Here is a 72,089-nt window from a genome sequence, read left to right on the forward strand (position 1 = left end):
AGGAGGGAAGGAGGAGGGAAGAGAAGGAGGGGAGGAAAGGGGAGGAAAGGGGAGGAAAGGGGAGGAAAGGGGAGGAGGAGGAGGAGAGGAGGAGGGTAATGGGGCTAAGCTATAAAACCTCAAAGCCTACCCCGGTGACAATACTTCCTCCAACAAGGCTATACTACCTAAAGGTTCTATAACCTCCCCAAACATCACCACCAACCGTTCAAATGCACAAGCGCATGGGCGGCATTCGTTTCTTATCCAAACCACCACACCTAGTGTTCCAGGCTTTTACACATGGAGTCTAAGAAAATTGTCACACGAGCAGCGAGGTTGGCCTGAAGGCTACCAAAAGCTGTAATGGGGTGGGGGGGAGCAGGAGTAGTGAGTCAAAGATTCAATTTTCAATTAAACAGGATGAATAAGGCTTGATGTTTGAATTTGAGAGTGGCTACAGTCCATAATAATGTGTCTCAGAACAACTAAGTAAGAATCAAATCTATCACTACATAGAAGACAAGTTGCTTAACTTTACTGTTTCCATATAAATGCATATGTTCGGGCGTCACAAATGACCACATATGTAGGTATGTACATCCTGTAAGCTAAGTCATATTAATTAAAATATTCTGGGATCCATCCCATAAACAGTCACCAAACCCAGACACTATTTTGGATGCCAAGAAGTGCTTGCTGACAGAAGCCTGATATAGCTGTCTCCTGAGAGGCTGTGCCAGAGCCTACAAATACAGAGGCAGATGCTCACAGTCAACCATTGGACTGAGAATGAGATCCCCAATGGAGGAGTTAGAGAAAGGACTGAAGGAGTTGAAAGGGTTTGCAACATATAGGAAGAACAACAGTATCAACCAACGGGACACCCCAAAGCTCTCAGGGACTAAACCACCAACCAAAGAGTACACATGGAGGGACCCATGGCTCCAATGGAGCAACTCATGACTCTAGCTGCATATCTAGCAGATGATGGGCCTTGTTTGACATCAGTGGGAGGAGAGGCTCTTGGTCCTGTGAAAACACAATGCCCCACTGTAGGGGGATGTCAGGGCTGGCAGGAGGGAGGGAGAGCACTTTCATAGAAGCAGGGGGAAGGGGGGTGGGATAAGAGGTTGCTGGAGGGAAAACTGGAAAGGGGATGACATTTGAAATGTAAATAAAGAAACTAATAAGAGAAAAAAAGAAAAAATATTCTATATATAGATATGTACATTCTATCAACTAAATCATATTAATTAAAATATTCCATATGTAGATGTGTACATTCTGTCAACTAAATCATATTAATTAAAATGTTCTATTAATAAAAATTTTTGATGTAGACAATATTCACATAATTTCTTTTTCTAAACTGTCATAGTTTCTGTGTTGTGTTCAGCCTACAGATTGTCTCCTCAAAAACCTTCCTTGCTTAACATCATTACAAATAATATTAAAATAATTAAATATTAAAATAACTCAGTATTTGGTTTTCTTTGAGATGTTTTGTTATTTAGCCAAGGTTAGCCTCACCTTGTCATTCTCCTGTCAAATCCCCCAAGAGCTGGGGTTATAAGCATGGGATTCCATTCCCAGTTCAGAACTTAAATTTGTAATATTTTTTAATTTTACTTTCCCTGTAGTATAAATATGCAACTTCAGTAACTTTAAAAACACCTCATCAGGAGAGAAAGACAGACAGACAGGCAGACTGACAGACAGACAGACCGGGGTACAGTGTGTCCATCCCTTTTCCATGTGGCTGTGAAGTTTGTGATAAGATGTGAGCTTTGAGTGAACTCTATTTCAGTGCTGTATCTGTTGAATTCAGACCTTGGCATGTTAGAATACATGTTGCAAACATAGATTGTAATGACTCCATCATACAAGCTCCTCCTCCTCAAGGAGCCTCTGTCCTGTTAGATTATATACAACAAATGAGGGCTTGAGATAATTGGTACAGACAGTAAATGTCTTACACACAGAGAAGATCTGTGTAAAGTAGACTGTAAGGAGTGTGGTTCCAACAGTAAAGAAGACGACACAGCTGACACAGCCATGTGATCAGTAGAACCCGTGAGAAGGAAGCATATAAGAATTGAGGGTGGGGGTGGCGGGAGTGGGGGTGTAGGGTGGGGTGTCTACTCCAACCACAGCTCTGTGTATGGGTTTGGCAATTCTGTCACCTCTCTGGCTGAGGTAGAGTGGGGGAGGGGGAGAGAACAGGAGCAGCTGTTTTGAGAGCAAAATGTGGAATGCTGAAAATTCCAAATTAAAGGTTTTTAAAAAAGAGCTCATTTATAAAAGCAAATAATGGAAATTACCAGAAGATTTATTCAACAAGCACAGCAACAAGCTTACATTTTACCATATACATATATATATATATTTATACACACACTAATAAAGTACTAATTTTCATTTGTGAACTTGTTTTGATTCTATTAAATATTCATATTGCAAAGTTTTTATTAAAAAGGCTCTTTTGCTTAGTCTTGTGTGTGAAGAAACTTGAAGGGTTCATCCTTTTTCTTTCTTTGTAGTTTTTTTCATTTCTTGGTTGGTTGGTTGGTTGTTGGTTTGGTTTGGTTTGGTTTTTGACAGGGTCTCATTCTGTAGCTCAGGCTGGTCTGTACCTCATTATGTAGTCCAGTGGCCCTATTCATGGCAATTCTTCTGCCTCAGGCTTGTAAGTACTGGAATTACAGGAGTGAGCCACCAAGCCTGTTCTTAATCTGTTTGCTGACAGGAGCCATCTAGGAAAGTCTATGGCAAGCAAATGAGTTTCCTTGAGACGGTTCACCATTCTGGATCAGCTGCCGTACGGGAGGTCCCACTCATGAAAACACGGAGACGGAGAGTGATGCAATCAAGCAAGAGGTTTAATGATCCAGTGCACTTGGGTGACCCTGTAATCGGGACAGAGGCGACCCCGGGTAGCAAAAGCACACACTTTTTATACACTTGTGGAGGACAGCCGTTGGCAATAGCATGAGTTGGTCTTTGATGTTGCACATTGACCCTTACATTCCTCAATGGTGAGATATCTTTGGCATCAGATGGGAGGCTGCTAAGGGTCCTTCCCTCTTTGTGGTTAGCTCATTTCCTGGAACAGGGTGTTATTCTAAATTCTTTGGACAGGGTATAAAGCTGGCGAAAGCCCTTAGGGTCCTCATAACCTACCTACTTTCTACCAGGCCAAGCCTCCTAATAGCTCTTATGCTTCAGTAAGAACTGGGGCCCTTCAGTACGTGATGGGTGAGCTCTGGAGAGCCACAGCCCCAGGGACTTCATCCAGGATCGCTTCTCACTGCTGTTGTGCCTTTCCTAACATTATTACATAGCCTAATGATTCCTGGGCATCAGCCCACCCTACTGGTCAAAGTTCCTGCAAATCAACATGAAGATGAACTGTCAAGAATTAATGGCTTTGGGGCTGGGGATTTAGCTCAGTGGTAGAGCGCTTGCCTAGGAAGCGCAAGGCCCTGGGTTCGGTCCCCAGCTCTGAAAAAAAGAAAAGAAAAAAAAAGAATTAATGGCTTTATTGAGTTCCTGATTTGATTCAAATAATTTTAGAAAGGAGATGGTTTTAGTTGTTTTGCCAGAAAGGTGTAAAAAGAATCAAGAATAGAATGTGCCCTCTTCATAGAATAGTAAGTAAAGACAGCATAATAAGGGATACAATGAGCTTTCATAAACTACACACTAGGAAGAGAAATCAGCTTGGAACAAATTTGTCATCAAGAAAAAACATTCATTCTAGGTCAGATCCAAGGATGAGGCCACAAGTATTCATTATGATAAAGCAAGACCATGTGAAACTATGGCTTTGAACTTATAATGAGCTTATAGAATGAAATACTGCTTTGAACTTACTATCAACATCCTTCTATAACTTCCCTTTTGTGTAACATTTAATCTGTGAGGTATATTTATAAGGAATTTTTGTCTAGAAGGTATAAGTTGCCAGAGAGAAGAAATAAAGTGTGTCTGTTTGTCTGTCTATATGTCTGTATGTAGGTATATGTGTATGTGCATACGTATGCATGTGCACTTGAGAAATTGATGAAACTGATGGTGGGATTTGGCCAATGTGTGTGTGTGTGTGTGTGTCTTTCTGTGTCTGTGTGTCTATGTCTGTGTGTGTGCATGTGTGTGTGTGTCTCTGTGTGTGTATCTTTGTGTGTGTGTGTGTGTGTGTGTGTGTGTGTGTGCCTGACTTTCCTCTTTTTTTCTCTCTGGATCACGAAGAGTTAAAGAACTCCAAGCTCTTACCTGGCCAGCAAGGGGCCCTTTAGCCAGAGAGGAAAGAGCCTAAGCAACTAAGCCTTTTTTCTTAATCCCCTGCTGCTAACAGCAGAGCTAAATTGCCAGAAGCCAGTGGCTTTTATTCACAAAATAGCAAAGAGTTAAAGAAGGCAGAAATTGCCAAAGATAAGCAGCTTTGGTGTTGACTCCACACACCCCCACCACTCTACTCACCCTCACCTCTAGCTGCCTGCCTCAGTACCTGGATGCTAGGCCTGGCTCCCAGCAGCGTGTGTTTTCAGTGCTGGAGGTAGAACTGGTGTCCTCCACATGCTAGGCAAGGAATCTACAACGAGCAACACTCATTGTTTTAAAGTTTTCATACGATATGTTTTGATAATGTTCTTCCCTTCCCCTAAATCCTCCCAGATCCTCCCCACCTCCCTGCTCAACCATCTTTAAGTTCTTTTTAAAGAAAGTAAAAAGGACAAAAAACACCAAACCATAACAACAACAACAACAACAACAACAACAACAACACACACACACACACACACACACACACACACACACACACACACAGGGGTGGGGGTTGGGGGCGTCACTTTTGAAGAAAACTGATTTTCTCTCTCCCAGCAGCTATGCCTTGCAAATAGCTTTTAAGAGTATTAAAAAGTTAAGAGCAGCATTGGTAATTAAGAAAACAAAGACAATAATGGTGGATTATGCGTCCTCTGTAGAAGTCAGTATCTACCCTGTACCTGGAAGCTTCTGTGTCAGTGCAGGGGAATATTTTTGACTTGTGAATTTATAAAATCTTACAGAAGCCACGTAAAGAAAGAAGCCTGTTCCTTAAAAAAGAAAATCACCTGCACTATTTGCTTCCTGGTGAATTTTCTTTAAAGGTACAATTGAAAAAAACTGGGCAGTTATTACAAGGCTGAAGTTAGAGATCAAGGAAAAACACAGCCAAGGGTCCAAGGGTGTTGTGGTTTGCCCTGAAGTTATCTGTATTTTGATGCTAATTCCACTGCCCCCAGGACAGCTGCCTAGTCTCATACTCAGGACTCAGGTGACTTCACCAGAACCACCTCCCCATTGAATTTGTAAAGTACAGGTGAAGGGCAGGTACAGGATAGAAGGAGGTCTGTCATTGGAGGAGAAGGAAGGATGGGCGGGAGAGAAGTTTGAAGGAAGACGAGGAGACTAGAGGAGAAAGGAAGAGACAGGAAGAGGAGATAGTGAGAAGCCATGGCAGGTGATGTTAAGATTCTGCTCTGGGTATTTACAGGTTGTTATTAATGTTCCTAAGGGATGCATGGTACCGGGCTTTGTATGTTTAAGTGGGCAATTATATCTTATCAATTGGATCTAAGATTATTGTGTTGTGTGTTCTTTTATGTGAGGGTTTGAGTGTAGGAAAGTGTTTGGGGTTGGGGATTTAGCTCAGTGGTAGAGCGCTTGCCTAGGAAGCGCAAGGCCCTGGGTTCGGTCCCCAGCTCCGAAAAAAAAAGAACCCCCCCCCCAAAAAAAAGTGTTTGGTGGCAGGAGGCCACCGAGGAGTTGGGATGTGTTTCTGCCAAGATATCTAGCAGATATCTTGGGGCACCCTGGTGCAGACCTAGTGGGGTAAAAGACAACCATACTTTTTTTATTTTTATATTTCTACAACAACACAAGGGTCCTGCCAGCACACCATGCTTCCTGCAGAGTCCAGACTGTTGGCTCTGTGGCATGGCTTGAGTCACTGATTACTTGCTTAACAGATGCACCTGGCTGGCACAAGCATCTCAAATCAAAACATGCGAATCACACAGCTGTCCGGTAAGCTGTCTGAGCTCTGTGGAAATTTTCTTTTTATTTTTGCCTATCTGTCTCTATCTCCTTTTAAATTGTTTATTAATAAAGAATGACAAATTAAATATATATGAAAGATTGAAGAAAATTAAAACTATTGCTTATACTGGTAAGGAAAGTAAATGGAAGAAGACATTATCTACCCAATACCTGCTCATCTGTCTGCCAGCTACTGTGACTCACTAAATTTGCTGGATACCTATGTCAAGATCAACCATGCAGAAATTCCTACCATTCCTACCCTCATTTATTTGCTTCCATTGTGGGTATCAAAATGCCTAAGACAACTTCTTGTTTCTGCTGGAAGATATAGCAAGATAAGAGGCCACGGCTCTCATTTCTACAGTGGAAAACATCTAGGGAGACTGAAAATTAGCTGTTTTCTTGAGCACATTGGATATTTGAAACCGTGGGTCAAACAGTTAACCCAAGGTGCTGCTGGTTATAAGGATAGTTCAGAGCACTGGCTCACCTGGGCCACCAGGCATCTTATTAACTAGGAGGTAGATAGGAGCATCATCAAGTTCACACAGGGTAGGCAAAAGCCATCTCAGAGAATGTGAGTTCTTTGGGGCTGCAGATATTGTCTTGCTAGATCTTTCACCCATAGCCTCATTAGGTTCTGGGGAAATCAAAGTCCTGTTCTTAATTTGCCCATGATTACGGAAGAGCCTGGGGTGTGGGGTTTTTTCAGCTTTAGTGCCTTGACTACATCTCCACAGACTTCATGGATTCCAAAGGAGAAAATCCATGAAAGTTACCTTATTTAAGATACAAGTGATGTAGAGAATGGTTCTGAGGAAGTATTTATTCATCTCTGAGTAGCAATATGCTGGATCCAACAGGCATGTCCTCCAAATCTGTACCTGTGGGAGGCCTAAGTTAGCCATGTAGGAAGATAAAGGAGGATACACACATAGGCAGCCATGTTGGTAGATGTTTGTATGGAGTCTGTGTGTGGGTTTCAGAGTAGGTAATCTCCAATGTATGTTTGTTGCAAAGAAGGACACAAATGTCATTCCACACCCATGTAGGTAAGGGAGGGAGAACTGGATTCAGGGGCGTCTAAAAGGAAAGCCACTTTCCATCATGTTCATGTGTTTAGAGACTCTCTGAAAATATTTTCAATCTAGTTAATAATGGGTCATAAATTATCTCTCATGAACAAGTATCAGATAGTAACTAGACTTGTAGTAAATTAAAGACTCTAGTGGAGTGGGGGCTGGAGAGATGGCTCAGTGGTTAAGAGCACCGACTGCTCTTCCAGAGGTCCTGAGTTCAAATCCCAGCAACCACATGGTGGCTCACAACCATCTGTAATGGGATCCAATGCCCTCTTCTGGTGTGTCTGAAGACAGCTACAGTGTATAATAAATAAATCTTTAAAAAAAAAAAAAAGACTAGTGGACTGATATTTTAGATCTGCAAAACTATGTCTACCTACAAACCCAACCCTGGGGGTCTCTGAGTATGTGCCTTACCCAAACAAGGACCTGTGCAGATATAAATGGGTAGGAAAACGCATGATGACATCATCCTGTTGTGCCAAGCTGAGCCCAGAATCCAGTGTCTTCATCAGAGACAAAAAGAGCGGCACAGAGAAGACGATACGGAGATGAAGGTAGGTTGTAGTGATGTCATCACAAGAAGCCAGCAACATCAGAGCTGCCAGAAGCTGGGCAAACTGGGAAGGATCCTTTTCTGGAGTATCCACAGGAAACATAGCCCTGCCAGCCTTTTCTTTCTGTCTTTCTGTGCCCCCAAAGGTAAAACAAATCTTTGCTGTTCTGTGTGGCCGTTGCTCTGGTAGCAAAGGGAAACTCAGCACGGACCACGGTGGCTTGAATGTGAGCTGTCCTCAGAGGCTAACGTGTTTGATTACTTGGCTCCCAGGTGAAGGTGTGGTTTGGGAGGTTGTTAAACCCTGCTGTAGGGAGTGGATCACTGAAGTGGTCCTTGAGGTCTGAGAGTCCATCTCATGTCTGCTTGCTCTGTTTCTTGACTGGGTGCAGAGTGAAAGGCTGCCTCATACACATGCTGTCATGCCATTCCCACCATGGCAGACAGTACATTCCCTAGACTGTGAGCCCAAATAAAGCCCCCTCTCAGTACTTTGTTCCTGTCAGCTATTTGCCCACAACACAGAGAAAAGAAACATATATTTAGAAAAAAGGTACCAACGGAGATTTAGATCTGTCACAGTTATCTCTCTTAAGATGCATGTTATTTAAAACCAACTAATTCAAAAGCTATAATACACATGAAACCTCTTTAAACCTTTTATCCTCTACCCTTTTACCACAGAATCATCCCCCCCCTTCTGCTGGCTACATAGACATTTTATGAGACTCTCTCTTCATCTCCACTACTGAGTCATCTTTCAAATATAGAAGGGGATCTGGTACTCTGCTATCCCCCAACTCAGCAAATGTCTCTTTTATAATCTTGGATTTTCTTAGCAGCTAGGAGAGTGTCATCAATACCAAACTGTGACAAACAGAGAAATATCACTTCAAAGCAGAAATGCCCAATATCATTAAATAACAGCTAAAGGAAAAGTCTGGTGTGTGCCAGCACCCATGGGATTACAGCACTGTCGGGAAAACACAGAAAGGGAAGAAAATAAAAACAACTTTGCTATATTTTACATTTGTTTGCAGCTTTCTTCATCCACAGACTGGTGCCTTTGCTCCACTTGATCTCCATCTTCAGGCATAGTAGCTGCATATGCCTAGAAGCTTCCAGAGAAGATTGTATTATCTTGGCCATTCACAGAATGGACCACATGCCCTTGTACTTTATGACCTGGGATATGATGACTTGTATAAGTTTGGCCCAGGGAGTGGCATTATTAGGAGGTGTGGCCTTATTAGAGTAGGTGTGTCACTGTGGGTGTGGGCTTAAGACCCTCACCCTAGCTGCCTAGAAAGGAGTATTCTGCTAGCAGCCTTCAGATGAATGTGTAGAACTCTCAGCTCCTCCTGCACCAGGCCTGCCTGGATGCTGCCATGCTCCCGCCTTGATGATAATGGACTGAACCTCTGAACCTGTAAGCAGCCCCAATTAAATGTTGTCCTTATAAGAGTTGCTTTGGTCATGGTGTCTGTTCATGGCAGTAAAACCCTAACTAAGACACAGGATTTCTACCTTCTGCATCTGTCCTAAGTTGACTACCCCACAGTCCATCCTTAGGAAGTTAGGTACATAAAGCTATTCTTTTTCTCAAAAAAACAAAAAAACAAAACAAAACAAAACCCACAAACAAACAAACAAAAAAACTATCTGGAAAGATTGCTCAATGGTTAAAGGTACTTGCTGCTCTCCTAGAGGACCAGAGTTTACTTCCTAGCACCCACATCATTCAGCACATGACAGACTGTAACTTTAGCTCCAAGGGTCTGATGTTCTATTCTGGTCTTTGTAGGCACCTAAATACATGTGTGTGCACTAACACAGATGCACACATAAATAAAAAAAATGAAGAATTAAAAAAATAGAAAGAAAACCAGATCACCAACAATAGGCACTTATTAGATAACCTCTAATCCGTTCATTTAAGAACTACTAGTTAGCACCTAAGGTCGTATATATGAAGGCTATGAAGTAACATAAAGGATGATTTCTAAAATAACAAGAAAACATGTTAAGATAGACATGTATGAGCACCTGATATATGAGCACGGAGCTAGAATGCTATGTTATGTCACACTGTAACTAATTACTGTAACTAGTGCCTCATATATTAAGGGACAGTTAGGTGGGTCAGAGTTCTGAGGCTAAAATGGATTTTCTTGTTAGTGTCTCACAAGACCGACGTCAAGATGCTGGTCAGGTTTGTTCTTATTTGGGGTGGTTGGGGAACAAAGGGACAATGCCCCCATGGCCTCGTTGGTGACAGATAGATAGATGGGAGTTGTAGAGCCTCCACATTACTTCTCCTTGTGTCTTCAAACCAATAATGGAGCATGACTCATTTTCACGTTTCAAATCCTTCAGACTCCTATTCCTTCTTCCTCTGTCTTGTTGAAGCTCTCACAAGATTGACTCAGGGTTGCCCAGGTAACCTCTATAATTTCAGGTCAATTGGTTCTGGACTTTAATTCAATCTTCAAAGACCTTCACAGAAGCAGTAATTAGATTCATGTTCACTTATATAACCAGAGATAGGAATCTTAACAGGACCACCTTTGAACATCTACCAGCCTGTCAATCTATCACACATTCATCTTCCCACACAGGAAGAGTTGATTTTCTGTGTAAGATTCAGTTCAGATTTGAACAGAAAACAACGAAGAAAATGAGAATTCAGCCTGTGCTACTAAAAAATTACGCAGGGATACACTACCAAAGAGGAGTTACTATCCATGGCACATAAGAAAGCCACACAGCTCAGTCACAACAAACAACAGAAACAAACAAATGAACTGAAAATGGACAGAGATGCTACATAGATGTAAGTGCTCAGTAGTACAAGTACATCTTTTTGTGTGTGTCACTTAGTTATTCCAAATTAGCCGTTATTTTTGACAGCGTCAATAACTTAGACAAAAATGCCAAGTATCACATTAGACAGGACAAGAAATGTGAGCTGGTAATAAAGGGAAGTCCATAGTTGGTTGGCTCTTGATTAAAATTGAGCTCAGTTTGAAGAGAAGTTTCTAGAGTCTTGCTCCAAGCTTACCATCGCTTCTGATCTCTTTAACACTTCACTTCACCAAGGACTTTAAATATCCAAAAGGTATTGTAATCAAATTGATCAATTTAAAATTGCTGAAGTATTTTGAAGGCAGTCAATAACAGTAGAAGCAAAAATACCTCTATTTTGGGGAATAGCACAGGCCATAAATGATGCTCTCTCTAGCTTAAGATAATACAAAAGGGTCTGGAGATGACTTTCTTGATAAAGTGTGTGCCTCACAAGCACAAGTGCCCTATTGCAAGTGTGGGTGCCCAAAAGCCATTGAACAAAACCCAGCCATGGTATTTACAATCCAAAGAATGTGGAGGAAGAGCCAAGTGGATCCCTGAGTCTCAATGAACAGCAAGCCTAACCTACTTGGCTAATGAGAGACCCTGTCTCCAAAACATAATATAAATGGTGCCTAAGGAACAAAACCCGAAGTTGAACTCTGGCTCCGTGTGCATGAACAAACACATGCATGCTCACCCACCTACACATCTGTTTACCCACTCACCCATGAATGAAAACACATGCAAAGATATCGTAAAAGCAATTTGTGTTTCATTAAAACCATAGTTTGAATTTTGATCTTTTCTAGGACCAGTGTGGTATGCAATGCAACCATCTTGTGACACCATATGTCTCAGTTACTTTTCAGTTGACCGTGATCAAGTCAACATATAGAAGAGGGTTAGACTCTATGACCATCATGACAGAGAGCATGGCAGCAGACCGGCAGACATGGTGCTGGAGCAGTGGCAGAGAGAGTTTACATCTTGATCCACAAGCATGAGGTATGATGGTAACTCTTTAGAGCTTAAAACCTATCCGCCAGTGACATACCTTCTCCAAAAGACCACACCTCCTAACCCTTCCCAAAATATTCCACCAACTAGAGACAGAGTATTCAAATATATGAGGCTAGGGAGCCAATATCCTTTAAACGATCACGTCAGGCTATGGTATGGATAACAGCTGCCTTTCACAGTTGTGAGCATAGGGAAGCAACTGCTAGTCGATGGTGTACTTTGTGGATAGTGTTTTGGGTGTTACAGTTTCTGGTTTTCATCAGCTGTATACACACATGAGAATGCACACTACCTTCAATGTGCTAAGTGTGATATGAGACACTGCCACACAATAGTCTTTATGTAAAACGACTTCACTCAGCCACTGGTCAACTGGAAGCCCTCTGACACATTCGGGGCAGTCTAAGTCATGATGTCTCCTAGGCTGAGAATATTATACAAATGCATTCAGCACACCAATTTTTCAATTTATGATGGGATCATAGGAATGTAACCCTCATAAGTCAAGGAGCAGCTATGTAAATAAAATGAATTCTTCTTTCCAGGTCTGGTTTGCCACAAGCGAGACATAGCTGAATAGCTGTTAAGGTTACAACAACGAAAAGCAAAGAGATTTGTGCTGGGAACAGAGTGTTTGTTCAGGGATGATTCCAGATGCCCAGGGTCATCGCAGCAAGGAAGAGTTCTCTTTCTTCTTATATTTATGAACAGCAGTTTTAAATGCATGCTCTCTTCCAGATCCCATGTTTTAGTGAGGAGAGCAGGCTAGGCGAAACATAGTTACCGGAAAGAGAACCATATGGAAATGTGGGTAGAGGCATAGCACAGAGGAGGGGGAAGGAGCATTTGCCTAAAATCGGTGTAAAGAGTAGTATGGTGCCTGTGGCCTGTACTAAACAAGGCCAATCAAGTTCAGATCTCCATTCAGTGGGTGTGGGGAGGTACTTTTTAGTCAGTCCATTGAAGTGTTCAATCAGGTGCTGGATATTTTTCTCTGTGTGAGGATGGCTGTACGTGTAGGAGGCTGAGTTGAGGCTATCTGTAAAATCACCTTACCTACCCTGATGTATGCCTCTGCCATAAGCATGGGCTGTGTAATGTGGATAGATGAAAAGATGGGATTGACAAAGGATTTCACAAGAAGGGGCCAACTGATGAAGGTTTATAAACGTGGACCTCACATAGCACTGGCGACTGAGATGATAAAGGGGTGTTGTCTGCTCTAAGACTGTGGAATCACAGGTTTCCCATGAACACATTCTCCATGTCCTGAATGGAAACTGGAGCTGTGCTGTGACAAGACGCAGTAAATAGCTCAAAAGAAGAAGCAGTCATTTTTGACTCAGGTTTCAGAGAAGTCAGTTTATGACAGGCTGGCTCCATTACTGTGGACCTGAGTTGAGGCAGGAGGTAATGGAGGCAGAGAAGGCAGAATGGTGGACTGGTTAGTTCAAGGGACCCAGGAAGCATAACCACAGGGCAGTCCAGGAGTCCATAACAATAGGGCATAGGACACTTCACAATGACCTGCTTCCTCCAAAAAGGCCACACCCCACCAATAGTCCATTCAAATTGTGATTCCATCAATTGATCAATCCAGAGCACTTGTGATCTTCCCACTCCTCCTCCTCTGAATGCTGCTTGCATTGAGGACCTGTCTTCAGTGCATGAGCATTTGTGTGTGTGTGTGTGTGTGTGTGTGTGTGTGTGTGTGTGTGTGTGTGTTGGGCAGGGGGTTAGTTCAGAATCACCATCATAGGACTATCTCCATTAAAGTTTAAAATATAAAGATCAAGGAGAGACAGGCACTCGAGTTATACTCACTAGCTGCTCATTCCTTCCGTGTTAAAATCAATTGCCCAAAAAGCTTAAGAACTAATCTTTCAAACTTTCAATTTATTTCTCAAGTCTCATAGCATTTTAGAGTTGTGTTTAATATAAGAAATGCTGGGGCTGGGGATTTAGCTCAGTGGTAGAGTGCTTACCTAGGAAGCGCAAGGCCCTGGGTTCGGTCCCCAGCTCCGAAAAAAAAAAAAAAGAAAAAAGAAATGCTGGCAGAGGATGCCACCTCTAGATAGAGCAAAAACAATTGTGTCACTAATGTTTGAAATTAAGCAATTTCACAGCAATATAACCTTGAGGTTCATTCAAATTAAATATTATTATTGATTCTAAAATAAGGTACCTGCTACTTTTTAAACATAAGACATATATACACACATATATGTATATATATATACACATAAATTCTTTAAAATGTCAGTCTTCTATCAGCATTGTCAATTACAACAGTGAAAAGAAAGATATGAAACTTGGCTTCAGCAGAAGCAATCATCTTAAATATTTTTGAATGATAGCTTTTCAAGGGTTTTGAATCAGAGTCACTCAAAAGTAATGTTTAATTTTGCGCTAAAATTAAGAAAGTTTCAAAGCCAAGTATGGGGGTGCAAGCCTATAATTCTAGCTCTCAAGAAGCTGAGACAGGAGAATTATTGTTAATTTGAGGCCATCCTGGGCTACAGAATGAGTTCCAGGAGACTGAGATGTAGGACTCTATCTCAAATTATAAACAAACAAACAAACAAACAGAATATTGGGTGTTGTTGAAGGTTCATTGTTATTTTAAATATGAACATGTTCTAGCACTGGGAAGATAGCCTTAATTATAATGGAAATTTATGCTATCCGTTATAATATCAGCTAGCAGTTTGGTTGATACAAAAGGGATAACATAAGGAATTCATAAAACATATAATTAGAAGACATATAATATATACTCGTCTTATTTTCTTTTTTCTTTTTTCTTTTTTTTTTTTTTGGTTCTTTTTTTTCGGAGCTGGGGACCGAACCCAGGGCCTTGCGCTTCCTAGGCAAGCGCTCTACCACTGAGCTAAATCCCCAACCCCAATCTTATTTTCTTTTTAAGACAAAGTCTCATTATGTAGCCTTGGCTGTCCTGGAACTCACCATGCAGAACAGGTTGGCCTTGAACTCACAGAGATCCGCCTGCCTCTGCATCCCAAGTGCTAAGGTTAAAACTGTTTGCCACCACAGCCAGTCCCCACACCTCACACACATCCCTTTAGATTTATGAACAGATTCAAAGAGAATTGGCATCCTTCCAAAGCTCACATACCTGGTTCTGGGGGCTGAAAACAGAACCCAGGCCTCCTGCTCACCACCCCTAGTTCTGTGTATCACTGTGAGGCCCGACAAATCCATGAGATATCAGACTTACACAGTGACCTACATAAGCTTGGTCTTCCATGCCTTTTCTCAGAAGACTCCCATTTTCCCCAGTGTGCTTCTCAGTTGTCCAGGTCTCTGTGACATCACACTTCCAGACTTTTCTAGGGAGAGTAGAATTCCCAAAGCCACTGTGCTTCTCTTACAGAAATGGGCAGCTTTCATTCAGGAGACAAGCCAGCAAAGGTGAAAATGGATGCAAATTTTAAAACACAGCTCAAGACAGCAATTCAGGAAGTAAAAATACATTACTGCTGGGCAAAGACAGATGGGAGAAAGTTCTTGGGGAAAGGGGGACACTGGCTTGTACCTGAGAGATCTGTAGAGTTTCGAAGAAAGGCCCAGCAGAGAGGGCATTGAATGGAGGAACACCTGTAAATGATGTTCACATCTGCAATGTGCTCCCTCGATGCATGAAGAGGCTGTGATTTTCATTTACAATGAAAGCAACTACACGCTTATTAAGTTACATGAAGTCGACAACTGAAACGAGCCAGGAGTAAATGCAAGGCCAGCCAACAGTGAAACAGGGGATGCAAGCTAGTCACCAGGGTATAGATGCGCCAACCAAAGACACTGATCGTCAATGAAGATCAAATGTGTAAGCCAAGCATGAAATTTTGTCCTTGTACTTGCATGAAAATGCTACCGGTGAAATCCACCAAGAGAAAGTCTCAATGCCAAACATCTATGCCCCAATGCAAGGGCACCCACACTTATATAAGAAACTTTACTAAAGCTCAAAACACACATTAAACCCCCCACAATAATAGTGGAAGACTTCAATGCCCCACTCTCACCAATGGACAGATCATGGAAACAGAAACTAAACTAAGACACAGTGAAACTAATAGAGGTTATGAACCAAATGGATTTAACAGATTTCTGTGGAACATTTCACCCTAAAACAAAAGAATACACCTTCTTCTCAGCACCTCATGGTACCTTCTCCAAAATCAACCAAATAATTTGTCACAAAACAACCCTCAACTGATATAAGAAGATTGAAATAATCCCATGCACCCTATCAGACCACTACGGCCTAAGGCTTGTCTTCAATAACAGCAAAAACAACAGAAAGCCCACATACAAGTAGAAACTGAACAACTCTCTACTCAATGATAATTTGGTTAGGAAAGAAATAAAGAAATTAAAGACTTCCTGGAATTTAATGAAAATGTTGACACATCATACCCAAATTTATGGGACACAATGAAAGCATTGCTAAGAAGAAAATTCATAGCACTAAGTGCCCTGGTAAACAAACTGGAGAGATCTTATACTAGCAACTTAACAGCACACCTGAGAGCTCTAGAACAAAAAGAAGAAAACTCACCTAAGAGGAGTAGAAGGCAGGAAATCCTTAAACACTAATTGGCTAAAATCAACCAAATAGAAACAAAGAGAACAATACAAAGAATCAACAAGACCAAAAGCTGGTTCTTTGAGAAATAGATAAACCCCCAGCCAAACTAATTAAAGGGCCCAGAGGCAGTATCCAAATTCACAAAATCAGAAATGAAAAGGGAGACATAACAACAGAAACAGAGGAAATTAAAAAAAATCATCAGATCCTACAACAAAAGCCTATACTCAACAAAACTGGAAAATCTAGATGAAATTGATGGTTTTCTAGACAGATATCACATACCAAAGTTAAATCAAAAGCAGGTAAACTTTCTAAACAGGCCCATATCCCATAAGGAAATAGAAGAAGTCATTAAAAACCTCCCAACCAAAAAATGCCTAGGGCCAGATGGATTTAGTTTAGAATTCTACCAGACCTTCAAAGAAGACCTGATACCAATATTCCTTAAACTGTTCCATAACATAGAAACAGAAGGGACATTATGTAACTCACTCTATGAAGCCACAATTACTCTGATACCTAAACCACACAAGGACCCAACAAAAAACAAAAACAAACAAACAAAAAAAACCCTTCAGACCAATCTCGCTTATGAATATTGATACAAAAAATACTCAATAAAATTTTTGCAAACCGAATCCAATAACACATCAAAACAATCATTCACCATGATCAAGTAGGGTTTATCCCAGGTATCCAAGGTTGGTTCAACATACAAAAATCAATGAACATAATCTACTATATAAACAAACTCAAAGAAAAAAAATCACATGATCATCTCCTTAGATGCATAAAAAGCATTTGACAAAATACAATACCCCTTCATTTTTAAAGTATTGGAGGGCTCAGGAATCCAAGGCCCAGACCTAAACATAATAAAAACAATTTACTGCAAGCCAACAGCCAATATCAAATTAAAGAGAGAGATACTTGAAGCAATCCCACTTAAATTGGGGACAAGACAAGGATACCCACTCTCCCCATATCTATTCAATATAGTACCTGAAGTGCTGGCTAGAACAATAAGACAACAAAAAGAGATCAAGGGGATACAAATTGGCAAAGAAAAAAAAGTATCACTATTTGCAGATGATATGTTAATATACATAAGCAATCCCAAAAATTCTACAAGAGAACTTCTCCAGCTGATAAACAACTTCAGCGAAGTGGCTGGACATAAAATTAACTCAAATAAATCAGTAGCCTGATACATACAAATGGTAAAGAGGCTGAGGAAAAAATTAAGGGAACAACTCCCTTCACAATAACCACAAAAAATATAAAATTTCTTGGGATAACTCTAACCAAACAAGTGAAAGATCTGTATGATAATAACTTCAAGTCTCTGAGGAAAGAAATCAAAGATCTCAGAAGATGGAGAGATCGCCCATGTTCATGGATTAGCAGAATTAACATAGTAAAAATGGCCATCCTACCAAAGGCAATCTACAGATTCAGTGCAATCCCCATCAAAAATCCCAACACAATTCTTCAAAGACATGAAAAAAGCAATTCTCAAATTCATCTGGAAAGGAAAAAAATCCAGAATAGCAAAAACAATTCTTAACAATAAAAGAATGGCTAGGGGAGTCACCATCCCTGAACTCAAACTTTACTACAGAGCAATAGTGATAAAAACTGCATGGTATTGGTATAGAGACAGGTAGATCAATGGAATAGAATTGAAGACCCAGAAATAGAACCACACACTTATCCACACTTGATCTTTGACAAAGGAGCCAAAAATACATAATAGAAAAAAAGAAAGCATCTTCAATAAATGATGCTGGTCTAACTGGCTGTCTGCATTTACAAAAATGAAAATAGACCCATATTTGTCACCTTGTACAAAGCTCAAGTCCAAGTGGATCAAGGACCTCAACATAAAACCAGATACACTGAATCTAATAGAAAAGAAAGTGGGAAAGAGCCTTGAACTCATTGGCACAGGGGGAAATTTCCTAACAGAACTCCAATGGCTCACTCTCTAAGATCAAGAATTGATAAATGGGACCTCATGAAACTGGAAAGCTTCTGTAAGGCAAAGGACATAGTCAATAGGACAAATCAACATTTTACAGATTGGGAAAAAATTTTTTCACTAACCCCCACATCTGATAGAGAGCTAATATCCAAAATTTATAAAGAACTCAAGAAGCTAACCACCAAAAAAAACCAAACACCCAATCAAATAATGGGGTATAGAACTAAACTGAGAATTCACAACAGAGGAATCTCAAATGGCTACAAAGCACCTAAAGAAATGTTCAAAGTCCTTAGTGATCAGAGAAAAGCAAATCAAAACAACCATGAGATTCCACCTTACACCAATCAGAATGTCTAAGATTAACACCTCAGGTAACAGCACCATGTTGGTGAGGATGTGAAGAAAGAACACTCCTCCATTGCTGGTGGGATTGCAAACTGGTACAACCACTCTGGAAATCAATTTGGAGGTTCCTCAGAAAAGTGGAAATAGATTTACCTAAAGACCCAGCAATACCACTCTTGGGAATATACCAGCCTTATTTGTGATAGCCAGAAGCTGGAAACAACCCAGATGTCCCACAACAGAAGAATGGATACAGAAAATGTGGTTCATTTACACAATGGAGTACTACTCAGTTATTAAGAACGAGGACATCCTGAATGTTGCAGGCAAATGGAAGGAACTAAAAAATATCATCCTGAGTGAGGTAACTCAGACCCAAATCCACTAATAAGTGGATATTAGCTAAAAAAAAAGTACAAAATACCCAAGATACAGTCCACATAACTCAAAAAGGTCAAGAAGCTGAAGAGCCCAAGTGGCGATACCTCAGTCCCACTTGGGAGGGACAAGAAAGCAACCACAAGGGGGAGAGGGGAGGACCTGGGAGGGAAAGGGGACAGAGGAGGGCTATGGGGGGTGGAGAGGGGAACATGATTTACTATTGGGTGGGAGGAAAGGACTGAAGTCCCAAGGGCCAACAGAAAGAATGGAAACAGGCAACCTTGGGAGACAGGAGGTTGGGAGGACTTTCCAGAATGTACCAGAGAACCGGGAGGTCAGAGACTCTCAGGACTCAAAGAGGGGGACCCTATATGAAATTCCCTACAGTGGGGAGAGGAAACTTGTAGAGGCCACCTCCAGCAGAAAGACAGGGCATCAAGTGAGGGAGGAGGTTGCTATCCCACAGTCAAAACTCTAACCCATAATTGTTCCTGTCTAAAAGAACTTTAGGGATGGAAATGGAGAGAAGTCTGAGGAAAAGAAGGTCCAGTGACAGGCCCAAAGTAGGATCCAGCTCAAGAGGAGGCCCCAAGGCCTGACACCATTACCGAGGCTATGGAATGCTCACAAAACAGGACCTATCATGACTGCCCTCTGAAAGACCCAACAAGCAGCTGAAAGAGTCAGGTGCAGATATGTGCACCCAACCAATGAACAGAAGATGCTGACCCCTGTGGTTGAATTAGGGGAAAACTGGAGGAAACTGAGGAGGAAGGTGACCCAGTAAGAGGACCAGCAGTCTCAATTAACCTGGACCCCTGAGATCTCTCAGACACTAGATAATCAACCAGGCAGCATACACCAGCTGTTATGAGGCCCCCAACAAATATACAGCAGAGGACTACTGGATCTGGGTTCAGTCAGAGAAGATGCACCTAACCCTCAAGAAACTAGAGGCACCAGGGAGTTTAGAGGTCTGGTGTGGTGGTGGTGGGGGGACATCCTCATGGAGACAGGGAGTGCAGGGAGGAGGTATGGGATGTGGAACAGTCGGAGGGTGGACCGGGAGGGGAATAAAATCTGGAGTGTAAAGATAGATAGATAGATAGATAGATAGATAGATAGATAGATAGATAGATAGATAGATAATGCCCCCTGGTGAAATGCTGGCTGGTAGCCTTGACCCATCTCTAAACCTATAGCCATAGTGAACAACACATATGGCTTTTTCTAATAATGCTGCTCTACGTAGGCAAGAATGTCACACAGAGCACACCTTGCCAAAAAACGTCCTGTGAATTCCTGAACTATGTCCCTTCCAAACCCAGAACTCCGCTGAGGCAGAAGCCTTAATGCAAGAATGAAATGGGAATCGATGGGATAGATTCTTGTCTATGCTTCACTCATTCTGCAAGTTTAGCTGACCACTGTAGTAGGTACTTTTCTCATTAGGACAACATTCCTGGCAAAGACAACTTAGGACAAAAAGGGTTTATTTTGGCTCACAATTTGAGAGCACAGCCCATCAGCCAGGTGTGGGCCAGCTGGTCACTTTGCTTATGTAGTCAAGAAACTAAGACTGAGATAAAACAGCTCATTTCCCCCCTTTTATTCAGTCTGGGATCCCAAACTACGAAATAAGGCTGCCTACTTTGGGGATTCATGCTTGAATTTCCTACTTCGGTTAAACCTTGCTGGAAAATCCCTCCTAGATATACCTAAAAGCATGTCTCCTAGGCAACCCTGAACCCTAACAAGTTGACAAGACCAACCCTCAGAAGTATCTACCAAGTGTCTAGAAATCACTCAGAAGATGGCGGTAATGAAGACTGTGTTGAGGGTATGTTGGTACACAATGGGACAAACTTTACATTATGGGAAAGTCCACCCCAGGAGAGGTGGCCCCAGGACAGGACCAACATTGCTACACCAGACAGAGTAACTTGTGACATCTCTTTCAAACAGAACAATGTTTGAGTCAGATGTCAACGAAATGAGAAAGGCAAGCATAGGAAAAACAACAAAAACTCTCAAGGAAAATAAATGTTTCACATAAACGCAGGAAGACTGTAGTTCACCTCATAGCGAATGCTATCTCCTGGACAGACGGTGGTACTACGAGCACAGCAGTCCAACGTTTTCTGCAGATGCTTGAAGCATCCATCTCATGCTCAGTAACTGATCTCATACTGCAAGTTAGCTGTCTATGGCCAACCTGAGACACATAAACCCTGTCTCAAAAAACACATAAATTAGTAAAAATGTACTAATTATCTTCTCTAGAATAATCATACATTTTAAGTACTATCAAGAAAGGCAATGAGCGGACAGAATTATAATCACTCCCTCCCCCTTCTCTCTCCATCCTATCTTGAAAAATCACACCCAACAGAAGGTAGAATTCATCCCAAGTGGATGACCCCAGCCTAAAACCTCCCTTCTATGGAGCGAAATTTCACAAAAGAAAACTGTCATGGAGATTAGTGTCAACTATGAGATTGCACATCAAAGCTCTTACATGAAAATCTGTTTCCAACGTCTTAAATTACAGTTTGTAAATCATAATCGGTAAAACTGGCAGTTAATTTTAAAGCGTTGCATAAGATCATGTGGACGTGAGGAAGGCAGTAGAGCTTAACCGTCAGCTCCCCAAACCGGGGCGGTGTGATGCACCCTGTATAAGAGTGAAGACTCATTTCATCTCTTCATGGTTAGTAACACTTTGCCTAAATGCTTACTGGTTGGACCTCAGCACTGTCGGTTTTTGCAGAGATTACAGGATTCTCTACGGATTTTCACTCAGCTTGTGAAGGTACCAAAAGGTTTCCTGCCTCTGAACCCTCAGGATGTTGAGTCTTGGTGGCGCTCAGGTACTTCTCGAGTTCCCTGACAAGCTGGTGGAGAGTTTTACTTAGCAGGATGCAATCTACTCACAAAACCTCCCCTTTGCCTTTAGCTGAGCATTTTCCAGGGCAATACCAGTGGCTGCAGAGTTATTTCTGCAAAGCTCTGCAGGATGCCAGGGGCCGCGTGACTAGGTCATCCCACTGCAGGGTATGCTCCAAGGAGAGCTAAGGCCTGTGCCAGGGACAGGTCTGGCTGTCTATGAAAGATGAACAAATTTCAAACACAATGTATTGACCCGTGAGGCACATGCTGTGTGGCAGCAAAAGAAAGCTGGCTATTCTAACACTGGGGTCTTATTGGAATGGCTGGTTGCATCTACACTGCTGACTAAGAGGGACCTCGGGGTTTCTGTTAATACTTTGTCAGTAGAGATTCTGCCATTGGTGCCACAAGGAACCATCAGGTCACCTCCTGAATTTTTGTCTGTGGCCATAATAGAGATGCTGTGGCTGAGTTAGTAATGCTATTCCGGTCCCTTAGTGGTCTTCACAGCCCTTGGAGGCCAGGGAACCAGGGTGCAGAGGCACAGCACTGGGTGCCCGCTGCTTTGCACCAAGCGTTGAAACACAGTGTGAACCCAGGATGCTGGGCTAACTTATGTGTGTTCTCCTGGGATCTCCAGATTCTGAGTGCGGCTCACACACCTCCTTGTACCTGAGCATCTTTCAATCTGCCTCTTCTCCTACGACCTTATTGTCAGTGTGGACCGCTGATGACCATCTCCACGTCACACGGGCCCAGGCCACAACCAGGCTCCCTGAGTCAGACTGAGCACTTAAAGAAGACTCCCGGAGGCCGTCTACATGCTGGTTTCAGCAGAGCTACTTCGCGAAGCATCAAGAGCAGCTGAGAGCAGCCCCTGCTGCCTACCTGGATACTCCCTGGAGAAAGGAAACTTCTCATTTTGACACGAAGCGTTTTCATGATGGTTCGCACCAAGGTTGCTTGTTCCCAAAGCCATTTGGCCTCGGAGGAGTTGGCTATCACAGACCTGAAAAATAAAAGGCATTCCATCCCCCGTACCCCTTTTTAATTAGTCAAATTAGTACTCGTAGCATCGATTTTTCTATTCTGTTTGTCTTGTTGTACAAAAACGACGTCTAGCTATGTTGTCCACACCGGCCTTGAATTTGCCTTCCCGCTGCTGCCTCAACCTCCCTCCCAAGTGCTGGACTTATAAGTGGCAGCACACACACGGTCTGTTCTGTACCAGGCACACGTTAAGTGTACTCTTGGGGCTTCCCCGGGGAGGAGGCCATCCTTCTGTTCTGCTCCACTGTGTGTCAGTCATTGCTGACTCTGACTGTCAGATGGCCATTAAGTTATACCTATAGGCTGCTTTTCCAAGGAGTCACTCATTCACTGCGCATGTGTACAGTCACTGTGAGGGCCTTCCTGGTGTCACGTGACCCACTCTCCAATCACAGCGATCCCCAGAATGACCTCCTCTAGCATCCCTGTTTAAATGAAGTTTTTGTTGCTGCCTTTAAGTGCTGGTAATTTTTTTTTCTAGGATTTTATGAGTAATACGGTTATTTCAGTTAAAATCTTCAGCAACATCCTCCTTGGAAATCTCTTTCAAGGAAAAGTGAGTTTAGGAAGAAGGCTCTTAGCCTGTATGCTTTTTCAAATCAAAGAATAAGAGAAATTTTACACTAAAGCATTGACTGATGAGCGTTGAAGAGATGGCTCAGAGGAAAAAACCTTTGCATCCTAAGCCCACCAACCCACTCCAATCCTGGGAACCCACATCAAAGTAGAATGAGTGAACAGACTTCACAGGCTGTCCTCTGAACTCCAAAGCCTTCTGAGGCACATGTCTACCCACCCACATGATAACAGAAAACGATTTTATGTAAGAATAAGTAAAATGTAATAAAGCGTTGACTGTTTAATTGGCTCGTATTTAATCCCAAGATTGACCTTCATATAGTGTCTCTGCTGGAGCACCCGCCACTCAAATCATAGGGATGGTGAATTTGAATATCCCAGAGTGCTTTGCACTTGTGAAGACGTGTTATCGGGATTGCTCAAAGAAAACTGCATCTTTATGGGGACCCAGAGCTCTAAAAGTCCCTTTGCAGCAAAGAATGCACCTCGCTATGCACAAGGTGTAATGTGGTATGTTACCTCAGGCCACTCAAACCAGTGGAGAGCTGTGCCACGTTGAAAGACCTTGGTTCCATCCAGTGAGAAGTGGGGAGGCATCAGCAGGTAAGAGACGTCTCATCTTTCACTGCATGCCAGTGTGAGCCCGTGTCTATCTGGGGAGAGTAGGTCTACGGCATTAAGCCATTTTCAAAATTACTCGACCCCACACCTGTGTGCATGTGGAGGTCAGAGGTCAGAGGTCAGAGGTCAGGGCTGGGCATCTTCCTCAATCTTTCTCCACCTTGTTTTGAGACAGGGTCTCTCACTGAAGCTGGAGCTTTCCAGTTTGCCTAGGCTGGCCAACCAGTCAATCGTGGATATCATTCTGTCTCTGCCTCACCCATGCTGGGATCACAGACACATTTCCACATCCCGTTTCCCACATGGGCTCCAGTAGATCTAGTTCGGGTCTTCATGCTTCTAACACAAGCACTTACAGACAGTGCCATCTCATCAGCGCTCAGTTCATTTCTCTTTGCAAGTGTAAAGGAACATTCCGGCTTTGCTGCTTAATTATTCATTACATAGTAAAACACATCAGGAAGTTCCAATGTTGCAGGCTGCTTTCTCAGGGTAATCTATGTCAGCAAGGTAAATGCTGCCATCTACGTTGTTAAGAAGTTTAATGATATTTATCTGGGACTTCCTGTGTGTTATTTTTTTTAACGCCTGTATGTTTAACTAACTCCTAGAAAAACTATTTAAAAACCTTGCCTGTCTCCCTAAAATTGAGCATTCTATTGGCTTCTGGGTCCCTCCCCTCCCACTTTTATTTTTTTAAAAACTAGCTTTATTGAGACATAACTTGTGTACAACACAATTTAGCCACCTAAGGTGTCTTCATATTCTAGACCGACCAACACTGCATTTTTATTCCCGCTAACAGCATTCAGTGTAGATCCTGGGCAGACTCCCAGCTTGGAGGTGCCCCCAGGGAGTTTAGGCTGAAGCAGAGCTGTTGGTGAGTGGATCTTGGCACCATTTTGAGGTTTTTCCTTAGGATATAAGATTGTGGACAGTGCCTCACTTTGTACGGATGCTTAAATCTGATTCAAATGGAGCCTGTCAAAGAACTAACTCTAGTTCTTAGAAGAAACATGAAAGTTAAGCTCTTGGTTTTTAGAGGACACACTGAAACAGGCTGAAATCTGGAAGGCAGAGAGATAAAACGGGAGAAAACAAATCATGCAAAAACACCAATTTGAGATATTGGTCTTTGCTGCTGGACTTTGAGCCGCTGACCCACAGAAGCATAAATCGCTTACGGGGAATAGAATAAAAACCTAGAGCTATCTAAATGTGAATTAGTCCTGCTTTCTGATCACCTCTCCTGCTCAGAGATGCTAGCTCAGGGGAACACAAACAAAATTTAATATTTTTCTTGAGACATAGTTGGGAGGGTGCTTTGCCCCAAAGAGGAAATGAAATTGTAAAATGGAGATGTAAACAAGTTCTGGGTGGTAAGCTCTATGGGAAGTAAAAGAAAGTGATCGGAATGAGGAACTCCAGACAGGGATTCGACCTTAGGTCATAGGTCATTGTCCAGCTTTGGTGTCAAAGTCTGGGAAGTAAGAGTTAGGGATATCGGGAAAGTAACAGAGTGCTATTGTCATGGAAGACAGTTCTTACAAAAGACCCTTCTACAGCTGACTTCAGTGAAGGAGTATAAGGGAAAAGAAGTCACAACCTGGTTTTGTTTGACATTTTTTATCGCATTCTCCCTATCCCTCTCCCTCTCCTTCTCCCTCTCCCTCTCCTTTTTCTTTCCCCCTTTCTCTTTCTTCTTGAAATTAGACTTAGATACAATAATAAAAAGGTTATTAGAAATTTATGTGAATTGAAAAGGGAAGATGATAGTGTTGATTTCTTTCTTGGATAATAGTAAAAAAAAAAAATAGCTTAGAAGAGATTCCGCTGCCCCTGACATGCTGTGTGAGTTGTACTGAAGCTTCAAGACCTCTTCCCTGAGCATGAGATATCTGCACAGGTAGGCCCTGAGATATAGCTTTCCTGAGAAAAACCTGTAGACTTATTTTAATCCAGCAACTAGGCTGATCACATCCAAAGACCTTTTATGTGATCTGGCTGTAATGCAGACACACCCCTAGTATGCACCTTTAATCCCAAACAATGAAGGTAAAGTGAGTTTGTAGAAGGAAGTACCTATGTTTGAAAGTGATGTCTAATCAAGAGGCAGACAAAGTGACAAATCAGAGAAAGAAATGACAAAATAAGATATGCTCGACCTCATGAGAACAGAGAGGAAAGAAGGTTATTTAAGAGGGAGCAGCACAGAGGGAGAGAGGAGGAGGCAGCTTTCAGAAACAGGTTGCAGAGAGAGAGAATAAGCTAGATACAGGTGAAGACAGAATAAGCCAGAGAATGAGAAGAACCCAGAAGATTAAAACAGATTGCTAAAGTTAGTATGAGGCTAAGTAGAACAATTGGGTCAGAAGCTGAGAGAAGCAAGTTTGAATCAGTCAGCTTGGAGAGGAGTTTGAACCAGAACAGCTGAGTTAAACAGCCAGTCAGAGATCAGAAAGAACTAGAAACAGTGAATTTATTCAGCAATAAACCTTGGAGACTACCACTACTACAGGAAACTAAAACTTACATTTACAAGGACCAGAGGAAAAACCTCCACATGTCTCCCTGAAACTTGAAATCCATTTTTCATTTTATTATAGATCTCCCTGACCCTCCACATGCATACATAGGCATCAGAGCCCAGTTTTCCAGCTTTTCTCTTGTCTGGGCTCTAAGTAGAATGTTGAAAAGCAGCAGTACCTTGAATAAATATGTCCTTAGAAAGAATGAGAGGCCATAAAACCAATAGCAATAGAATAAAGTACCCAATGCCCAGAGTCCTGGAGTCCCAATAAATATCACAATAACTGCTTTCCAGTATCTTCAACTCTCTTTGTTTCCTTGGGAATTGTCTTCATAGCAAGATGGAGTTTCTGCTTCAGAAGCTACTCTTTGTCCTTAGGTTCTCTCTCAAAGCATCTGGTTTCTGGATTTGATTTTATTTTTAACTTAAAAATTTGTATTTAAAATACCTTTGAAGTAAGGTAGTGATGTATGCTCTGTGTTTGCATGTGTGTGTATGCATGTATGCGCATGTGTGTACATGTGTGTGCATGTGTGTGTACATGTGTGTACATAATTTCATACTCTTCATATTATATTCTATCATGAGAGCTGGGGCTATATTTTTAGTGTAAAACTTGCTTCACAACCATGATAAGTACTAACTATACAAGACTTGCTCCATAATTAACCAACAATGCTCCACTTAGTAGGCCTGAAGAAATCACAAGCACACAGAGATAGACACACGTGCATCCACATAATTGCTGTAAAGCATGGATCTCTCTGTGAATACAGCCCTAGGCGCAGTGTAGTCAGGCAACAGAGGGGGCCCATCATACCACATGATACATTAACTCTCTTGTGGAGAGTAGGAGAGCAAATGTGTATTTGTTCCTTGCCTTGTAGCTGTGATAAAATATCTGACAAGAGCAACTTCAGGAAGGGCTAATTTTGACTTACTGTTCCAGGGATAGCTTTCATCATGGTGAGGCGAGCAGGAGACTGCTGGTCGCACTGTGTGTACACAGAGAGGCCTAATAGCCTTCTGTCCTCTGTTTACTTACTCCAGGATTTGACCCATAGCATAGTACTACTCACACTTACAGTGGATTTCCCCACCTTAATTAATCTAACCTAGACAATCCCTTGTGAGTATACCCAGAGGCTTGCCTCCTAGGCAATTATTATAGATTAAGTCAAGTTAACAATATTCACCATCATAAAAAATAACCCACTGATTTTTAAGGACGATGCAGAAAGGGTCTTTGACAATGTAAGCTAACAGCCATGTAGATCATTGTCTATACGTGTTCAGCTAGGCGGTCCAAGGGTAGACTATCTGTGCTAATAGTCATGGTTATTATGAAATAATCAAAAATTTCAAAATTCTCAATCATCCTGATAGCCCCGAAGTGTTGAACTGAAAGTCAAAGCCAGTCTTGTTGCCATCTTAAAGATAATCAAATAACCAACGTTAGAAGAAAATCCTTCAGAAGTTGTCTAATCTCTGAAGCTCTAAACTTAAAATATCGCTTGTTAAAATCTGATTGGTAATGTTCATCTTTGTTGATAAGCATGACTCAGTGACAGCAGGAGATGCAATGTGGGTGATAACTCAGTGAGTGTGGTCTTTACCTTTCTAGCAAATATGTGGCCTGGGCCAGTACAGGAAGAAACACAAAAAATGAGTGAACATATTTCTTGTTCTGTTTCTCCATTTCACTATTTATAGAAACATTCATCTTCTTGAAAGGCATACACAAATGCCTCATAACTACTCTTCAATTCCCACCTTTTTAAACGTTGACTTTGTAGTCATTCTGCTTTCATTCTGATAATGCCACTTCTGAAGTCACCCACATGTCTAAAATTGTGTGAATAAGTACACAAGATCCCAAACTACAAACAGAAGCCACGCGCCTCTCCTAAGAATGAATATTGCCAGCTTGAACACCAGTACTGTTTCTTATTGGAATATAAACTAGCCATTATAGTAAAGTTATATATCCTGTAAGTTTGTCACCCAGATTATTACCTTGTAATGACAGTCTTAAGAAATGTCTTCCCTAAGAAAAGTCACTTTTTGGCCAATGCTGAATTTGTATTTGCTTCTTAAAGATTCACAGAGCATGTTAGGGTGTTAATTGCTTGCCTGCAATACTAGGACATAGGAGGTAAAGACGGGGATCCCCAGAGAAAGCTGGCTAGTCAAACTAGCCAAACCAATCAGCCCCAGATTCAGTAAAAGACCCTGACTCACTGTATAAAGTGGGCAGTAATCAAGGAAGATGTCAGACATTAACCTTGAGCCCTTATGTACATGAACACACATACACACACATACACAATATACATATGCTAAAACAAATTTTTGAAGAGATGATACAGTGTAGAGTCTGTCTATGCTAAATCCATCGTTTTCCAAAAAGAAACTTAGAGACATGCTGTTGCACAACAAGGGGAAGAATTCTTTCCCATGTATTTTATATCCCCCAAAGCCTGAGGTTGTGCTGAAGCCAATCCTGTGTGACTGCAAAGCTGTAGACAATCCACTTTCTTAAAGGCATTTCTAGGGTTCTGCCTGGACCAGCAAGTCTGTGGGTCTAGCTGTCCCAGGCTGGTGATACCTTCCCCTTCCATGACTGGAATCACAGATAGTAGAAAGAAGTGAAATTTTAAGCCATTTATAATACATAAAACCCCAAGCTGGACTGAGGTGGCCTGTTGTTTGATACCCCCAAACATCCCACTATCAAAATGAAACACTGGTGAACGTTGCCTCAATTAGAAAACCATCTCCACAGAATATGAAAATAAATGACCACGTAGTAATCCACACCACAAGGCAAAGACGACACCAGTTTACATGCTGTAAGGCCTTACAGCAGAATGTCCTGTTTGGCCTAGAGCCTGCTGGGATGCTGACCACCTGAGGGCACAGCATTCTTTTAGGGGAAAGACTCTGCCTTAAAGAGAAAGCAAAATGTAAGATTTCTGGAAGATTTTTGTATCTCCTGACGTGTGCATTCACATGGGCATCGTAGCGTAGAGGCCAGAGGACAACATAAGGAATCTTCCCCAATCTTTCTCCACTGAAAGTTCATGGATTCAGCCAGGCTGGTTGGTCAGTGAGCTCTCTACCTCCTGGGTGCTGGGATTACAAACTGGCTCCTATGCCCAGCTTCCTGGGTAGGTGCTGAGATCTAAACCCAGGCTGAAAGCACTTTATTTACATAGCCGCCCCCCAGCTGTGCCTGGCTATATTTCAGGATCGGAACCCTGAAAACAGTTCGAAAAGTGTTTAGGCAATATGCCACGACACAAGGAAACCCCCAGACAGACAAGCTACCCAATGACGGAAGCAGCCCCAAGGGACAGCGAACCACCTGGGCTTCCATGACCAAGATGCGCAACTGAGGAGGCAGAGGATTAGTGTTGGGTTCTGAAAAGCTGAAAGATGCCCAGTGGATGGCCACTGTCTAGCTCAGCTGTTTCTGCTTCCTTTGGATTAGACACGTTTGCTATTTAATAGGTATTTTCCGTCTCTGTCACCCAGTGTTCTAAAAATAAGACAACGGGGATGGCTTTTAATGTAGAAAAGCCAGGATAAGTCCCAAGCAATAAAAACAGGATCAGAGCTTGTCAGGTTGCTGGGCGATTAAATGTCATTCTGACCCTCACCCCCACCCCATCCCGCCCCACCAGTTTAATCTGAGGACAGAAGGAATAGCGATTGAAAAGGCAGGCTACATTAGCTCACAGGCCACAGAGGGGCTTAGGGACACTACAGCCTGACAAAGAAATTACCCTGTCCCTTTGCTTTGCTCTGGACAGCTTTCGTTGGCCAAGACAGCTAACTGGAGGGACTCCATGCCCCTCCACCATACAAGAGACAGCAGTGAAGGAACAATAAACTCCAGATGCCCTCTCAGGGATGGCCAGTGGAAATCACAGTGACCGGCTCAGGCTGTGTTCTGGTTCCTGTTCTTGACAGAGTGGTGAAGAATTACTGTGCAGCTCTCTGGAAGCCCTTTAAGACTTTGTGGCAGCAGGGCTGTAATTCCAAGTTTGGGTTACTTATTTAAACTTTGTGCTAAGCTCAGTTCTCCGACAGTGCCGGCTGGATCTGAGAGGCATCCAGTGAAGACCCTGAGGCTCCCACACGGGCCATCTCCTTCATGATATGCAGTGACAGAAAACTTATCCTGAACCTTTTCTGGAAAGCAGTGACCTCTGTGAGCAGGGGGTACCCCAGCAGTTGCAGTCCTAAGGCATCAGGGAGAGACCTGGAGAGGTTCACAGCCAGACTGAGGCCTGGCCTTGACAGAGACCTTACCTCTCATGAAGCATGGTGGCCAGTGTTTACTACAGTACACCAACCCACATGCAGCCTTCTGGTTGACACTGTGAGGGTATTTTTGGTTTCTGGGGATGGGAGGTGCCTGGAAACAATATCCACTCTCTCTGGGTATTTAATTAGGTGAAAATTCCTTCAGGTTCGCCCAATCACCTGCTAGCATTGCATTACTTATGAGGCAAAGCTCAACTTCCTTTAAAGGACTCTTCCACAGCAGGTGAAAAAAAAAAAAAAAGAGCAAAACAAAACCAAACAACAAAACAAAACAAAAACCACTTTTTTTTCAATTTGTCCCAAGTATGTTCTCCTGAAATAAGCACTTTTAAAATGTACTCTGTATGAATGAGGAAGCAGCACACATTATGTGGAATTGTCTTTTACACATATATTTGAACTAGACTGTAGTTTGAGATCTTTAGACGAGACACAGGGTTGGAGGGGTGACTAAATCAAGAGCTGTGTGTCAGAACTAACATGAACTCATTTTGATTTTGTCTTCGGCAAGTATGTCACACACAATCCCGTTAGTGATTAATCTCTATTTCGTCCAGTAAAAAAAACCAAACCTGGATTCTTATTATACCAATGCTCCATTGAACTGCAGCCAGCCAGGATGTGAGCTGCCTTTGCAGACTGTGTGGATGGCTCTCCAGTTTCCCCTCTCACAGTCCTGTCCAACATTTGATTCTTTATGGCTCTTGTGATTGGGGGGAGTGGGGCGGGGAAGGTTGTAATTGAATTTTTAAAAATTCATTATAAGATACCGTATGTAATAGCCTAAATAGTTCCAATGAAGAGAACATATTTTCATTAGAAAGATGGACAATGGGATGTTAATGTGTTGATCAGAAATAGAATAAATTAGCAATCAAGAAAATAATGTCTAATCCCTGGGAATTTTAATCTTCTTAGTTAAACATTAGAAACCTAAGTGCTTAACAAACACAACAGTTTGATCATTTCCGGGCTTGTGGCTTACAGCTGCCATCGTCTCCATTAGGTGGAAACACTGTTACTCTCCTTTCATGCTCACCATTGTGAGCCTTTGGGAGGAGGTACTCTAAACTAAAAAGGAGAGGCGAGATAAACAAGTTCAAACAAGCTGTGGCCCTGGGTTGCTACTATGTATTATATTTTATCATTTATAATGCTTTCCCCCCACCCATTAGATCATGCCACTTCACTATTCCTTAAAGCAAGATTACTGTCCCTCCTTACAAGTAAGGAGATCGTGGCTGAAAGAAATCAGTCATTTAAAACAAGCACATGGTCTGGAGAAACAGCTCAGCGCTCAAGAGCCCTTGCTGCTCTTCCAGAGGACCTGAGTTCAGTTTCCACATCTGTGTGGGGTAGATCACAACTGCAGATACCTCTAGCTCCAGGGGCCTAACATGAGTTCACCCGTACTCATGTTTTCATAACCCCACATGGACACACACAGTACAAATAATTAAAAATAAATCTTAAGAAATAAAAACCATATCAGTAAGATGACATGCCGATGGACAATAGACCCAAGAAAGGTGTTTAACGTCACTAGCTGTGTCAGAGGCATGCAAATTAAAACTGCACTGAAGTCGTGTCTCCTTCTGGTCAGAATGGCAGTCATTAAGAAAACAAATAACAAATCCTGGTGACAATATGGCACCCAGGGAGTCCTTATAGGCTGTTGCTGGGTATACAGACTAATACACCCTCTGCGGAAATCCATAGGGAGGTTCATTAAAAACTGAACAGCCCAAGCTATACCTCCTGGTTCTTAGCTAAAAGATTCTAAGTGGAACTTATTTGCCCATCCATGTTAATTGCTACACTGTTCGCAACAGCCAATGACCTACATATCTATCCTGAGAGGAATGGACAAAGAAAGTACGGTCCATGAATTCGACTGGAGGGCATCCTATTAAGTAAGTTAAAGCAGATTCAGAGAGACAAATAGTACATGTTCCCTTTCATTGTGAGTCCCGGATTTTATATGAGTTCGTGAAATCATAAATACATACGAAGCATGAAAGATTCTAAGCTCTCTAAGACATCAAGAGAGACTGAAGGGCAGGGCAGGAAGTGGAGAACAGGGACTGAGGGACACACTCCAGGGACACTGTATTCTGTGAAACTATCCCCAGGACATTTTATGATAGAACTTATACCCAGTCCTATGCACAGTTAAATATATGCCAATAGCATTTTGATATATATCATTACTACACCAATAACATCGTTAAAAAGTGCTGTTCAGGGGCTGGAGAGATGGTGTCAGTTCCAGGATATCTGAGCCCTCTTTTGACCTCCATGAACATCAGGCACACACGTGGTGAGCATAAATACATGTAGGAAAAACACTTGTACAAATAAAACAAAATAAATCTAATTTTTTAAAAAAATAAAGTAATATTAATAAAATAGCAAGGAGCAAATATCCTGAGGAAATTTTTGATTTTCAAAAATACAACACAATTAAACTTTTGAGGATAATACTCAACTAGGGAAATGGCAAGTGTACAGCTACTAACTCTTCCATTGGGATAATGGCTTCGTTTCATTTGGCTGGTCAATTTGTTCAGCTTTTAGAAACCAATTCTCAAAGGCAGAAGTTATATAAATTCAAAATTTCAGGAAACTGGAAGTCCAAAATTTCATTTGTAAGTAGAAAATTTGTTTCTTACCCTATGATATCATTACTATATCCTTGAAAAGCATGCCATTATGGAAAAGTTGTTAGAGAAGGAAATGTTTGGAAATTCCTAGAATTCGGTTTCCTGAGTATTTGGGGAAAATAATTGAAAAAGTCCAGACTCAGACAACTAGCACAGGTTTCCTCTCATGTGTGGAAACTGAACTGGAGGGAGTGGCCTGGAAATAGAAGGAAAACTGTCTAGGGAGAGGGAGGGTGCCAGGTGGAGGGAGGGATAGGGTGGGAGAGGGGTATCTGGCATTGAACATCAAGGGGTGTGTGTGTGTGTGTGTGTGTGTGTGTGTGTGTGTGTGTGTAAACATATTAACCTTATCGATTTGTGCAATAATATATATACGCTATAAAATACAACAGAAATTCATTTATTACTTATAACTTCAACCAAAAGCCCACGGAATAGTCTGGAACATAACAGAACGAGCTCGACACAGACAGTAAACAAGGATTTCTTATTGGCAAATGTATATCTATAAGGTTATAGAGACCAGAATGAATGGCAAATGTACATCTATAAAGTTACAGAGACCATAATGAAGCAAGGAACAACCTTGGACAGTGGGAACCTCATGGTCCAGGACCGAGACGGTCCTGGTGGGTAATGGGGTAGAGGCAGGCAGTGGACATAAGGTAGCAGGAACAGTGTTGAGCAGACAGCAAATTTGAGAAGGAAGAGGACAGACCCCAGTGAGTCAGCTAACATACAGTTTACCAGTGTGGCTTAGAATGCCACATGTTTGAGCTACCACTATCAGCAACTCCACATTAGCAATCTGAAGACAGTCTGTGCACATAACCAAATGCCAATGATACTTGGCACACAAAAGAGACTGAGGCCAAAATAATGCGAACTCTTACCAAATTAAAAGAAAAAGAAAGGTGCTTTGTAATTCTTTACAACCTTAGCATTTATATTCCCTAGGTCACCTGTAAAATTAATATGTTGTTTTATTTTTTAAAGCAGGGTCTCATCTATCCCAGGCTGTGCTCAGACACTCAGTGTAGACAAAGATGGTCTTGAACTCCTGATCCTCCTGACTTCACCTCTGGAGTTCAGTTGCTGGGATCACAGGCTTGCACCACCATAACTGGTTTATGCCTTGGTGGGAGCCAAGCCCAGAGTGTTGTGAATGCTAGAGAAATACATTATCAACCAAGCTACATCCCCAGCACTATCCCAGTTCACACAGAATGAACTAATGCTTGACGTTAATGTACTTGACTTAAGGAGCATCTCCTATTACTCTATCGGACTCACCATGTGGGTCAAAGACCACTCTGAAAAAGGAAGCCAGCCCCATCTGTTCCACGTATCACAGATGAGACATCAAACTCAGAAGTACATCCATCTTGAATGGTACAGCTAATGCTGAATGGGGCAGAGACATACTGACCCTGTGGCTTAATTTTGACCAAAGAGGTGGTGATTGTTATTTTGTGTCACCTTTTTTTGAGGGGCAGTTTCCTAGGAAACAGAGAGAACCTGTCACCAAACTGACTGGTTACAAAGCCTTGGCCCTGCAGTGTTCTGCTTTGCTAAAATACATAATCACAGTCTATAACAAGGAAGATTGCCCCACACAAAAGGAAAACCCGGATTTGGAGGTGTGTGTGCGTGTACGTGTGTACGTGTGTTCGTGTGTGTGTGTGTGTGTGTGTGTGTGTGTGTGTGTGTGTGTGTTCATGTGCGCATGCGTGCTGGAGCTTTAAGAAAAGGATTCTGCCCTTTCCCTCTAATTCAGGCTTTAAATTATATCCGTAATGTCAGAAGCAGCACATACAGGAGAGTTTATGAGTAAAATGAGAAGAGCCCTGATTGTCCTTTAATAACTTAGAAACAAAACAAAAAGCTGAAGAAGAGACATCCGAGTGGCTCTGGAGACGTATTTAATATGCTCTAATGGAAAACATACCTGTGAAAGTAAACAGGATAGCTTTTATTACGAGCAAATAGAACAGGGCAACAACCTGTCTTTTGAAATCGGTAACTCTTGGGGCGGAAACAGGCATTGAGAACTGATTTCTGCTCCTATCTCCTTACCCCCCCCCCCCCCCCCCCCCCCGTCTCCCCTCAATTATTTTCCTTCCTGCTGTGAGGATGCAGAGCTTTACCGACTCACAGAGTGTAGATGGGCAAGGTGAGGACTTGTTTCCTTCAGGAACTTCTATGAACCTCGCCAGTCAAAGTGCAGGCCATCCTGCAGTGACCTGCGTAATTAACCATTAAAAATGGCAAGTAACCGTGCCTTTTTTGCTTTCTCCACAGTGCATGCTAAAAAGCGACAATTTATTTCAAAATGACCAACGCCATTGGAACATTGGCAACACGAGGTCTTCATAAGAACTATATTTTCAAACAGAACGTGTTTTCAGTCTGGTATAAGATAAAACATTTCAGATTTACTGCATGGCATATTTAAAGCTTAATTTTTTTCATTTCCCAAGAGGCACGCTTCTTCCAGAAGCACGGCTGATAAAACATGGTTTATTTTTATAATTCGGGCAGAGAGAAGCTGAAAAGCAGCTACCCAGTGCCAGTACTCTGCTACAATTAACTACCAGCGGCTTCTGCTCACTTCGTATCCATATTCTGAGGTTTGCTTTAAGGAATACTTTTTTTTTGTTTGAACCTGAGAGGAAAAAATAGAACGAGAAGAAACTGTCCTGCTATAGTCTTCAGACAAACCTAGTTCCCTCTTTCCCTTCACTGGAGGACAGCATCTACAGTTGCTAAATGCTAATTAACTGTTAAAGTCAACACCAGTCCCGCTGTCTCCTCTCAGCTTAAAGTGACATTCTCTAATAAAGCCGTACGATGTTCAGGACAGAAGGCATGGCCGTAAGAGTTTCTTAGGAAAAAGAAAACCTCAAGAATAACCCTATAGCCCCCAGGTGAGCATTACCTTAGCTAAACTGTCTCCCTGGGAAGGGATGTGAACCCCTCATGAATCCTTAGCACGTCTTCTACTCCTGATTTTTCTTTTGTATTTGATATTTCCTATGACGATTAGGAAGGAATTCGTTTGATATCCCTTCATAACAGGATATTTTCCAAGTCAGATTTAAGTTCATAGTAAAACTAAGCAGAGCACATCTAGACTTTATACATACTTCCTGCCTGTACGTACACACTTTCAGGGGGGCCTTTGTCCACAGCCCCCCAGAGAGCCATCTGTTTTATAAATGAAAGTGTGGTTTTGATAGAGTTGGTTAAGTCTGAGGATGTAAGGAATCTTTCGGTGGAACAGAGAATGCACATAATGGACATGAGTATCCAAGAATTTTCATATCTTTGCAGGTTCCCAACCCAATCCTAACCCAAATGGGAAGGATTCTAGGAGACAGCACAGCTAAGCTGAAACTTTAAGACTAGGTGGAAATGAACCTGTATGGGGGGAGGAGAGAGGAGGGGAGCAAAGGCACCCCTCTCCTTCACAGAGAGCCCAGAGAAGAACCATGCAGCTCCTGAGAGTCAGAAAGAACTTCAGAGTAGCTGAAACCTCACAGGGTCTGGGAAAAGAACAGCCCTGTCAGTGTCTTGTGGGTCACATCTGAGAATTGGGGGTTCATTTTAAAGCACTGGGGGGTGCCTGGATGATGGGAAAGAGATGAACAGCATCTCCTACTTTAGAAGACAGCTGTGCCAGGCATAGTTACAGGAATGATCCCAGCACTTGGGAGCGGATTGCAGGAGGATCAGGAGTTCAAGGTCATCCTCAGCTACAGAACAAATTAAAGGGGGCAGCTGGGCTACATGAGATAATGTCTCAAAAACAAACAAAAGTAAAATAAAAAGAAAGGCAGGCAGGCAGAGACAGACAGATAGACAGACAGGTGAGTGCTGAGTACAGAGACTAGCAGAGGAGACAGAAACTACTTGTAGGGAGTTCATTCTTGTAGGGAGAACAGAGGCTAGTCGGGACCAGCACACACTGCCATGAAGGATGTCCACTATCTCAGTACACCAAGACTGTTATTGTCTGATATTCCTTCAGGACTGAAGGTAGTTGGTTAGGGCGGTTCCTCTCAACATTCTCTGCTTTGCTACTTGGGTAAAATTTGTCTCTCTTGCCATGATTGTCTTTGTTGAATAGATGACATTAATAAGCAAATGACATTGGTTTGGCCTTAGACAGTGGAACAGAAATGTAGCCCAAATCATGCTAGTGAGCTGTGATCTATTGGAGAAGAAGATTCCTCACCCTTCTGTAACAGATGTGATAGGGTAGGATCTTTCCTATGGATACAAACAAGGAAAAGCTGATAGCAGTTAAGAGAGGTACAAACTGGACTAACTGAGTTGAGAAACCAGATGCTTGACTGAACACTTGCTATGTGCTAGAGACTATGTCATGCGCATTGATTTATTTAATCTCTATACCAATTAATTGTGAAAATTATCACGGAAACTCCCTTTATGCTGTAGGTCAGTTGCAGGTTTTACCATCTACGGCCATGTGCATTTACACAGATGCAACTACGTTATGTGTGGGAAGGGCCCAGCCAACGGAACAGAGCCACTACTCAGAAGGTCCTCCTGACTCATCTTCTTCAGTACCAACCTGGCCAGTCCATAGCTCAGAATCAGCCCAATCTCCTGCTTCTCCTGAGCCATCAAATACTGTTGGGGACACCCTGACTGAAGTTTGAGGCCTTCTTGTTTTTCTTCAGATAGGAGTGTTGCTGTGGGACTCACTGTGATTTACTAACCCTCCTTGAATTCTTTGAAACACCGTAAACAAGAGTACATGCATAGATCTGTTTCTGAGAAGGCATCCTAGTTGTTCATAAAAATCACAGCATGATTGATGCACAATCATGCATAATGCTTAAATGAGATGTGTTTGAGGATGGGAACTTATAAATGGGGAAAGACAGGGCTATACAGTTGGGACGGAGAAACTCCACAAGTCCTAAAGCAGCCCTCGTGCTGTCCCCCTGTCCTGAAAGAGCTTGGGAGGTAGGACTAGATAAAGTGAAAATCAGTTTCTCCACTACCTGTCTGGAGCACGCCAGGCTGAGAGGCTCACAGGACAGCACAGAAATGGTTGTTTTCCCAAGGGACACACAGCATGTGGAGTGCCACACAGAGACTTCAGTGTCTCTGACCTGCTCACTCATGAGTTCATCATGTACACGGAGATCCGTGGTTTTAAACTCAGCATCCTATTTCTAAACTAGCAAACCTGAAAACTCTGTGGTTCTGCATGCCCGTCTGTACAAAACTTTGCTACACGACACACATTCACACTCTGCAAGCTGTCTGGTGTGTTTGCCCTTGCTGTTGTTATCGTTGTTAGAGTTTAGGGTTCTGGAAGAGAACAGAGGTTTCAAGAGAGGGGCAGTCAGCTCTTCCTCGGGCAATAGCTTTATTAATGCTGCCAAGGAAGTGGGCATCATAGGAGTCTGAAGTAAGATGCTTCAGGCCTGTCTAGGGAACAGAGACTTTCTTTTTAAGGTCCCCTGTGAGGAGACTAAGGACGGAGTGGCGTTGTGTCATAATGGAAGAGCTCCAAGGTTGACTGACATCTAAGTAAAGTAAGAGAAATGATGTTTGCTCATATTTCTGGCTGTGTCCAGGGCACTCCTGGATAAAGGACCCTTGGGAGGACAATGGGCCTAGTTAGTATGTGACGTGGTGGTGGTCACTTGTTCTACCTTGAGCCCTTGCCACTTAGAATATTTTTGTCTAGAACAGGCTCACTCCTAGGAGGGTCAGATTCCCCACCTAAGTGATTTAGCAGTTATCACTTCTAGGCTCAGCACTCATGGTTAGACACGAATACAGAACTGACTGTCTTTGGCTGCGTGTTTAGGAAAGGAAAGCCTCCTTAGACGGGTCTAGTGGTTTATCCAAGGTCAATATTCATCGAATGAAAAGCTGGGATTTGAACCTGGATCAGACAGACTATAACGTTCATGCCCCTGGTGATTAGATCTACTTGCTCTCTCGTAAACCACCCAGAGGCCTCCTCCTTTGGAGGGAGTGGTGATGCTCTTTCTGAATAAAGAGCCATCTTGAAACCTTTCTCAAGCCAGGTAAAGTGTTATAATACCCCATCGTGCCTCAATGCCTCCATCCTAGGTCATAAAAATGAAGGAGGTTGCTAGGCATTTACAACTGCCTCAGATTATCCAGTCTTGATCTCCTTTTCCTGGGGATCAAACCTTCATTCTGTACTTCCCAGGAGACCCTGTGTCCTTGACACTGATTTCAATCTCCAGGGTCACCTCCATAAAGTGTTTCCTTAGCTTCAGTCACGACCTCTATCCCTAGGCAGAGCCCCCATATCTAAACCATTACTGTATTTCCCACAGAAGCCTGGCAGCTCTTGGGGAACACGAGCAGTGGCCTCTTCACTTTCCTCTCTCTGGCATCTAGATAGTACTAACGCCAAGCAGGAATTCTACACATGATCTTGTCATACTGTTTAAAACCCCACAGTAAACATTCCAGAGACTAAGGTGCATTTACAGCACAATGATCTTTCATTGTCTTTTTTATCCAGATCTCATCAGCCCAGGGTACTGAGAGGTGTCTTTTCCTTCCCTAGGAACAGAGCAGGGATTCCTCTTGTAAATGAAAACTCTAGTTATTTGACATCCCCTAAAGAAAACTCTCCTGGAAGTTACAAGACTCATAAGGGCCCTCTCGAATGTTATGTGAGCAGTAAATAATTGGGTGCTATAGCTCTCTGCAGGTTGGGCAGTGAGCTCCAAAGATACGACTTCTGAGAGTCAAACTGGAGTGACCTTTTTTTGTGGTGCGGCCACCTTGAATCCCCCACGCTCCTGTAAGTAATGCTGGTTAAGCTCACCGGTACACCAAGCAAGTCTGTGTGTATCTGGTAATACTCGTTTATTCGCATCTCCCAGGGAAAGTTGTGCAGAGGAATCAGGTGTTTTTCTGGTGTGAAGTGAAATTCCACGGGGAAGGAGGAAGTCGCACCTGCATTAAAAACTGTATGAGGCCAAATGGCTGAAGTTTGGAGTTACAGAGAGTTAAGATGTTGAGGCCAAAGAACCTTGTATCATTTATTTGCTTTGAAAGCCTTTCACTGCCAGCTCTATGTCTGGCCTATCATCCTGTAACTATCAAACACTTTTAAATGTTTTTTATAGTGTCTTAAAAGTGTCCTAGCAAAGGACTTAGCTTCCACCAGTCCAAAAGCTAGGATTATCACTGGGTAGCATCTGAGACCCAGAAGATATTTCCTTGCTTTTCTGTAACCATTTACCTGATGTTTCTATCAACGCTTTCTAAAAGTATCTTCATGAAATTGTTACCACACTGGAACACCAGCTTTGGGACAGCTTTCATCTGTGTTCCAGAATAAACTATCTTTTATCCCCCTTTGAGGGGAGAGTTGTTTGCACTGTCACTAGCCTCAGGAAAAATGAAAATAGCAGTCAGCTGGCCCTGGTGTGAAGAATATTTTAAGATTCTGAAACAGACACTTCTTACATGGACCAAAAAGGAACCATTAACACGCAAGGGCCACAAGACTCTAGTTGTCAAATGTTTGCCCCAAACCAATCCCATTTATTCCTAGCGCATTCCCAAAGCACACCTAAGATACCAGACGGCAACCTGTGGGGATGATGTGGTCCTCAGCCCATAAAGGTGTTCATGACAGGCTAATGCTATGTCTGTGCCTAACTTTGAACATGATTTCATTGGCACTTAAATACAGATACTGTGTTACACTTCATGGCTGGACAGGCAAACTAGCAGTGTTTGTTTAAGTTAGAATAAAACAAATTTTCTCAGCTAAGCTTTGAAGCCTATCACTTCAGAGCACGGTGGGCATTTAATTACTGTGCGAAATGCACGTTGTGCATTCATTAATCGCTCCTGAAGTTTGTAAGTGAGGAAGGAGCAGTACTTCCTGCTCTAATTTCCATGAGCAGTTTTCTAATTCAGGGCTACGTCTTTGTGTTTCCATGGTTTTTCTGCGGCTTCCCTTTTTAATTTAATTACGTGCAACTGAAAAAAAAAAGTGCCTTTTCATTTCTACTGCAGAGTACCGGATTTCTACTTTTCCCCATGTTATTTCATTCACAATCTGCTGAGTACCTATAAATAACAACAATGATTTAAAACAGACACCCTGTTATCATTTTATTGTCTTGTTTCGTTTTTAAAAAAGTCTTAGTTGGAAACTGTTCCAAGTGGAAGGAGAGGAAAAAGGAATTTACAGAGATAATATTTGATCCAGGGCCAGCTCTCATGCTCAGAAACGCTATGCAAGACACTGTGTTAACCTAAAGGAAGAGAGAAGAGGATAAAGGAAGGTTTCAGAGGCACCAAGACAACACACAGCAGAGGAATCCTAACTCCCCCGTCCACCATCAATGGCTATGGTGGTTGGTGTTGACAATCAACTTGATGAAATCTAGAACTTTTACCCCCAGAAAATTCTTTTATGTATTCGCATGCTTGACTATGTGTCTATATACAAGTATTTAATACTTGTCTTAGTGTCATCCATCTAAGGCTCGGGGAGCCTGGCTAAAGACAACATCAGCAAGTGGCAGTACTGGAGATAAGAATTTTCTCTTGTGCAGGAGGCATGGCCGCCCCCTCCTTCCTGAGGCTCCCTCCCCCAGCCCCAGTCTGTGAGCTCTCCGAGGCTTAATGTACCAGGGCTGTGAGTGGCCAGCACTTAATCAGGGCTGCTTCGTAAACATCAGTGAGTGGTGGAATTGTTGAGTGATTTAATGTAAAATTAGATAACTGATTTCTGTTTCTGGGGAAACAGGACTACAATAAACTGGACACTGTAAGAAAAATAAATGTCAGGAGAATCAGAAAGCTGGTAAATGGGGCAACCTTAAGAACTGATACAGTCATGGGTTAGCCGGAATTTCATGTAAAAACATATCCCTGATTTAGAACCAGACAAGGCAGCAATTCAGAGCTACCAGTGATGTGAGGTTTTTGTTGTTGTTTTGGTTTTAGCTGTTTTGCTTTTTTTTTTTAAGCCTAGTGAAAGATTGATTTCTATAATTAAAAGGCCCCAGGAAAGAGCATCTAAGAAAGACAGGAAACTTCTAGACGATAATTATTGTATGCTAGTCAAGTATCATGGAAATGAAAAAAAGGAAGGAAGGAAAGAAGGAAGGAAGGAAGGAAGGAAGGAAGAGAAAAAAGAAAGGAAGAGAAAGAAAAAGAAAACTAAGAAACAAAAACTTATGGCCTTATTGTCATTCTCACCAAAAATGCAGAGGATCTGAGATCACCTGCAGCAGGCTGACCCCTGACCCCCCCATTGCTGACTGGGGTTGTGGGATAGAAGGAGACATGGTTTAGTTACCAAGGCCTATTACCACACACTCCAGCCTCAGTGAATCCAGGTAGGAATCCTGGACTCCCCTACGCCCCTGCAGCTGGCAGTGATAAAACATCCCTCCCTCTTTTCTTTGTGAGAAAGGGGCCTGGTGGAGAGTCAACACATTGTTCACCACATCAAGGACATGGGGCAGACCCCACCCTCCTTTACTTGAGATACCATGGCGGAACAGCAAGCAGGCACTTGTAAAGTGTTAGTGCAGACCTAGGCAGGAAGCTGATGTCCCACCCACTGTCCTCCAGTCTCAAGGAGCCCTTCTACCATTATCACCATAGATATCTCAGAGGCCAGCTGTGTAACGGAATTCTAATCCCATCCGGCATTAGACAGCAGGGTGCCTCTACTTCCCTTAGAAGAGGACTGTGCTCAGGGAAGATGGTGGGTAAATCTGAAAGCTGAAATAAGATCTAGGGTCTGCTAACATAGCATCTTAAATGGAAAACATTTCAATCAAAAATCACTCACCGTATCAACAGCCAGTTATGAAAAATTACAATCATTAAATATACACACTCACACATGCACACACACACATGCTCACACATACATGTACACACACATACTCACATACATGTACAACACACACACATACACACACACACCTCCCAAAACCCTACCCTACCTGCATGTTAGATAACAAAATCCAGAGTAACAACCATGATTTTAAACTGTATCACATAAAAATTAATACTGAAGAACAGTTTTCATAGAAATTCTCATTTGAATTTTTTTTAAATATTCTTTAAATTGATTGCCAAAATTTGAAGATTTTACTCAAAAGTGAGAATCACAATTTTCCATATCTCATGTGCATGTGCTTGGTTGGGGGCTGAGCGGCGAAGCTGCTCTTTCTAAGCTGAGAGCTACTTAACATTCCCTTCTTCCTTAGAGCATTACTTGGTTTCTCCTCCTTGTTCCACGTTGCCTTTGCCCTTCGTGTGATCTCTCTCTGTGGCTCGGACCTCCAAGCATCTCTCCTGTGCTTTCCTGAGGTGGCTCATCTGGCTTCTGATGAACATCTGATCACACTGGGAGTCTTCCTCCAAGAACTCTTGCCAACTACTTCTGCTTCATTAATCCCCCAAAAATCTTCAACCTTTGACCCACTCCAACACAGGATAAAAACAAGAGTAAATGTGTGACCTTAGCATACTTGTAAGAGGTGGACAGTTCGGAAGAGGAGTAGCCCAAGCCTCAGACTCCTGACTGTTTACAAAGGACTCACTATCTCTGCTAATCTGTTTTGCTCTTTTTTTTTTTTTTTTTTTTTTTTTTTTTGTTCTAGGAAGATCTGCATGGCTCTAGGTGAGAAAACTGGGCTTTTGTTTGTAAACCTTTGCCACACAGAGAGAGGATAGATAACACACACCTTGTCAGAGTGGCCAAGGCATTGTTGTTTGATAGAGTCTTGAAGGAACCACCATTTCCCCTAGGTTTATGATATTAACTCTGTGTGTTAATTGAACTATAATGCAATTTAGAAGTTGACATTTGATATCCAGTACAATAAACTTTCCAAGTCTGCTAAGAGCTGAGTACAAGAGCAGTTGCTTAACGGTTCAAAGGCATCTTTTCTGTATTAACCACAGAATGGAGCTGACGGTAAAAATGTTACAAGTATTAACATGATTAATTACAAGTATTAACCAAACGCCTACTATCTGACACATTGTGCTTTCATATGATTGCCTCACTCAACCTTCAAAGCACTTTAACACAATGACGCTTGAAGTCATTATAGCTAATGGCTAAGCTGGAATTTGAACCCAGAACCTCAGGTTATAAAGTCACACTGAGAAATATCATTAAGGGAGGGAATGTAGAAGGTCATGGTTACTAAGCATGTGACCTACAGAAACCCTCACACTGGCTGAGTAAAGGTGTGTTAATATTTTTGGTTCATAGCCAAAGAATATTTGGTTGATAGGAGAATGATGGATATACCAACATTTTAGAGAATGTTAGGGTTTACTAGACACTCTGGTTAAGCATTGACTCTGGTAACTAAAATTCCCTTGGTGACATTTGTTTTTGAAACCAGATATTCTAATACTAGGAGTCTACTTTCGTGGAGTAGTCTGAGTCAGGCATGGTGTCTCATACCTATAATTTCAGTCCTTAAGAGGCTGAGGCAGGAGGATATCTGTGAATTCCAAGCCAGCCTAGACTACAGAATGAGACTCTGTCAAAATACAGTAGGCAGTCCGTAAATGTAAGTGTAATTAAAAAAAGTGTTCACAGTGGCTATAAATATATTTTTAAAGTCTATATTTATCAACTCTCCCAAAGGTGGTATTAACAATGGGTGTAGGGCAAAGCTCTCTGTTTCTTCTCACCTGCCAGAGCTGTGGTGGCAACTTTCAGTGTTGCAAAGCTACTTAAAATCCAGTCACAGTGCAGAGAACATATAGGCGAAAGGAGGGCCACCCACTACTTAAATCCATTCCCACAAACTCCATACAGAAATGTCTCCAGAGAGCTTGACTAACCACTTAATTGAGAAACAAGTCTGCATGAGTGTGTGTATATGTGTGTATATGTGTGTATGTATATATGTGTGTGTGTATGTGTGTATATGTGTGTATGTGTGTATATGTGTATATGTGTGTATGTGTGTGTATGTATACACATATGCCATTATATATATGGCTTTGATCATTTGTAATTCGATATCAAAAGAAAAACTTCTTTCTCCTCACTCTGTTTCCTGTTCCAGTGTATAGCACCCCCTCCCACTAAATGTCATTCTTATATGTCATCTATAGAGTAAATAATGTTGGAGATGAGCTGGTCAAATGGCTGTTCTAATAATAACATACAAAGAAGCTGTGTGACTTACTTATGGCTGTGTGGCTGGCTAGTGGTGGAACTGAGACCCTTTCTCTTCAGTTGGGAATTTTCCAGTCATGTGAAGAGAAACATGTTCCTGGAAAGATTGCCGCTGGGCCAGATGACAAGAGAGGACCACTTGGGAATACTGCAAGCATCCAGAAGCTTAGTGTAATTTTTATAATCCCTCACTTCTCAATACTGTTTATAATTTTAAATCCCCTTACTGTTTTTATAAAGGCCAAATTCATGTGAGGTTTTCCCCACTCATCATTTTTTTTTCAAAGAGAAGAGGCTTGGAGAGGCTCAGCAGGAAAGACTGCTTGCTTCAAAATCATGAGAACCTGAGTTTAAATCCCCAACATCCACATGAAGTCAGGTGTGGCTGTGAACATCTGTAACCCCAACACTGTGGGGACAAAGGCTGCCTGGGGTTTGCTGCCCACTAGCCTAGCTTCAGGTTCAGTCAGACTCTGTCTCAGGTAAATGAGGCTGGAGTGATAAACAGGGACTCTATGTCCTCCTGTACCCTTAAGAGAGTGCACACATGTGGGCACATCCATCACGGACAGACAGACAGACAGACAGACAGAGATACTTTGCTAAAAAATGCTGCTTAATCAAGTACAATTGAGAATATATTCATATACACATGCACATACATATACATATGCCAACATATTCTAGGCAGCCTCTTTAGTTACATCTCCACATGTGTAAGTGTTTGGTTAAAGACTTTGTGAACTTGGTCACTGTGGGGAGCCTACGTGTTCTCAAATCAATTCTCAAATTTCCTGTACGTCTTGCAGTTGTGCACAACTATTATGGACCATGGCGAACAGGTCTAAATTTAATTTTATTCAATAGTCTGTGGGGCTATTTCTAAAGCTGTTGTAATAAAAACCTCAAGTCCACATGGGTCTAGTTTTGACATGTGTAAGAGTTCTTCCCTTAGGATAACTAGGGGTTGGTGAGGAAGGACAGGATTGATTAGGGAGGAAATTGTGTTCAATAATTATCCCAGCACATAAAGGATCCTCTTACCCACCACAAAACCCACCTGAAGCAGTTTGCTCCCTGGGATGAAAAGGAACATGGAGAGTAATGAGTCAGCTGAGATGACTTCTCGTTCCAACAGAGCAGACTGTAGTTTCTAAAAATGGCTGCAGCAACATTTCTGGTCTCCACTGTTCCTTCTGAAATACGCGTGAGGCTGTGTGCTCAAATGAATGGAATGGACAGAATTCACTGTGCATGGTTTCTTGTGCTACGTCTTAAAAGAGATACCTCTCCTGAATCTTTTTCCAGCATACTTACCCTGGACTTGATTGTCTGTGGATGAGAAACACAGAAGGTATCTGTGTGATAACTGGAATCACAGCTCCATAAAACACTCAGCCAGCATCAAATGCCCTGTATATGAAAGAGCCTGAAAGCTGCCAATCCCAGTCTTCTTTATATCCAGGATAACCACATGTGAAACAGAGAAGAGCTGCCCCCTCGAGATCCAATACACGTGGTAGAGTCACACACAAAATAAATGTCATCCGTGCAAGCCACTCGGTGATTTTTCTAGTCAGCACCAGCTAAGGAGGACATGTTGTCTTTTGAAAGGTATTAATCACGAAGGACAAATTAATTTTCACTTAATTCCTCTATGTTGGTTTTTACCTATTTTTGACTGTTTGCAACTTCTGACTGAAGGAAAGACAAATTAGACAAATGCAAACCTTTGATAAGAGTCCTGGGCTTAACAGAGAGAGCCCTTGGGTAAGAGTGCCTGCTGCTTCTGAACATTCACTGGTTTTATTTCTTACATCAAACTGCTTTCCAGGAATGCCTGAGATTTATACAGCATGGCTACTGCATCAGACCTAAGCAAAGAATGCATCAAAGGAGACGCTGCCTTCTTTCTTCCATTTCAGTGTCTCCGTTTTCAAGCTACCCACCAAATGGTTAAAAAAACGCAATCACACTGCAGAGGCGTGTAGTACATAGGCTGTCTTCTGGGATGAATTAGCACAGAAAGTGAGGCTGGGTGTGAAAGGGATGAGTCACTGGGGGTATTTTAGATGCTAGACTAGCAGGCTGCTGGAGCTAAGATGATTACACCTGTCATGGCTGAATCCCTCTAAGTCCCACATGCTGAAACCACAGCCCCCATTCTGGCGGTATCATAAGGTAGAGCCTTTGGGATCTGATTAGGTCCTGAAGGAGGAAAGCTCAGGATGGATTTGGTGACCTTAATAAAGGGTCCTAAGAGAACTCTCCTGCTCTCTTTTACCGTGTGAAGATATAAGAAGTTGGCATTCCGAAAGCCGAAGAAAGCTCCCAGCATTATTCAACCAGGCCAGCCCTAGATCACGGGCTTCCCACCTGTCAGAAGCAAATCCGTATTGTTTTTCAACCACTGTGAACGTGATGTTTTATTATAACAGTGCAAAAGGACTCACCTCCAGACCATAGTACGGCACATAGCATTCTAGGCTGAAGGTACCAGATGGAAATAACCACTGTAGCACACTCAGGAGTGTTGACAGTTAATTCTGTTTGTCAACTTGATGAGATTGGGAGTCACCTAGGAGACACACCGCTTGGTCTGTCTGTAATGGCATCTCCAGAGAGGTATGGCCACGGAGGGAAGACCTATCCCAAATGTGGACGGCACCATCTTACGGGCTGGGCTCCTACACAGAATACAAAGGGGAAAGCAAGCTGTGCACAAGCACTCATCTATTCCTCTGCTTCCTGACTGCATAGGTACCATGATCGGCCAGCTCACCCTCCTGCCATGACAGACGGTATCCTCAAACACTGAGTCAGAATAAACCTTCCCTTCCTTGTGTTGCTTCTGCGAAGCATTTTGTCAGAGCCGATCAGGGACTTCACTGATATAAGTGTCATTTGATCTCCTTTCAAGGCCGAGCAGCAAAGGAGAATGGTGGGAAATCTCAGACGAGGAGGGTTCTGTGGAGTGACCCTCTACCTAGAGAACCTGAGAACCCGCTGATGGAAGCCATATAACAGGGCCAGAACTGAGTCCTGCTAATAGTCACTAGCTGTCCTCTCTTTAGGGCCTGGGGAGACCCAGGGCTCTGTGGGGCTGAGTGAGCAGAGGGAGCAGCGTTTCTGAAAGCCACATCGTTTCATGGCTTGAGGCACTCATAGGAAAGGGAGGGGAGCATTTCCCAGTGTGAGCTGTGAGCTGTGGAATCTACGGCTCTCTCCTTCCAGAACACCCGTCTACAAAGGCAGAGGGCTGATCTGTACTTTCCTTTATTTTTTAAAAAAAAAAATTAAATTAGGGGCCGTAACAAAATACCCATGCTCTATGAGAATAATTTTAAAAACAGGAATGGTCACGATGTTCCTTTGGTGTCCGAGTCTACCTTTGTTGTGTTTCCCTCCTCTTTCCTCCCCAATTATCCAAGTTGGATTTAAATATTTATGATGCTGCTTCTTAAGATTGCACACACATCTGCCAAGAAGAAAGTCAGAAAATGAGGCAGAAATATGCCACCAAGCTCCCGTCTGCACTTCCAAGGGTATGGAGAGACTGGAGGAGAGCCCAGCTCTGAAACTGGGGATCAAAAATTGGCTAAACATTTTTATGGCTTATTTGACAAAACTGTCTAAAAAATTATAGCTTATTTTATCCAACTAAATTCAGACAAGATTTAAACACAATGTGAGAGCCCAGAATGAAAGCATTTTCCAAAGTAAACACAGAGCATTCATAGCTGAGAAAAGAGGCCAGGGAACGCCAGGAAGAGAAGAGACATGGGGCCCAACAAGCTAATGACAGAGCTGGCTGCAGGAGTTGTGTCTCTGCCCATGGCGTGTTTGCTCTATGCTGTGAACCAGTACCCAGATTGTTTCTAAAAGGTGTGGCGCCTACCTCAGCAGCCTGAGAAACTCAGGGGGTTGACAGTCACAGACGCAATGGCAGGGATTGTTCTGCATTTCTGGTTTGGGGTGGAATTCTTAAGCTACAGGGCTATAAATATCTTTTCTAACACCCCTGTTGGACTCTTTGCAGCGACAAGCTATAAACCCAGAGAATTGTTCAGCTGCCCTGCAGGCAGCTACACTTCTGACCCAGCATTTGAGGAGGTTGGAGTCTTTCTCATGCTGTAAATGACTAGAAATTAAAGCTCAGGATCTATATGCTTAGCTTCCAGGGCACAGAGATGGGAAAACACACACACACACACACACACACACACACACACACACACACACACACGACTACATATACATACAGATGTGTCTTAGTTAAGGTTTCTGTTACTATGATAAAACATCACGGCCAAAACAATGTGGAAAGGGAAGGTTTATTACAGCTTACAACTCTCAGCTTACACTCCATCAATGAAGGAAGTCAAGGCAGGATCTGGAGGTGGAAACTGAAACAGATCTTGGGGTGGTGGGGAGGGCTGCTTATTGGCTTTCTCCTCCTGATTTGTTCAGGTTTTCCCTTACACCCCAAAACTATCTGTGTAAGAGCGGTCCTGCTTACAATGGGCTGGGCCATCCGACATCAATCATCAATGAAGAAAATGTCTATGTCTGTACTCTGTATGCCCAGATGCGGGGGTTGAAACATGCTTCCGTGTATGCATCTTTGTATGTGTGTGTCTCAGTAGATGTATGGATTGCCTTTGCAGACTTATCTATGCAGACTCGCCTATATAGGCTTGCCTATGCAGATTTGTCTATACAGACTTGCCTATACAGGCCAGTGGAGACATTTTTTGATTAAGAGCTCCTCATCTCATAGATGACCCTACCTTGCGACTGTTGACATAAAACTAGCCAGCACTGATGCATATACACACAGAGAGACAGTCAGACAGTCAAACACACAGGCACAGATATACCTAGCAAACACAGAAATGTACATACATTACTCACATACATGCACATGTACCCCTCCCACAGATGTCCACTCCACAAATATGCACACAAATATTTATACACACATATGTATATGTATGTATATATATACAAATATTAACATGTACATACAATTATGCAGGGTCAAGCAGTCACATATAGGCACACCCAACATACACAAATCCCTACACACACAAATGCATACATACAAACACACACACACACACACACACACACACACACAAAGGTAGGCAGATAATAAAACCTACAGACTCACAGATATGTGATATATTCATACATCTATCAAGACACACACATACAAAGATACACACACACAGACACATGTGTATAACCCCCACGTCTAGGCATACACGGATAGTACAGACATAGGCAACCAGGTACACTTCCAGGTACATACACCTTATAAGTTCATAAAAACACACGGATATGTGCTCATACCTATAGATGGAAACACAGTGACTCCTACACAGGTATCCCTCCACCCATGTAGACAGGATATCCAGAGACACATGAATACCAGATGCAGGCAATGAATCTGGCCAGCAGTGGGTGAATGGGCAGGGAGGAGGGGGCCTCATCCCGGTGACACAGACTCTACCCACTGCAGGCTGCTGCCTTCCCACAAAGATAGAAAATGAGCTTCTGACATTACTCACCATTAATGCCAGCGCAGTTAGGGGGTGAGGTCATCCCTCCTAGTTTGATGCAGAGCACAGTTATCTTTCAATTCTAAAGATTTATTTGGCAGCTCTCGACTCTAGCTGTCTGCATCCAATTTATCAATCTAAGGGAAACTGTTGACAATAAGTCTCCCCCTTCAGCCTCAGATGAAGATGCCAAGCTGACTACAAGGACAGTTGAACTAGATTCCCTCAAAACCCCAATCTTCTGGAGATGTATGACTCTCCCCATGTGTCAGACACCATCCCTGAGAAAGGGGTTGCCCAACAGGTCTGAGGCAAAGACCCAGGACACAGCCTGATCTGCAGTTTGGGAACCTGTCCTCCCCGAGGTTTTCCTCCGCCTCACCTTCCCTGAGACAGCTCAGACACCACTTCCCGCCACGTAGACTCCAAGAGTGAAGCTTGGAGACAGAGGTAAATGCACAGCCACATGATGCCACTGTGCATGTGTGCTTGTTGCAGCTGGAGAATCAGTGACTTTGAGGAAATAAATAAGGATTTCAGATCTCCTACTCACCCCTATTTTTCTCCAAGGAATCTTGCGGGGCCATTCCACACAACTCCATTTCCACTGTGCACCCCTTCTAGATATCTAGCACACCACACTTCTACAGTCAGTCTTCTGTTGTCTCACTGTTTCCCATGTGGTTAGGTGGTTAGGGTCTATGTTTGTTCAGTTAGCTAGCTGGTTATTACTTGTTTGTTTGTTTGTTTGTTTGTTTGTCTGTTTGTTTGCACTGACTGGCTGGGTAGTTGCTTGCTTATTTGGCTAATTAGTTGGTTACTTGTTTGGTTGTGCAGCTGGTTGCTTGTTTGTCGTGCCGTCTGATTATGTATGTTTGTTTGGTCAGTTAATTGGTTCCTTATTTGACTAGTTAGTTACTTGATTGTCTGGTTGGTTACTTGGTTACCTGTTTGTTGAGTCGGTTTGTTGGTTAGTTGGTTCTGTTATTGTTAACTATTGTTTTCCATAATACTTTGAAATGTGGTCTGTATTAAAACTTCTCAACTCAGGAATGCACAGGTGCATCAATAGAAACGTGATGGGCTAAAAAAAGCAATTAGTGACCCGGACTGTGATTTGAGAGCCGTGGTGTAGATTTTTATGAAATTCTCCCCTGAGGGTATTTCCCACCTCTGATAATGGTGACACATGGCAACATAGGCTTGAGGTGGTAAATCCTTCAGTTTTGAATACTGAAGAGTGTGTCATGATAGTTGGCAGAACTGACCCTTGTAGGAAATAGTTCTGTGGTGGTGGTGGTGGTGGTAGTGGTGGTGGTTGTTTTTTAATAAGGATACAGGGTCTCCAGCCTGAGATTCTACCTAACACCCACTGTTCTTGTTACTATTTATTTTCTCATGAGTATAATGATTTATTTGTTCAGGGGAGTCAACATGTTCCAAAGTCATTTCTTGTTTTCATTATTGGGGGAAAAAACTGTGAAAGAATGCTAAGTGTTTTGATCTCTGGAAACATACCATCCATCACCTGGCTGTGCAACACAGTTCTTGACATTTATGAGAAATATGTTCAGACTTCCAATTGTCTGAGGTAAGGTTGAGCCCTCAGATAGGACTTTTATGAGTTAAGTACTTACCACATGAACCTCAGAACACAGCAATCTAAATTTCCGCAGCTACTTAATGCAAATTTCTGTTCGATCCTCACAGTAGTGCCTCCGCTGCTGTCCACAGAAAATGAAACAGGGAGGGGCTGCCACTGAGTCATGGGGGCCAGGTTCATAAAATGATCGCGAAACTCTGAAGCCATCACCTTTACCCTTGCTAATACTATCAGTGGTAACCCCAATTACCGTATGGTTGGCCTTCATAATCTTACATAATGCACGCTTGGCAAATTTTGCAATTTGGCCTTTCCAGGGGCCAAATTTCTTCTGTGAGAAGCACTACCATATGCACAATGATGATTAGAGGATTAAAAAGCAGGAATCCAGGGTACTCTTACATTGACATTTTGCACGTATGCTTTGGGGGAAACCAGAGCTTGATCTCAGTGCAGCAACCTTGAGTTGTTGGAGGGGAGGGGCAGTGGGTGCATCCATGTGCAGATATTGGTGTAGTCCAGAAGTCTACATCAGGCATCTTCACCAATTGTTCTCCACTTTACTTTTGGGACAGGGTCCCTCACCGAATGAGGAACTTGTCATTTGAGCTGGGCCTCAGGGATCCTCCTGACTCTTCCTTAACCCCGCACTAGTATTATGGGACATACACCACACCAGGCCTTTTATACATGTTCTGGGAATCCCTCAGGTCTTCATGCTTGTATTCCAAGCACTCTGCCCACTTGAGCAACCACCCAAGCTCCTGGCTTGGTTTTTAATCAGTTGCCTTGAACCTCATATAAACTGAGTTTAAACTATCTCATTATGAAAAGTATATTTTATGGAGTATAAATGCTTTAAGATTTATTTCATAAGAGCAATGTGTGTGTGTGTGTGTGTGTGTGTGTGTGTGTGTGTGTGTGTGTGTGTGTGTGTGGAGAGAGAGAGAGAGAGAGAGAGAGAGATATCTGGGTCAACTGGGTTAGGTTACTGCAGTTCCAAGATTTTTCCTTCTATTACTCATATGAGTAAACAAAACAATAGTCCTGCTTAAAAATATAAACTTACTTGCCTTACAGTGGGATTTATATCTTGATGAAACCATCATGAGTTGAAAACAATGAGTCAGCTGTAAGTAATACATCTCCCCAGCGAGCCTCCTTAGAGCAGTGGGCTCATTTCCACCACACAGCATTGTTGCAAAGTGATGTGCCGAGGAGGAAGGTTTGGTGAATTATAAATGTCAAATGCCACAGGCTTTGTGATGATCCAGGGAGTATCCAATAGCATGAAGTTTATCACTGTTCTGGTTACAACCAGAAACGGGAAAGGCAGTAGGAAACATGTTATGGTTTTGTGTGTCTCTGTGCATACTAATGTTTGCATTTGTCTGTCTGTGTCTATCCTGTCTCTGTGTGCGTGTCTGTGTCTGTCTGTCTGTTTGTCTGTGTGTGTGTGTGTGTGTGTGTGTGTGTGTGTGTGTGTGTGTGTGTCTTTTAAGAGTAAAAATTTTAAAAAGGAAGGTTGGGACAGCTTAGCTTAGATGACCTGTAAGTTCCCTTCCTAATGATAGATTCCAGGTGCGCTATCAGGGTAAGACTTAGACATATCAAAGATGAACAACAACAACAACAACAACAACAAAAACAATAAATAAAGAAAGAAAAACAAAGAGCCCAATAAGTAAGCTGCAACTTTCGAGTAGTTTAAGGTAGCTAGCAACCCCCATAGTATGTCTCCTAAGCCTTTCTGGTAAACATCAGTGACTCCTACTTTCCAGATTAAAAGACCAACAGCTCAAAGACATTGAGAGGCTTAATCAAGTTCAACCCAACATTGAGAGGGACAGCCATTTCTAACCTGACATTTGGAAGTCTATCTCCTTTCCTAGTCCATTCTCAGATATGGAAGGCAATCTCAGCACCTCCATTGTTTGACTGAAAGGTGGCTGAAATGCCTTTTGTCAGCAGATGTCACACAGTGAAAGGAAGGAAAAAACAACCACAGCATTTCAGGAGCTGTGAGTCTCTAATATGGACACCACAGAGTCACCGCCCAGTTGGGTATAGACATGGCCATCCTCTGATATGGGAACAGGAAGTTGCTGACATTCAAGCCACCCTCTGATCTGGGAAGACAGCTGCTGACAATGAGCCGCCTTGCCAATCAGTCTGTCCCTTAATTTATTGTGAACCACCAAGTGTGCTTCAGGAGCATCAGAAGGGCAGACGTTTGCATTCGTTCCAGGGATAGTGCACCACAGGAATAAAGATTATATGCTAATGCGCCTCCCTCCTATTCATTTTGGCATTATGCATTCAAAGGCTCGGTTGGATTTGCTCTTCTCAATAAGAAAAGCAAAAGAAGTCTGGGAAGAGGAGGAGGAAGAGGAGGAGGAAGAGGAGGAGGAGGAGGAGGAGGAGGAGGAGGAGGAGGAGGAGGAGGAGGAGGAGGGGAGGGGGAAGGAGGAGGAGGAGGAGGAGGAGGAGGAGGAGGAAGAGGAACATTCACATTCCAGGGATCACAGAGGCTCCATGGGCAAACAGCACATTTAGAACTCAGCTTAGGAACTCAGACCTTCCAAACTGTGGAGTCCACAAACACCTCATTACTCTTCATTGCCAACAATACCTCCCTTTAGTTCACACCTGTCTAACTACATTATATTTTTATGTAATTCCCAGTAACACCATCTTTTAATTGTATTTGAGGCAAGGTATCCTACATCCTCTGCCAGCCTCAGACCCACTGTGTGGCTGAGGATGGCTTGACCTGCTGATCTCCCGCTCCCTAGTGCTAGAATTAAGCACGTACTACCATGTTCAATTTTATGTGGTGCTAAGGATGAAACCCATAGCTTTTCCACACTAGGCAAGTGCTCTACTGACTGAGCTCTATTCCCACCACTATAACACAGTGTTATAATCTCCCAAGGTGCTAAGGGTTTGTTAAAGAATTATATTCTTCACTAACACTGTAGCATTTGCTCAACCTTGCTCAAATTAGGTCCATTAACTCACGAGTCCTGTGGTCATTATCATACTGTAGCATAGAACATTCACTTCTCCTGTCCACTCAATGTTTTCCAAACATCTGGAAATTCAAGTCCACCATGATGTTATCAGAGAATAAGGGTATGTGAACAGAACACATCGATGGTGAGCCGCATTGCAAACACGTAAGCGTGTTAAATGTGAAATGGTCCTGCAGGTTCATGTGCTTTAATACTTGATCCCCAGCTGCTGGTGCTGTTCTAGAAGGTTCTAGGAGGTTCTAGAAGGTGGTGCCTCATTGAAAGAAGTACGTTACTGGGGTTGAGGAGTGATAGTTCACAGCTGGGTGTCATTTTCTGTTCTCTCTTTGCTTCCTGACTGCGTGCAATATGCTGGACCAGCTTGCACTGGGCTGTCATGCCTTCCTCTCCATATAATCCTGACCTTTAAGCCCAAATAATCCCTTCCCAACTTGAGCTATTTATTATCTGTTTGATCACAAAACGATGGAAAGTAACTAATATGGCAGGCAGAAGAGTTCTGACAACGGCGTGCCAGGTGGAGAGCACTTAAATCTTTAGGTGGTGCCTAAGGGAGTTAGCTCTGACGAGGCAGAGAAGCCAGAGTTGGAGGTAAGGAGGGCCTAGCCAGCGGGCGTCTGTATGGACAAGGTGCATGCGTTAAGAGCTTTGCTCAATGTAGGCCTCTGCCATCGCTCAGTACTGTTTAAGGAAAACACTTGTCAACAAACTTTCCAGTCACCCTAACTCGAAGGAGACTTTTCGTTCATCTGTCTCTACAATCGCAACTGGCACCTTTGTTCTATCATCGAAAATAAACAAGATGAGTTTGGGATTTTACTCTCAGCCGCTGAGAGCAGTGGCTCCTGCAGGCAGATGAGAATTGCCTACAGTCCGATCCATTAACCCAGTGAGCTGGGAGCGTCTTAGTTACTTCAAGGCCACACTGTGTAAGAGGAACCTTAAGACTAGCACTTTGGGGAGCTGTTGTTAATAGTGCGGGTGGTTCTTATTCTCAGTCAGCATATTCATTCAAACCCAAAATACACAGAGTGTATCTCTCTGGACAAGATCCACATTCCTACTCCTGAGCACACAGTGATAAAGCAGGATGGATTACTGAGCTTCCCAGAAAGCGGCTAAAGAGCTCCTTTCACTTGGTTCTCTTCACTTGGAGCTGCTCAGACACCTGCTAATATAGAAAAAATGTTAATAAGTTAAAAACAAAATGTAGAAAAGGTCTTGCATTTTGAAATGGGCAGCATGATTGCTGGGAGCGGAGGACGGGGGGGGGGGGGGGGGTGTGACTTCTTCGGTAGTGTAGCCACTGGAAGGTTCTCATGCTCCCAAAAGCAACTCTAGTAAAACTTGCCTGGTCATAAAAAACATGAAAGTGGAAGCAGGCAGCCAGGAGGAGGAACAGGACTGGTGGGAGGGGAAAGAGAGGGTAATGCCAGTGAGTATGACCTAAACATCTTACATACATACATGGAAATGTCATAATGGAACTCATTATGAATAATTAATGTGTACTAATAAAAACTCCAGGAATGGTTCCATATATATATTTTCATAAGTTCAGACATGTGAACACTGTTCAATGGCATGGGAAATGCTTCTTTCAAAAATACTACCTCCATCCGGGTATGGTGGTGCACCTCTTTGATCCAGGCACTGAGGAGGCACATGCAGGTAAATCTCCATGAGTAGGAGGGTGTTGCATAGTAAAACTTTCTCAAAACAAACAAACAAACATCAAGAAAAAGCACCAATGCTACCTCTTAAGGGAACAGTGGTCTCTGGAAACTGTACAATTTATATGAATGTTACAAATCCAGGAAAGATTCATGTGAAAGTCTAACATTAATCACTGAGAGGTTTTTCTTCTAGAAAGTGCCTTTAAGGATGTTAAGAACTTTAGATGGGTTGGGTCGGGTGGAAAGGGTACAGTTGTTAAACCCCCACAGTTTCAGCATCCAGCCATCACAGTGCAAAGACTTTATGTTTAATGCAAGGACCTAAATCTACAGGATCTGGAAGACTAGCCTAAGTCTCCAAATCAAAAGAGACCGCAGTCAGCTGACTGGAGCAGACCCCAGGCTCCTCCCCGAATTTGCTTTTTAAGAGATTATTCCACACTCCGCCTGCTGTGAGCTGAAACAAGATGGCTTGACCCATCTGACCAGAGTCTCTGGGGAGTCTGCAGCTCGTGGCAATAAGAACATGAGAAGATACAACACTGAACGGCGCAGGAGATTGCTCAGTGGAAACGAGTTAATCAGACAAGCACAAGGACCTGGGTTCTATGCTCGGCACCCATGTAGAACACTGGATGTGGTGGTACTCGGTTGTAATTTCAGTTAAGGAGATGGAAACAGGTGAGTCTCTGGGTTCAATGGCCAGTCAGCCTGAATCCTTGAACTCTAGGTTCAGTAGACGACTGTTTCAGAAAGCAAGGCCGAGAGCAATAAAGACACCTGATGTTGATCTCTGGCCTCCACACATAAGTGTGTGCATGAATGTAAGTGCATGTGCACACACACACACACACACACACACACACACACACACACACACAAAACCATAACACCCCCCCAAAAGAGACATAAATGATGAAAAATATGCCTTTGCAAACCTATGTTGGAATGCAAACATCTACCAGCAAGTTAAACGAAAGGTGTCCTGTGTGCCTGCCTGCTCTCCTAAGCTCAGGGAGTGCCTACTGAGTTCTCACCATCTCTTACAAGAACCCTGCATGGCAGGTCATTTTGAAAAGATAAACCAATGCTCTGGATAGAGCTAAAATCCACCTCTGAATCAGGTCGGTTCTCTGAATCATGGCCTTCCTCTCAGGGTTCCAACAACACAGGGTTTGAGTCATGAGGCTCATAGGCCTGCTGCAGTTTGACCTTTATAAGGGCAGTGCTGTCTTTGCTCTCTTTAGCCAACCATGTGGTTTGGCTACTGCTTGTCTCAAGATAGAAGATCCTTAGACAAGCTCACAGTGAAGAGCCAACCTCCATCACAGATTTGACAATTCCACTGTAAGAGCTGATCCACGACTAATGTCACTTGTCAAGTTGACTAGGCTAAGGAGCCCAAAGGTTTTGTCAACATCTGTCTAGATGTTGATGTGAAGCCATTTAGGAACATAAATTCTATTCTTTAGACTTTAAATAAAAGGCGGCTACCCTCTTCTAATCAGCTGATGAACTTTCCAGGGGAGACTGGGTTTCCTTAGGAAGGAGTAATTCTACCAAGACTACCTACAACAGAGAAACCTTTCCTTTCTCAGTTTCTGTTCTACAGACTTCAAACTTTCTGGCTATACAACCATGTAAGCCAGTTCCTCTCAGCCTCTTTCTTTCTCCCTATCATATAGTCATCTCCCGCCATTCCTGTGGGCTCTGCCTCCATGAATTTGACTAAAGGTGGATCAAGAATATTTGAAAATATTGCATTTGTATTGAACACATATTGACTCCTTTTCTTGTGATTCTTCCTTCAACAATAATTTATAACAACCATACAAAACCTAAGCGTTGTTATAGCTATTGGAAGTGAACAATGAGTCAGAGTATCCAAGAGTATGGCTATTCTTTATGCACAAATACAAAAGTGAATGGTCTCATTCAAGGGACTACAGCAGCTGGATGTTTTAGTATTCCAGGGAGGCATTGGAACTAATCACTTATGAAGGGAGAGGAAATTTTGCATAGCACATAGGCAGTGCCCCACAGACACCAAGGATCAATCCTTCATGCACACACCAACCCACAGACACAGAGGAGCAGCCTGTGGCATAGTGAATCCCCCACAGGTATGGAAGACTCACGTTTCATATACCTGAGGAGGACAAAGTTAGGACTTGGTGCTTTGATGGCTAACAAGATGCCTCTAGGGTTTAGATTGCTATGAACTTATTCTCATATACATTCAATGCGATGCCTTGTACTTCATCACAGGTGACTAAGGTGTCTCATATTGTGTAGGTCTCTTCTAGCAAGGCCCTTCTGTCCACTCCCCACATTTTGGGCTTCATTTCAAAGTAAGAGTTAAGGACATGTAAACAAACCTCTCCGGTGTACCTTTCTAGTCAAGTCTCTGTGGTTCCCCAAACCTCCTTTAAGAACCTACAAATATACACCACGTACATAAAGAGCTGGGTGTTACTTACTTTCTGGGAAGAGGCCTTTGCGATACAGAGTACCGAGTGAGCCATTCTAGGCAATGCACTCCTCCCAGGTCACAGAATCTCCTGAGCGGCCTCAGAGCCATCTCTTATTTCATTAGGCACATCAGAAAGAGCCACGTAATTCAAAGCAAAGCCTACTGGTATGGATCTCACCACATCTCTGCTGTTGCTGCCCATAGCCATGTGATTGGGAACCAGAATGAAGGCTGACAGCCTTTCGGTCAGTCTATGGCGGCTCTCAGTAGACCTTTTTTTTTTTTTTTTTTAATGGAACTGTAAAGTAAGTGGTCCTAAAGAAATCTTAAGACAGAGTTTGAATTTTGGGTAGTTGTTTACAAGGTCCTGGCATGCAAGAACATTTAGAATATTGCACTAATATTTCTATGCTCCCATCCTTCTATCTTCTGCCTTCCTTTATATAACCCATATCTGCCATCTTAAAAATCTGGGACAACCAGGCCAGGCAGGACTACATAGCAAGATCCTGTTTCAAAAAAAAAAAAATAGTCATACAATATACCAATCCTAAAAAGATCTTCTTTTAAAAACTAGATCAGGTGATAAAATATATTTTAGAGGTTCCCGTAGGGGAGGGCCCAGGAGTGGCAGGACCCCTGCGCCTGAGACACCGCCGGAACCTGAAGGAAACAGACCGGATAAACAGTTCTCTGCACCCAAATCCCGTGGGAGGGAGAGCTAAACCTTCAGAGAGGCGGACACGCCTGGGAGGCCAGAAGAGACTGCACTCTGTGCACATCCAGACGCCAGAGGAAAACACCAAACGTCATCTGGAACCCTGGTGCACGGAGGCTCCCGGAAAGAGCAGCGCAGATCTTCCCCGTTGCTGCCGCCGCGGAGAGGACTTAGGCAGTGCCCCACGAGCAAACTTGAGCCTTGGAACCGCAGGTAGGACCAACTTTTCCCCTGCAAGAAACCTGCCTGGTGAACTCAAGACACAGGCCCACAGGAACAGCTGAAGACCTGTAGAGAGGAAAAACTACACGCCCGAAAGCAGAACACTCTGTCCCCATAACTGGCTGAAAGAAAACAGGAAAACAGGTCTACAGCACTCCTGACACACAGGCTTATAGGACAGTCTAGCCACGGTCAGAGAACACAAATGCCAGCCCAGGTTACTGTATCCTGCAAAACTCTCAATTAACATAGATGGAGAAACCAAGATATTCCATGACAAAACCAAATTTACACAATATCTTTCTACAAATCCAGCACTACAAAGGATAATAAAGGGTAAAGCCCAACATAAGGAGGCAAGCTATACCCTAGAAGAACCAAGAAACTAATCATCTTGGCAACAAAACAAAGGGAAGAAAGAAGCACACAAGAAAGAGAAGAAAAGCACACAAACATAACCTCACATCTAAATATGAATATAACAGGAAGCAATAATCACTATTCCTTAATAGCTCTCAACATCAATGGCCTCAACTCCCCAATAAAAAGACATAGATTAACAAACTGGATACGCAATGAGGACCCTGCATTCTGCTGCCTACAGGAAACACACCTCAGAGACAAAGACAGACACTACCTCAGAGTGAAAGGCTGGAAAACAACTTTCCAAGCAAATGGTCAGAAGAAGCAAGCTGGAGTAGCCATTCTAATATCAAATAAAATTAATTTCCAACTAAAAGTCATCAAAAAAGTTAAGGAAGGACACTTCATATTCATCAAAGGAAAAATCCACCAAGATGAACTCTCAATCCTCATCTTCGGTTGGTTTATATACAAGTGTGCAATTTCTAGGCTTGAAAGTAAAATGATGCTATCTGGTGCTGGATAGAGGAGCCTTATTTTTTATTATGGCAGCTTGCTATTTTTGTAACATGGTGATTTGGTTGAACACAATAAAGTACAGTAGTAACTGATCTCCCCTTCTTCCTGGATGAGTGAGGAGATGATTAAATGTTGATGTCAGCATCCTTGAGCATATTCAGATGAGCTTCTGCTTCTGTTGAAAAGGATGCTGTGTTTGATTGTGGTCCGAAGCTTTGAAGCACTACTTGGCATCTCCTTCCTTGGAGGTCTCACTGTTTAAACATAACAGATTTGATAGCTTGTTGGTAGGGTGAGGTCCAGCTTGTCTCCACTAGGTCATCTTCATGTGAATCCGGTGGTTATACGGTTTTGTTCTAGGGATATTTCCTTTTTTTAATAACGGTTTTAGCTGACATTCATGGAGAGAATGAATCCTTAGAACTGTGCCACTAGTGAAAGGAAATCCTGTCTAGATTATGTTTCTTTACAAAGCTGTGTCACACCATCCTTTGGGCCCTCTGCTGGAAAAGTAGAATCAAGTCTCAAATAATGCCTTTTAAATTGTATCCTCTAGTATTATAGATGTAGGACAGTACTGTATCATACCTCTGTGGATGTAAAATAGCTTGTACCTGCTTTATGATACGTAGTAGGGACCGTGCTTTATCAGAGCTGTTTTTAATGATGTTGCTCAGAATGTTTTCTTTCCAGATGATGATTGAGAAGCTAATTTAAAAAAAAAATGGTGCCAGGTTAAAAAAAAATGTGATGGCACTCCACTTAAAAATTCATGAAATATAGGATAATCACTCTGAAATTTTGTCTTTTCTAAACAAATGTTTTTTGTTATAGGAAGAATTGTAGATAGAAGCATAAATGTAATATGTGTGACATATGTTTTTGTTATATTTAAACATATATATATATATATATTCCAGTAAAGGTTTATATGCAAAAAAAAAGAAGGTATATTGATAGAATTTTGTGATTTAAAAATACATTGGAGTTTGTACTTCATGTAAGCCAAGGATTGTTGTTCCATCCATGTTAATCCATGGTCTTAAATATTGTTTTACAGTAATTTAAAATAATATTTAAAATAAATATTTGGTATTTAAAAAAAAAAAAAAGAAAGCCAAAGTCCCACCCTGCTTCAGGGGTGCTCTAGTTGTATCAGGTTCTTTACATTAGGTAAGACACTAATTACAAATTCTCCAATCTGCAGGGTCTTTGTATAGTTCAAATAAGCTCTTCCCTACATATGCATCAGAACACTATAAGGAATTGGACACATAAATCATCACACTAATTAAATTATATATTTGATTTATGGTCTTGAGCTTTTGAGGATCAAATATTGTTTTCATAAGTGACTCCTGGAAATAATTTTACTTTAGAGATATGTTGAAATGAAAATATTTGCATTCATGGAATAGAAGCTATGAAATTCAAAAAAAAAATAAATAAAACATTTTGTGGAAAAAAATATATTTTAGAGTTATTTTCCCTTTTCAGAGCCTGTTTCCACCGGGAACTCACAAAGCATAGCATGCAGGCTTGCCCTGTGCAGCCCTTTGCTACAGTAACTTGTGGAACATGGTTATCTATGCAGCTCTGAAGAGCATTTGATAAGAGACTCATTCTGAGAAACTTCCTTTAGCAGTTTACCATGCTAGACAGAATAGACTTAGAAAATATTGACACATACTGTTCCAGAGAGGATGAGGCTTAAATTGTCCCTAATAAGTGATCCTGTAACTCTGTTCTAGAAGTCGTCAGGCAAACAGAAAACCTCTCAGCATCCCAGATAAAACACCCGTGCTTCACTCTCAGCAACACCCCAGATGTTTTGTTCTCAAAGATGAAGAGAACAGCATCCACTTCTCCTGTGAGTACGGTCATTTACCTGGTGAGACCATTACTAGCATATCCATCCAATGACTTCCCCACAGGAACAAGCACCCTCCGCAAGCCTTTCTCAAACATTCATTTTCCATAAATACTGTCTTTCTTCACCAGACTTGAAACCATCCACTTTCTCCTTCCCTTTAAAAACATATTTATTTATTTATTTATTTAGTCCAGGATAGAACACAGGGCCTTGTACACATTTAGTAAATGATCTATCAACTGAGCTACAGCTCGACCACATTTTTAACCCTTCGTTTTGAGACAAGGTCTAAGCGGGTATAACAGTTAATCGTGGTTGTATCTAGAGACAACTAGGAGACAGCACTCTGTGAGAAATTTTCTTGAACTGAGAGGACCCACCCTAAATGTGGTGGGACATTCTAGTGGTGGCCAGATACAGGAGATCTGAGAGGAAAGCTCTGGTTTTGCCTCATTGCTTTTGTGTCTCTCTGGCAAGTTCATCTACCTTGCTGCTGCTGCTCTTACCACTACTGCTGTATTCCTTTGCTGATATGAGAGCCCAGATCCTCCCTACTTCTAGCATGGACTGAAGACCAGCAGCTCTCCAGGAATCTGCCAGACTTTCCACACTAAGTTGGAACCACTGAATCCAGCCTTTGAGCTGAGCAGCTGACGGATTCTTGGCCTCTTGAGTGTAATGATAGCCCTTATTGGATTACCTATCATGTATCATGTAAGCCAGTCTAATAAGCTTACTTTTAATTTATCAATATACCTCCTTTTGAAAACTCAGACGAATACAGTTGCCCAGGCTAGCCTTGAACTCATTCTGTAGCTCAAGCTATCTTTTTTTTTATTATAAAAGTAATATTTATTAGAAAAAAATTCAGAAAACTCAGAAAGGAGAAAAGCTATTTAGAATTATAGTGCCTAGAAATAAATGCTGTTAACAATTTAATGTGTTTCCTTGTCTTGGGTTTCTATGGCTGTGAAGAGACATCATGATCAAGGCAACTCTTACAAGGGTGAAATATTTAGTTGGGGCTGGCTTCCAAGTTCGGAAATTTAGTCCGTTATCACCATGGCAGGAAGCACATCAGACGTGTAGGCAGACATGTTGCTAGAGAAGGAGCCAAAAATTCTACATCTGGATCCAAAGGCAGCAGGAAGCAAGAGTCAAGCTATCCTTGAACATTCAATTTTCCTCCCTCAGCCTCTCAGATAACTGAGATTACAAGCCTATGAAGTACATAGTTTATTTTAGCAAGTTATAAACACGTAGCATATTATTATTAACTGTGGTCACTTCACGATGTAACAGATCACAAAAGCCTTATCTCTTTAGAACTCAGCGGATCTGAAGCTCTGCAGTGTTTGATTGACATCTTCCCTTTTCATATCCACCCCTTCGCCTCTGGTATTTGATTGACATCTTCCCTTCCCATATCCAACCCTTCCCTCCTTTTTCTAATTTTGCTTCTAAAATTACCCTCTCTACATTCCACATATAAGGTCATAGAATATTTGCCTTTCTGAGTTAGATGTATGCATTAGATAGATATGCCCCCTGGAAACAGGACATGGTCAGTACTTTGGCGCTAGCCACTGATGTATGAGCCTGCTATGGAAACTGAGTTCAAAAGTGGGAAACGAAGCAAAAATCGCACAGATTCAAAACCGGTCTCGAAACTCTTTTACAAAGTCAGTGTGTTAGAAAAGTGTCTGCTGTCTCTAAAGATGCTCAAAAGAGAGCTTGCCAAACAGCTCTGGGACAGATGGCTTATACCATATCAAGCAGTTGGCGTTCTTCTGAGAGACCATGCTGCATGCAAAATTCGTGTCTTTAAACAGACTCATACCCACTGCACCGAGATGTTTACACCACAAGGTCTCTCCGGGACAGAAACTAAGAGAAAGCCAAGTTCACTCCTCCAGCCTCCTGCCCACCCCACCCCCACCTCCTTGCTTTTCACTAGCAAGGACTATAGCAGTATTGCTGACTTTGTTATTACCTGCCTGCTTTTTATTTTTTAAAAAAAACCCATCTATTACAAGTCTGTGTAGGAAAGATCCTATACTCTGGAACTTTGTTCCTATTTTGCCAGAAGACTAGACAGATGTTGGGGAGATAAGAACTGAGGCTGACGAGATGTCTGGTGTGAGGATGGGAGGGATCCTAATGTTGCTAATGGATATAGACTTTAATTAAATGGCAGAGAGACCAAGACGGGCTTGGGGAGAATGGTGCACTATGTCATAGCACTCAGAGGTGGACGAAACAGAAGGAGGCAGGCAGCTCCTCACGACAGACTAACTTTGTTTACACTTGCCATATGCAGTAGACTATTTTGTCTTTGCTTCATCGTGTTAGAGTTTTTCCTTGCAGAAGCATCACCTTGCTCCCATCTGCCGCCACCACACCTCATCCCATCTACTCCAGGAAATCTGTTCTGATTGACTTGAATCCTTCGCCTCACTCATAGTTGGTTCGTTTCCATTCTCCAAGTGAGGATCAGGGAATGATGCACACAGGCATGGATACTTTTGCCATCCGTCATCAGTCAAACAGACATGGCTTCTGCCCTTGAGAGACAGAGAATGTGGGAAAGTTGGCTGATTGATAACAGGCAGAACTGCCACCTCTCTGTTGTTATGTGAACCCAGTTCTCAGCAATGCTTTTACCAGTGATGAAGGATCATTCCTGCTTCCAACCAGACAGCCCAATACCATATTCCCTTCTAGGTTCTCGGGGATCCAGCAGCAAGCACAGCACAGAAATCTCCCTGGTGACAGTCTATTGGTGGAAAAGAGATTTTTCAGGGAGCCAGAAAATAGGCAGTAAATGCCACAAGTACATTTTGCTTGTGTTAAAAAGTAGTAAGTGTTGTAAAAGTAGAGCTGGAATGGATTACAATTAAATGTAATGGTCAGTCTACCACCATCGGCAATGAAGAAAATTAAGACAACACTAAGACAACTCTTCATACACACAGCATTGCTTAACGTTTTTTTTTAAATGACTCATAAAAGCAAATATTGGCTTAGATTTAGAGAAAATTTCCTAAATGCTATGGAAATGTAAAATGATTCGGCCATTTAAAAAATTGTTCCTTACAAGAAATGACATGAATGGAGATTGAAAGAGTAAGTTCATTTTAAGGAAAAGGCCAGTAGGGTTTATGATGGGTTAAATAAGTGTGCACCGTATGAAGGTTGTCTTTGTATTAGTCAACTCTGAGAGTTGAGTACAGGCCTGACTTTGGTATCGTTATCTTTAGGAAGCATCACCTGTCTCTGTGTTTTATAAATGTTCTTCTTTATCACCCCCCTGATTGGTTTAATAAAGAGCTGACCAGCCAATTAGCTGGGCAGAAGAGAATAGGGCAGGACTTCTGATTCCACTGAGAAGGTCCCAGAGAGAGAGGAAGTAGGTAGAGAGAAGGACCACAAGGAGAAAAGATGTATGGAGAGACTATGTGGTAGGACCAGGAGGAGTCTCCCTGAGGACACATAGGGAGCAGAGCAAGCCAGGGCAACACCCAGATTGAAAGCAAAGGAGCATGAGGCTGGGAAATAGGCAGCCTTAGAAACTCAGAATAGCTCAGAACCTTCCCAGCTTAGGCTTGCAGCTTGTGAATAAAAATGCCAGCTTTCTGTGTCTGTACTCAGGAGTTAAAATGGGCTGGAGCGGGTGTAGAAATGCCCAGAAGTTATTTGAAAACAAGAACTACTTTTACATTTCCTTTTCAGACATGTTGCAAATCTGTATTCTGTGTTTTCCAGCATGGAGTCAAATATCCCTGGGGAACAATGGTTTAAAATAATCTCCACATTAGAGAACACCATAAACACAAAATGGGGAAATGTCAATTAAATAGTTGAAAGTTACCACATAAACAATAAGGTACCAAATGGGAACATTTACTGAATCTGGACCAGAAGGAACAGTTGCCAGGTATACACTGAGAGGCCTCATTGAGGTCAAATGTGGACATATAGGGAGGGTGTCAAAGCCCAATTAGAGGTGACCATGGACAAATCCAACATAACAAGCCCTTTGTAGGACCACAGTGGTCCCATGTAGTATGACTGACACATGGGCTATGTAAGCTATGACTGTAATAGCATGCATCGGAATGTGTTTCTTAGTATCACAGAGTAAAAGGTGGGTTTAGCATAGTAACACAGATAACAAGGAATGTGGGTCAGAAAACTGGACATGTTCTAGAATTATTACTATAAATTATTTATACTCTGGATCTAAGTAAGACTTTAAAAAAATGATATGGTATTTAGTCAAAAGGTGATCCACAATAAATCCATCTAGAAAACAAAAGCATTCCAAAGTAGCCTATCTTATATGAAAATCAGTAAACCATTAACCCATCAGGTACAAACACACGGTATCCCCTTGACAACACCAAACAGGTCCAGCTTTCTCTGCTTGACTCTGGACATAAAACAGTCAATTCTGCTTTTCAGAAGGCATTTTCTTAATCTGCTCCAAATCCAGTTGGCAATGGCATATGTGTGTAAATAGAAGAACAAATGATTTCGTGGGAGTCCCTGTGCCTGTATATATGTCTATCCATGTGTATTGAGAGAGAAATTGAACAATCTTCGATTGCCAGAAAAAAAAAGTCTACTCTTTTCATGAAGAATTTGATAGGAGGACATAATACAGGGGAGTGTGGGGAAAAAATTAAGAATGGGTCTGTGAACTGGCATAAATGAGGTCCTAAGATAAGCACAGCTACCTCCCTAGGTACGAAAACATTAGTCTCTCCTTCACCTTTTCATTTTCAAATTTTCACTAGTGGTTAGCTCTGCCCATCTACCTGGACCTGAAAATTTGCCTTGATTTCCAGGTTCTAGAGCTATAGCCTATGATGTTGGCTATAAGAGGAATATAGTGAGAGAAGATGGAAGGATGGATGGATGCATGGATACATGGATGCATGGAAGGGTGGGTGAGGGGTGGATGGGTGGGTAGATGGATGATGGATGGGTAGATAGATGGATGGGTGGATTTATAGAAGGCTAGATAGGTAGGTGAGTAGACTGGATGGGTTGGATGGATGAGTGGATGATTGTATTGGAACAGATGGTCTCTTTTACCTTTAGAGAAAAAAAAATGTGTTCAAATTACTTTTCCATAGATTCATGCCATGGCCAAAGGGCATATCAAGATTTGGGTCATTGTTTGGAAGGTTACGTCTTCCTTCCCACTCTCACCCAAGGTCCTCTATTTACAAGTACACCTCATAATCGTAAAACACATAGTAAAAAGTCCCCGGACCACAGGATAGTCTGTGAGAATATAATGAAAACCCAATACCAAATAAGTTGCTCGTAAATAAAATTCAATGAAGTTTCTTTCTGGTGCACGGGGAGCACACATTAGGAGCCAAAGGAACGAGCAGACTATAAAAAATAGACCCAATGACTTTAATTCTCCCAATCAAAATCAGGCTGGCTCTTTGCCTGATTCATGTCACCATTTATTGCAAACCAGCATGCCTAGTCCAGCTTAAATCTGCAGATTCTAGTGTGTGTGAAGAGACTGTCCTCCTGGGACGTGGGCATTAACTATTCATAGGAGGAAATGGAAGCATCAGCCTTCGGAGCTATAATTCCCTTTATCCCTATTATACACATATTCCAATGGGGCGATTATTCTAATCACAATGGTCAATAGCAAATTAGCTCATTTTAAAATTTATTGCTAACAAAGGGATCCAATCCAATGCTGATTTCTAAATTACTCTATAGCTAATGTAAGTTAGATTTAGATTCAGCCTTATAGCAGGCAAAAGGAATCACTGTGGTGGTGGAGGGGCACAGGTGAGCCCACTATAAACACAAACCCTCTCCGGGCTCTCCTCAAGGGCCACTGTCCTGCCACGTGCTATGTGAGCTTTTTGTCCAAAACGAGATGCTAAACTCAAGTGCCTAAACTTCACACTGTGGATAAAAAGGCTGCCACTCTATCTGCAATCATCTCTGTAACCCAAAGTTCTTCTACTAAATCATGAATAGCATCTTGTGAGTTTCAAATATCTCTTCTCTCAAGTCTCTCACCCATGCTCACCCTCATATTTGTTTGGAGGGAACAACCTTATATTAAATTCCCAAATACGAACAAATGAGGATTCTGACCTGTGCTTTACAGTACTCTGCTGCATCCCACGCTTCTGCTCAGTTACTCAACACTTTGCTCCCGGTTGGGTTGCTCTTTGAATATGTCAGCCAGGCTCCTTCTTGGGGCTTGAAACCTTCCTTCCTGTGTTGAGAATGTTCTTTCCAGAAGGAGCCTCGTAGTCTATTTCCTCCCTGACTTCTAGATTTGGAACAAGTGTCTTTTTACTTGACAGCCCTGATTTAGTATCAACTCAACATTTTTCTTATCAGCACCCAATTCTGATGTATACATATGAGTTTGCTCATTAATAATTCTCTACTGACATCCAAGCCTTTGAGGCTGGAGTCTTTGTTCTGCTCACAACTGTAACCTAACACTAGATGGGTATCCAATCGGTAGTGAGCAACCAACAAACACCTAGAAAATTAAGAAATGTAGGGACTAGAGGCTACTCTTACCTCCAGTGGGATTAATGAAGGAAACATTTGGCCTGGTCCTTGGGGTTCTGTACATGGACTTTCTTACCCAAAGCACTACTTGTGGGCAACAGACTTCCCATGTCTGGCACAGCGACAGCATGAGTTTAACTTGATGCTGGCATCACAGGGCACATTACTGAAAGCATTTCTGGCTCCAAGGTTGAGATTGACTTCTCTTGTCTCTCACTTTCACGGCACAGGACGTTAGCTAAACCTGTGAGTTCACAATGCTGAACAGTGCATAGGCTCCTGAAAGTCACTGCCTTGGGAAAAATCATCACTTTGAAAAATAAGGATCATAGAAATAAAAACAACTGGGCTGGGAAACAACCTGAGAGGTGATTGGCCAGCAGAGACAGTCAACCCAATCTTGACTCCCATCTCCTTTCTAGTGTACAAACAGAGCCTGAAGGACAGGCTGGGCCACAAGCACACATGATAAAGGCCTGACCTCTGCCACCACCCTCTGAAAGGTCAAGGTGTAGCATGTGGACTGCCTCCAGGCTTTACTCACTGTTCGCAGAGGTGTTTTGAGGATGAAGAAAACCACCACAAACTTCTGGGTTCCACCGTCTTAATCACTACATTTTTCCCCCTTTCTTGATGCATTTGAGATCCACTTAAATTTGCACCAAAAGAAAATCCTTCTACCTTCCAGTGGGAAAATCCACCATCCTTCAGGGGGAATTTCCACTAAATCCTCAGGTGAACAAAAGCTCTCAGGACAGGATCAGCCTGCCTGTGAGTCTCCCAGCATCATGAGGAACCATGTTTAACACACGTGAATGCAGTGTGCATAACTGGAGTTCCCAAGCAAAAAGATGCCACATCTAAGAAGATTAGATAATCGATTAGAGCTGTGCAGGGTTGGAACGTTACAGATCCAGAGAGAAATTATCTGGAGCTATTTATATATGAGGCAACTTGAATACCTGGAACTCGCCTCAAAACAATCCTGCGTAGGGGAAAAGAGAAAACAGGAAGGGTGCAGGTGGGAGAAAACTGTGAATTCAGAGTCTTAGTGTTTGGAACACAGAGGTTACTAAGCGATTCTCTGCTCTTTTGTTGGTAATTAATATTACCCATTAAAAATTTTTCAAAAGAGAAGGAATGCATTGGGGAGAAGAGGAAGTAAAAAAGCAAACACATTAGGAAGAGTCAGGGACACTGTACCCAAACTCGCTTCTCTTTAACCTGTGTGCGCTGTACTTAGATATCTAAGATGGCACTGCCACTTGGTACACTAGAAGTCAACTCTACCAACAAACTCTTTCAATATTTTCAGAAATGTCACCATTGCATTTGAAAACTTGGATAAGCAGGGATGGTTCTGTGTCAGTTTGATTGGAAAAGGTATGCCCACATACCTGGATAAACATTATTTCTAGGTCTTTCTGTGGGGTGTTCTGGAAGACATGAGCTGTGATGTTGAGCTTCATTGTCTATGTGACCAGATATGGGATCACTAAGAAGGCTCAACTTTAGGTATATAAGGTATATAAGGTATATAACTTAGGTATATAAGAGGATTTTTCCTTGAGAAGATTAACTCAGAAAAAGAAAGCCAACCCTAAATATGGATGGCGTCACCACACAGGCTGGGTGCCATGTTGAATAAATGGGGAGAAGTAAGAAAGCCAGATGGATGCAAGCCTTC

General features: G+C 42.4%; 1 long non-coding RNA gene across 1 annotated transcript; it reads right to left on the reverse strand.

Annotated features, from left to right (window-relative positions):
- Positions 1-2,119: 2,119 nt before the first annotated feature.
- On the reverse strand, positions 2,120-25,659 carry LOC120102437 (uncharacterized). Its single transcript, XR_010066007.1, has 3 exons — positions 14,711-25,659; positions 4,490-4,573; positions 2,120-3,483 (listed from the first exon to the last, which is right to left on the reverse strand). It is a non-coding gene; the product is annotated as an uncharacterized LOC120102437 (long non-coding RNA).
- Between the last annotated feature and the right edge of the window lie 46,430 nt (positions 25,660-72,089).

Source organism: Rattus norvegicus, chromosome 4 (genome assembly GCF_036323735.1).
Source record: "Rattus norvegicus strain BN/NHsdMcwi chromosome 4, GRCr8, whole genome shotgun sequence".
Classification (NCBI taxonomy): Eukaryota; Metazoa; Chordata; class Mammalia; order Rodentia; family Muridae; genus Rattus; species Rattus norvegicus.